At 39.2% G+C, this 72,089-nt stretch overlaps 2 protein-coding genes across 3 annotated transcripts; one reads left to right on the forward strand and one right to left on the reverse strand.

Moving 5' to 3' along the window:
* The first annotated feature begins 4,261 nt into the window (after positions 1-4,261).
* On the forward strand, positions 4,262-9,219 carry LOC131240156 (pentatricopeptide repeat-containing protein At1g62350-like). Of its 2 annotated transcripts, none has more exons than XM_058238230.1 (3): positions 4,262-4,639; positions 6,898-7,272; positions 8,773-9,219. In XM_058238230.1, the coding sequence occupies exons 1-3, from the start codon at positions 4,298-4,300 to the stop codon at positions 8,800-8,802; spliced, it is 747 nt and encodes a 248-aa protein (XP_058094213.1). In that variant the 5' UTR covers positions 4,262-4,297; the 3' UTR covers positions 8,803-9,219. The 2 variants fall into 2 exon arrangements, with proteins under 2 accessions (XP_058094213.1, XP_058094212.1); XM_058238229.1 differs by having other exon boundaries at positions 4,264-4,639; positions 6,880-7,272.
* An 11,147-nt stretch (positions 9,220-20,366) lies between these two features.
* LOC131240157 (GTPase-activating protein GYP1-like) lies at positions 20,367-32,791 on the reverse strand. Its single transcript, XM_058238231.1, has 10 exons — positions 32,635-32,791; positions 31,105-31,261; positions 30,441-30,624; positions 28,029-28,099; positions 25,653-25,790; positions 25,449-25,540; positions 23,377-23,648; positions 22,030-22,115; positions 21,840-21,941; positions 20,367-20,799 (listed from the first exon to the last, which is right to left on the reverse strand). The coding sequence occupies exons 1-10, from the start codon at positions 32,730-32,732 to the stop codon at positions 20,638-20,640; spliced, it is 1,362 nt and encodes a 453-aa protein (XP_058094214.1). The 5' UTR covers positions 32,733-32,791; the 3' UTR covers positions 20,367-20,637.
* Between the last annotated feature and the right edge of the window lie 39,298 nt (positions 32,792-72,089).

A 72,089-nucleotide genomic window follows, 5' to 3' on the forward strand; every position in this document is an offset into this window, starting at 1 on the left:
AGTAGACATTTTATTGTGGAGTATTTGAGGTTTGCACACTTGAGCTGAAACTGAGTCAATGTATTTTCAAGAGAGCAGGTGATGTAAATTATTAATGTTTTATTTCAAAATATATTTTATTAAATAAATTTTATAAATATTTTCACAATAATTAAATATTTATGCATGACCAATTCTTCTAAGCCTTGAGATCATCAGTAGTGAATTGTGTACATAATATTAATCTTTTTATTTCTTTTTGAGATTTTTTCCATTACCCACTGGCCTTTTCGGCTATGGACTGAAAACCTCCTACTTTCAAACTATTTACCAAAACTTTTCCTTTTTTAAATAGTCTTTAAGCCACTCATCTGTTTATTACAGAAAAGTCAATCCTGCCCTTGGTTAAATATCACTGTTTGCCTTAGGAAGGTTTCAACGGTGGGTATTATTATCCCAACCATTTTCATGGTGTAGTCCACTTAAGCTTGCAACATGCTTCATTTTTGGGCTGATACCCTTAAAATGAGCCGGCAAACAGATGGACAGCATGGATTTAAAATACATGGGCCCCACATGCCCAGCACCGCCTAGCCGGATGGTCTTGGGGGTCACCAGCAAATCCGGATCCAGGTCAAAAATCCAAGCTACTCTCATCTACATGCCTATACATGTGCCAATGTGGCAACATACGCAACATCCAAGCCATCCATTGATTTGTCCACACCGTGTAGGTGCCCCTGGCCAAAACTAGAGATAGTCTACTTATTAGGTGAGCTACAATTTTAAAATAAATGGATGGAGTAAGGAAATTCCTCAGCCATCCTTTGATTCCTGATGTTGTGGTCCATTTGATAAGTGGAGTAGCTGGTTCTTCGGTGCAAGATATCTACACATATCAGTTGCATCTCATCATGGATGGATGGAACATGCACCAAAAAATTTCGAGATTGGAAGATCCTGGCCACTAATTTTTGGACTTTTTTTCAACCGTTGCTATACTACTCTTCTCAACCATCGATGTAAGAAGGGAGATGGATCTACAAGAGCGGACCATCTACTTTCCCCTACTGTGGATGGATTTTTTTTTCTTCCAAACATGGATCAGATGTTCCAATCCATCTGATGGGTGGCCTAATCAATGGTATAAGATGATAATTCATCAGTCGAGCATTCAATTCGGGATATTGTTGAAAATTGACGAACAGGATTGTCTAACTGGTGCGATTTTCGATAGATGACCCATCCATCATAGAAACACCACATATTTCCCTGCCACGTGTGATTCGGAGAGATGGATGGTTCTACCATATTTCCATACTTCCATCTACCACACGCGTGTAAAAGGCAGCTCATCTACACGCCGGCATCACGTTTAACAGATCCAATCCGTCCATCAGGTGGATCCCAGTTTTTAAATGATTCATCCAAATACCAGGCCATTCCACTTGCCAGGTCAGACACAGTTTAAGAACCCAATGGAGGTTGGTAAGAAAAAGGACTTAGCAAAGTCTTTACAGCCGACCTATCTGTTTCTAATATTGTGGCCCACATGAGGAGTCTACAAGCCCAATTTTTAAATCATATCATATAATTGGTAAGACCCATCTTTTGGACGGCTTTGATCTGGTTAAGTAAACCAGACTAGTGCCATGCAGATGAGATGCCCTGTCCACGCTGTTGAGCTGGCAAATCTGAGAGAGTTGTTATTTGGTACACTGGCAGCGTGAGAAGCTTGATACGCAGGCACTCAGAAATTGTATACGTGGCACGTATTATCTCCAATTAAACTGACTAAATTGTGGACCCCACTGTCTTGGGGACCCTTGTTTATCCAATCAGTACACTGTTTCTTTTCTTTTCTTTTATAACCGTCCAATAATGCCAATCAATCTGAAAGTAAAATAATCAAACAAGTACAGCTGTTTAGCCCCATATACGTTGAATCTGGAAACCTCATTTGTTGAGGTGTGCAGGATCCGACTTGACTGAACTGGTCAAATTCGACTCGACCCGAACTGAAAGCCAGGGCCAGGTCGGATCAAGTAGACCCACTTGAATCCGAAGCCCGATCAAGTTGAGTTCGGGTCACATAGCAACTCGATCCAATCCGAAACCCGATTCGATCTGAAATCGTATAGTATAAAGTTGAATTTTCTTCTTCTTTTTTTTTCACTTTTACCCTTCATCTACTCGAACCCTAACCCCTACCTGAGTCGGTGCCACACCGAACTTGATCGGAATTCAGACCAGTCAGCAGCCTAGCATCCTATTTTCACCGATCATCCTCATCCATTCATTAGGTAGGTTAATTTTATATTTTTTGTCTGTGTTGATTCGAACTCGGGACCTCAGGTGCAGCCATGCAGGCTGCCGATGGCCCACCCTGGCTTGGGACCTCGGGTGCAACCATGCAGGCCACTGGTGGCCCGCCCTGACTCAGGACCTCAGTCGTGGCCCGCCCTGGATCAGGACAAACATGGAAATCCAACCCAATGTTTCTAACCCTAACCCCACCTAAATTCCTTTTTGCTCAATCCACTATAAGATTCAAACACTTGTTATTTCATTTATTGCTTAATTGATTTTATTTCTCTCAAATATATTTTAAATATGTAAAATTAGTTATTTATTAACTTAGGAAAGTTATCCTTAACTTCTTCTTTTTTTGGAATTTTTTCATTTTTTATTTTTAAAAAAAAAATTCAAAAAATAAAATAAAATTTTAAACAAAAGACTTGATCCAAATCATACCCAACTCAATCTGACTCGGTTTTCTTGACCAAGTCAGACTCGGTTCAAGTCAGGCCAGCCAAGAATCGATTCGAATCAAGTCAACCCTGCTCGACTCAGTTCCGACTCAAATTGAGTTCGAGTAAGGTATTTGGCAAAACCGGATCGAGTAGTGAGTAGTGTGGTGTGGATACTCCATGGGGTCCACCGTAATGTATGTGTTTTATCCACGCCGTCCATCTATTTTTCCTGATCATTTTAGGGAATTGGCCAACAATTGAAGCATATTCAAAGCTCAAGTGGACTACACCACAAAAAACAATGGGGATAATTATACCCGCCGTTGAAACCTTCCTAGGGCCTACTGTGACGTTTATATGTCAAAAACACGTTCATAAGGTCAAAAAGACCTGGACGAAGGGAAAACACAAATATCAGCTTGATCAAAAAACTTTTGTGGCTACCCAAAGAAGTTTTCAACAGTAGGCGTGCAATTCCCACAGGAAATGTGGTCTTTTGAGCTTTGGATATGCTTCAATTTTGGGCTCATCCCTAAGATGAGCTGAAAAAATGGATGGACGACGTGGATAAAGCAAATACACCATGGTGGTCCCCACACAGAATCCACACCATGCTAAATCCTGGTGGGCTCTAGGGCTGAAAGTTGGGTGGGTTCAACACGACCGACCCGTGACCAACTCGACATTGGGTCAGGCTTGGGCAAGATATATCGGATCTGATCTCAAGCTTGGGCTATACAAACATCAACCCGATAAAACTTGGGTTGGGCTTGGGCTGAGGTCTCAGGTTGCCCGACCCAACCCGAACCCGATCAATATATTAGTTACTTATAAATTATAATTGAGTGTGGATGGTTTGTGTCGAAGGCACACTAGTGATGTCGGGTCTTATTTGTCCACGTCATTTCCAAGGACTCAAGCTAACAAGATATTCCGGATTTCTCTCTCCCAAATAGATTGTGTGCTATGCTACATGACTTTTAAAGGACTAGTTGTCTTGTATTTTAGCTTGTTTTTTTAAAGAAAAAAAAGTTCTGTATGATAAATAATCACATATATATTTAATAAAATTATAGATATAAAAAATAAGTCTTATGTTGAAATATAATAAACTAATGTAATAATGAAAATATTAGCATGTATACACCTGACCAACCTAATCGGCCTGCTTGGGTTGGGCTTGGGTGGAGAATTCCCAAACCTCAGATTGGTTTGGGTTGGGTTAAGGTTGAGGTATAGGAACCTTAGGTTGGGTTAGGATTGTGCACCAACCCGACCCGACCCGACTTTCAGCCCTAGTGGGCTCCTCGCTACAGGATCCGCGTCCATTTCCAAGTACCCGCGTATCGTCCATCACACTCTGCCAGATGACAAAAGTTTTACTCAAAGGAGAACGTGGCCTCTCTCTCGCTCCTCCCTTCCTCTGAATCTCACAGGATCCGCGTCCATTTCCTAGTACCCGCGTATCGTCCATCACACTGCCAGAGTACAAAAGTTTTACTCGAAGGAGAACGTGGCCTTTCTCTCGCTCTTCCTCCCTCCCTCTGAATCTCTCTCTCTCTCTCATGGGGTCTCTTCAATTTCGATTTTCTGAAGTTGGGTTTTCTCCAAACCCTGGAATCTCCACGTTCTTTCCATTTCCCAAAACGCCTTCCCTCTCCCCTCCAATTCCAATTCCAACAAGCGTCATCTCATGTGGGCTGAGAAATGGGCCAAGAAAGCCTATATGGAGAGGGAGAGTGATGTCCACAGAAGCAATCCAAGCCGTCCAATCACTCAAGCTAGCGAAGTCCGCCTCTAAATTAGAAGAGGTTCTCGATCGCAGAATAAGCAGGCTCTTGAAAGCGGATTTGATGGCAGCTCTGGTCGAATTACAGAGGCAGAACGAATTGGAAATAGCTCTCCAGGTAATAATAATACAAGATGTTTTTTGTGCCCACGTTCTCTCTCTACTTTTAGAGATTGTTGGCGGGAATCCAGCAGCATTCCAAGTTTCCAATTTCCAATTGTCCATGTCGTTTTACAACTCCCACCTGCCGCTTCCGGATGGTGTGGAAGATTTGTTGGTGCCGCATCTTGATAGACACTGTGCCCAAAGAAACTTCTCTTTTCATAAATTTTTCAGTTTTTATTGTACTTCACCTTTTTGTTGAAATGTTCATGTGAATTTGGATTTGGGTTCTTGAGTATTTCACTAAATTTGGTTTCGAGAGGAATTATTAGATTCTCAACTGGTATACTGAGGTTTTCAATTCTGATGAGTGGGATGCACACCTCAGTGATCCACACCGTTGGTCTGCTGCGTCCTGTCACAGATGAACCATCCCCATAAATGGAAAATCTTCTCCATAGGACAATCAGAAATTTTCCTTTTTTTGTTTAGCCTACATTTGTATGGTTGTGAAGAGAACGCGGTGATGGTCGATATTCAACTATGAAAATTCTCAAGATTGTTGGCTTGGATCTTCCAATCTAGGAGATTTTTGGGGCATGGTCCATCCGCCTTTGGACGGAAGAGACTAGGAGCCTAGTTTACTGAACCATTGGTTTAAATCCCTGTCCAAGTCCTTCAATAATGCAAAGTTTAAGCTAATCGTAAAACTACTTGTGTGGAAGACTTTGCCCTTGGCTGCTCATGTAGTAGACATTATTGGCACCACTTAGTAGCAATAGTAATTAAAATTGCAGTTTGTGGGGCCTCCACCATACGAAGGCTTGGATTGGGAGCATTAATCTTGTGTCCCCAAGGTGGATGGGTTACTTCGAAAATTCCAATGATTAAATCATCTGACCTGTCCTGCTGTGGATTAAAAATGGATGGTAAGAACTAACAGGCAGATAATTCACATTCAACGATCAAAACTCCCATTTATTGGATGGTTAGGATCATCCAATCTGTACGACTTTGCACCAAGGGTTGCCTAAGGTGAAGCTGACTAGATGAATTCTTTCTATCATGGAGGTCTTGTAGAGTGCAACTTCGGTTATATCCCTTTAGACTACCAAACAAGTCTCTACTATATTCATTTTAATAGATGACAGGTTTTTGTTATATGATTGCTATTCTTTAGTAGGGACTACAGATGTATTCATCTGTATCAGAATTTGCAATGTGGGGCTTGTGGTTTCATGTTTAGTTTTGATGGGCATGTGTGCAATGATGACACACACATGCATATGAACATGGACATAGGGAGGGAAAGAGGGAGGAAAAGAAATTGGTAGGAGTGTTTGATCTGCTTGCTTCAATTAAGTGGTGTTGTCGATTGCTTTTGTAATTTGTCATTGCGTTTGTAAAGCAAAGTTGTGTTCTCTTATTCATCTACGTTTCTCCATCGATCTGATTTTCATTCTAGGATCTGGGATGGGTCATTTCACCAATCGTCTAAATCTGATGTTTTTTCTTGGGGTTTCATAGCATTTTTTCCAACTCCATCATTTAGAATCATAGTCCCAAAACTCACTGACTCCACCTGAAAATCAGCTAAGTCACCTCAACTTGGTGTGATTTCATGCTGAGTCGCTGAGAAACTCATTACTGGGCCTGACTCCGACCTGGACTCAGAGAGACTCGTTGAGTTGACTCAATTGGTTGGTCGACTCTGCATGACTCGAACTGAGTCACTCACCTCTTGGGTGGAGATTTAATTAAAAATATAGGTGGGCAGTGGGATTTGAACCCCCAACCTCAACCAGAGGAAGCAACACACTTAACCAGTAAGGTATCTATGTAGTTGTTGTCTTGTTGATTTGAGTTACATTTATATTACTCGTACTAAATTTAACTATTTTTCTATTTACATTCCTAATATTTTCAATTTACGGTAATTAAATATCAAGTCATGTTTTTGGGTTTTTGAACTACGTGTAGAACTGCTAATCATCTGAAAATGGTTTGAATCATTAACTGTTTGGTCATTTCTCACAAGTCATCATCTTAAATGGATATTTTTCTTGTTATTTTTGGGAATTAAAGCACATTTGAACCCATCTGAAGCAGAATCATATTCTAAGGCATCTGCAGATGTCCTTTTATATACATTTAGATCATGCTTTGATGTTTCTACATCGTTTTGCCCGATTTGTTCGAAGTTGTTTCGGTTTGCATTCTATTATCCATTTATCTGAAATGAAATCAGGATTTTAGGTGTTTCGGTTTGTACAGAAGGAGGTGTGGTACAAACCAGATCTATCACTTTATTGCAATATGATTTTTATGTTGGGAAAGAATAAGCTGATTGGAATTGCTGAAGAGCTCTTCTCTGAACTTAAGAAAGAAGGCTTGAAGCCTGATACCAGGACCTATACTGAGATGATGGGAGCCTTTCTGCAAGTGGGTATGGTGGAAAAGGCAATGGAGACATATACGTTGATGAAGGAGTCAGGGTGCAGCCCAGATAAGCTAACACTGACCATTTTGATCAGGAACCTTGAAAAGGCTGGAGAAGATGAGCTTGTATCCTCCGTAAAGAAGGATTGCGCTGATTATATGGATTTCCCAGAAAGATTTCTAGATGAAGTGAAACAGAAGCATGTGAAGGTTTGCACACTTCCTGAAGTTTGAAACAATGCTTGCTTTTATGTTCTTTCTTTTTCTCTCTTTGTTAAATGAAGTTTTTTTAATTTCAATTCGGTGTCTACTTTTTTTTATGGGAAAATAAAAGGGTATAGATTAGGAGAGCTTTGCTAAGCACACACATGTACAAATCCACTAATGAACATGCCATCAAACATGACAGCATGACAGACAGATCACATATCTAAGCCATCCATCAGGTAGAACTCAGTATAGATGTTACTGCCCAAAGATAAAGGTGGTCTATTCAACAGATGTGCCATGATATTAGAAATAAGTTAGTGGGTTAGAAAAAATTTCAGCTGATTTTTCCACAACCATATACTTATTTAGTTAATTGTTGCCCACCTAACTAGTGGACCGATCTGATTACTGGATAAGGAATCTACAAGTGGTACCCTTCTGATGGATGGCTTGGATTTTGCACCTGGCCACCATTCTAGCATATGTGGTGGTTTGTGCATTAGTGGACTTGTTCACGCATGTGGGCTTAGCAAAGGTCAGATTATGAAATAAACTTATATTGGAAATGTTGCTTTTACTCTTGTCCATTTCATAATTTATAAATGCCAAAACCTTGCCCGAGGGTAGTGAAACTAGTACCTTATGTAGTGTAATGCACTCGAATTGGATTTTCTTGGCACAATGTTCCATGATCACGATCATTCATTGGGTGTATCCCACCATGGATGGATCAGTGTCCCTCAATCCAGCAGATTTATCTGTTCTCCCATCCAATCGCTGGACCTTTTTGTGCTCTGGCACATTCTTTTCTACCGTTCATTTCTATGTGTCGCTGATACAATGGACAAGAGTGTCTGATCATTGAGATTTTTTTTAAACCATGGCCTGCGTTGAGACCTACCTCATGAACTGTCCGGGTTTCTGTAAGATATGTTTTTCCTCCTTACTAGTATGGAAATCAATGTAAAATTTCCCTAGTAGGTTTAAACTATTGTGCTGTTTGGAAATCCCTACAAAATGCTGCTGACCTGTAGTCTGCTGCTTGAATTGAGACTGCACCGGTAATGGGGTTTGAATCCTTCGGTTGCTGTGTATGTCTGTGTGGGTATAAGCATAGGGCGCATCACGTCATTTGCTGGATGCACCGAACACCTCACCCTGCAATATGCACCCAAGTCATGCCGCTTTCCACATCTTTCTTATTTTGGGGGTTCATCCAAACAGACCCTTAACATTGACGAGTACCATAGTTTGTATTTCAGTGGTAGATCATCTTTCCTTCTGCAAGCAAAGCATGTAATAGTTTGTATTTCAGTGGTAGATCATCTTTTCTTCTGTAAGCAAAGCATGTACTAATGCATGCAAATATGCAGTTTCTGCATGCACATATACATGTGCATCCTTATCTATTGTTTATATGTGTGTGTGCGTGCGCGCACACATGGGCATGCATCTATGCATGGGTATCCAAACCACATCTAATTTCTTGTTCTGCTGCAGCGGAAGTTGAAGTCATATGAACTTGTTTGAAGACCCCGATATATGAATTCGCATCAAATTCTCACATCTAGCACCAGCTGATTCAACATGGAAGATCATTCAAACCTGCAATTCATGCTGCCAGATCAAATGTGGAGATCATCTGCGTGGTCAGAAACTCCAAAACACACAATTAAAAGCATGGAATCAGTTGACAGAGGCTTGTCTTCATCAGCTTGTATATTCTGTTATGTTAAAGGAGTGTTGTTCCACAAAATACAGGTTGCTGGAATTTCTCCCTTTGACAACAGAAGGTAAGGTTCGGAATGCCGGTGAAGAGATCCAGTGCCGCCTGCAGCCGCAGTGTTATTGTGCTTCTGCATGAATGTACGTAGAGCATGTGTACTATCCTAACCAACTAATGAGTGAACATTCTTCCATTGAAATGTAAACTGTTACTAGCCCTCACATTTCAGCATCCATTTTTATGCCGCCCATTAAAAGGAGGGAGGACCATCCAAACAGAGATCTTTTGGTTATGCAATCCACTATTGGATGAGTGGTTCGGATATCATCCATCTATGCCACATATGCAGCAAGGATCTGAAGGAGCTCTGTTTTGCAAGCCGGAGAGAAGGGGGAGTGGAGGATTTGGATTGCAATCCGGCGACCACCAAACACCTCTTATGCAATCACAAACCAAGGAATACCTTTCTTTTAATTACCTTAGTTTCATTACAAAAATCTCAGTAGAACTGCAGAAAACAGGCTGTGGATGGTCCAGACCAGGCTGGTGGCTAGGTCCTCATGCTTTTGGCCCAGATCTCTTCACATCCTCCTTGACAGAGGCCATGATGCTGTGTCCTCCGGACTGCATCGTTATGGATCAGCTCCCTATATGTTATTCGGTTCAAGTTCTCAGATTTGGGATTGACTTGTGGACTAAGAAATCAGATGCAATGGATGGGACGGGGACCAGGGCTGGCGAAGAGTGCAATAGAAAGGCTTTGAAAATGTGGGCCTTGGCTGTTTCCCTATAACTGAGTTAGTCTTGCATAGGGCAGGCAGAAGCGCAGAAGCCTAATGGACCTGCCAGCTTGACGTGCCGATGGACCAATAAAGGATCTCAACAGCACCTCTTCTCCAAAGGGAGTGTCATTGTGCCGCAGCTAAGAACGGTTTTGATGTTGCTATGATAACTAAGGGAAGTCACAGCTGGGTTTTGGTCGTGGCGGACAGAGGATGGAACTCAGGCCTGCAATGGAGGGCCCCAGGTCGATATGGACCTATTTCTGAAGCCCAAATCGGAAAAAGGAGGAGCATAGACCTAGGTAGGTATTCCAAAGGTCTTGCGACTAATCCAAGACCAAGAACATGTTAGCTAAATTCAATCAAACACAAGGCCACACGTGTGTGATCGAGGGCTTGGGTTTAGCTTTCATATGCGGTTAAAAAGTGTGGGTGTACTGGAGTCGTATTTGACTCTACGTTTGATTGAATGCTGGTACTCATGCGTTGAGTCAGATTGATTAGGGACTAGATGCAGGATCCAACTATCCTCTCGATCACTGGTTGTAATCAGTCATAAGACGATTTGTAAAAGGATAGGAGTTATTCCTTTCTGATGGATTCTTGTTGCTTTGTGTCTAAAGACTTGTTCTTTCACTAGAAAACGCAATAAATTCCTTAAAAGAAGGAAGATGAACCGATAAATAAAAGAAATATTGAAAATTGCTGATTTCATTAATTAAATATTTGGCTCATTACTATCGACAAAGTATTGAAAATAACTATGAAAAATAAACAAATGAGAAATAAATACCTGATCTGTTTGTAGGAATAGATGGTCAAAGTGAATGGTCAATGGGATTTGACCGGATAAGTATGATCACCTAAGTAAGAACTTAGTTGATTGGGATCGAGCAATTTAGGCTTGTTGACTTCTAATATAATCCTATGACACTATAGTGGTACTATAGTAGTGCACAATGGACAATAGCGGTCTATGCTAGAGCCAAGCTAGGCCGTGTTAAGATAAAAGTAAAGATAGAAGAAAGATAAATTGTAAAAGTAGATGGATGTGTTTCGCGTGGGGCATCAAGCTCTTCTTCGCGCGTTCCTTTTATTAATTGCTGAGGCAGCTAAACCCTTGCTAAGTTTTCTTGCTGATCTTGAATCTTTTGCATATTTATCATGCATTCCAAATATGAAGGTCTTTAGATGTATCTGAAACTTCTAGCTTCTTTTATTTTCTTCTCGTATTTGATTCCTTAATTAGAGATCTCTGTGGCTCACAATTCGAGTTTGAGATCAATCAAGAGAGTGTCTCTCGCTGATCCTGGACCTTAAATCGATCATGATCATGCATCTGGATAACCTAATCAAACCACATCCTACATTTAACTGGAACTTTTGTTCTTTAATAGTTTGGAGTACTGGAGGGAATAGATGGACTAGGGCCACTTGATACTGATCTATTATCAGACAGGTCAGATCAGATCTTTCATTGAGCTCTCACATTCTCTTAATTCATATTATAATATAGTTTGAAACCTGATCTGATGTTCACTCTCCTTTGATTTGGCTCCAAATCACAACCAAATTCGTTTGGATATCAGTCTAATATTCAAACATTCGAGATCTTTAAAGCTTTCGTAAGTTCTCCGAATATCTCTGAGAAAATCTCTCATTTTAAGACTGTGAGAGACGGCCTCACCAAGTGTATTATAACTAGATTCGTGATAGAATTCACTCTTCTCTCAGTGGGTCTTTATATATGTGCTAGGCACACTACCGCATTAATTGGCTCACTAATGGTGGCTACTTTACATACGTTGATTCACTCCCTTAAAGGCATCGTAAGGGCCTGTGCCTCCACATTAATAATGGAATACATGTTGAGGGCCAAATATTGCATATTATCCCTCATTTATATCTTGGTTTTATGAACATGATAATGCTTAATGTTCTATTTTACTCATGTTTGTGTTGCAATGTGAATTTAAGAACTTGGATTGAAAAGGGTGCTAAAAGCATGGATTTGATGCTTAAGAATCACTAGGGCGAGGGATGGATCTTAGGAGACCAAGATTAAAGAATTCACATGCCAAAGATCCAAGAAAACTAAATAAGGAATGAGAAGAATCAAAGATTTAAAGTGAGAAAAAGGAATCTCGAAATCGTCCTAAAAAACATATTCTGAAACTCTGGGTCATTTTGTGAAATTGCATAGAGTGAAGTCTATTTTGGAAAACTGTGCAGATTGAAGTCCATTTTATCAAACTGCGTAAATTTGAGGCGATTTGTAGAGTTTTCCAACTAAGTGCAAAAGTTGGAGTTCCACAACTATAAATAAGACTTCTTAGGATGTTCCTAGGCATCTTCTGGGGTTTAAGGAATAGAGCAAAAGGGTGGAGAAGCCGTCACCAAGAGTTTTTCTTCTTCCTTAGTTGTTTTCATGTTTTTCTTAAGAGACTTTGGTCTAATCATGTCTATGGTTGGCTAAACCTCTTAGATAGGAATAAGAGGTGAAGCTTGTAACATGACGGGATGTTTCTATTAATTTGATTCATGTTTATGTTGAACTTCATATATTCTAATTTGATATTTAAGAAATACTTTCAGTTTTTAATGATTTATTGTGACTCAAATTATAGTAGATCTACAATAGCTTTGAGTATGTTCTTTTCCTAATTCGAGATTGTGAAATTAGTACGTTCTGTTGTTCACCATCGTCCCATGGGTATGATAGGGTGATGGAATCCTTCATAGTCTTCACAATTCTCCTACTTTGAGATTATAAGATTAGTAAATCATGTTGTTTACTAGTCTCCTGGGCATGGTTTGGTGATGGAATCTATGCCAATTATCATAGTTTTCCTTCATTGAGAATTAGGTCAATGGAAGTTCAGAATTGGTTTTATTGATATATTTTTCAATTTGATAGGATAAGACTTCAATTCTAATTGTGTTACTTGAATCAAGCAAGAGGGATCCCTGATCACTACAGGTGGATCCTTAGCACCCTAGTTCACACATTTAAATTCTTAGTTTTAATTACTTAATTCACAATTACTCTCTCAATTACTTCAGAATTAGCTTTACATATTTTTCTAGTTCTACTTCTAGTTAATTTCAGAAACGCATAAGATAGGTTCCTGTGGATTCGACCTCGGTCTTACCAAGATTATTGCTGCATTGCAACCCTACACTTGGGGTTGTGAACAAGTTTTTGGCGCCGTTGCTAAGGATTGACGGTTGCGTTTTCTGGATTTGATTAGTTTTGGAATTGGGTTAAGATTAGAATTTTTCTACTTTCTATTTTTAGGCTAGGGCTTTTTCAGAATTATTTTAGAAACTAACTTAGCTTTCTATTTCTAAGTTTAGAAACTTTCATTTTTTTTGTTTTTAGAAACTAATTTACTTTCTAATTATAGGATAGAAACTTTCCTAATTTATTTTTAGAAACTAATTTTTTATTTTTTAGAAACTTTCATAATCCATTTTTAGAAACTAATTTTCTTTCCTTTTTCTGTTTTTAGAACTTAACTTACTTTCTATTTTTAGAAAATTTCCTTTTTCTTTTTTTAGAAACTAGGTTGTTTTCTTAATTCTTTTTTAGAAACTAATTCACTTTCATTTTTCTTCTGCAGGATCCCAAAATAGAAACTTCTAACTTAGTAACCTCTTTCTAATTCTCTTTCTATCTATTTCCAGATTTAGAAATTTTCCTAATTTATTTTTAGAAACTAATTTTTCCTTCTATTTCCAAATTTAGAAACTTTCTTAATTTTTTTTAGAAACTAATTTTTCTTTCTATTTCTAGATTTAGAAGCTTTCCTAATTTGTTTTTAAAAACCATTTAAAAAAAAAACTAATTTGTTTTTAGGACTAACTTTTTGTTTTGTTTTTAGCTTAGAGTTTTAGAAACTAACATTATTTTCTGTTTTGTATGATCCTAACATAGAACTCTCCAAACCAGTAAATTCCTTCTAACTTCTCATTTACTTACTTTCCATATTGTTGTAGAAATTTTCTTTTATTCTATTTTAGGATTAGGTTTAGGATTAGGATTTTACCATGTATATGCAAGTGTGGGAACATCAGTATGCTAAGCTAGTTTTAGAGAATGCGAGAAATTGTGAAGGGTTGTCAGAGGATTATGTTAGAAAACAACATGTCTAAAAAAATTTTGAAACTATCATTGAGAACCAACCAGAATACAATGCTCCATTAGTTAAGAAGTCTTTACGCGATCATAGGCAGGAGAATAATTACACCCCACAGATTAAGAAAATAGTACGTGATTGTTAGGGTTATCATAATTATGGGAGTGAGAACTATTATCACCCATAAGACAAGAAGAAAACAATGAGAAATTATATTATAGGTGATAATATGTACCAACAACCATCAGACTCTCCCACCTATGACTTGTACGATTATGATCAGTGGAAACATAAACATTGGAAAGATGAACCAATAATTGATTATAGTGACTATTCTCTTGGATCCCCTACCTTTGAAATCCAACTAGAAACGATCCAACAGGATTCACATTTGAATTTCACCAACTATCAAGAACAGTTCAACCAACTTGTCGCATGCATGATGAAACATTGGAAGCGATTGAATTACGCTTCGATAAGGTTGAAGAGGCTAGGTTATCACAATCTTAACCCAATCTAGAAACGCAATGCGAGGAAAGTGATCCTAACCGCTTGTGGAGAGTACCGAAATTGAGAATGAAGAGTTAAATTGTGTTAACGAGCATACGGCTCAATTTCCTGAAGAGTCGATCTCAATTAGTATTCAAAGGAATGATCAAGAGACATTAGTGTCTTTTAAATATAATGATACTGACACGCTCCAATCATATGACACACTTGACTTTAATGAGGAGGAAGAGGCTAATTTATTCGAGCCTCAACTCAACCTAAAAAAACAGTGTGAGGAAAGTGATTTCATTCCACTAGTGAACTGTACTGAATTGGAAGATGATAAGTATTTGGATAAGAATCATGAGTTTACAGCTTAAGATTCACTGGAATTGATTTCAATTATAGTTTAGGAAAGTGATCACGAGGTACAGGAAGTTGTCGATCATAATGATCTAATCCACCCATCTGACACACCTAATTTAAATATAGAGGATAAGCCTCTTTCAATCGACCCTTCTAGTTCTTTTAAGGTGTGTGTAGAGCACTCTCTTGATTTAGATTATAATATGATTAGGGAGATGGACGAGTCGCTCGATATGACTCTGGAATTTGAAACCACCCAGTTAAGGCCATCATCTGAGCTGTCAACCCTTGACGATATAGTGCATCTACTGAGTAGTAGCAATGAACAGAATCTTCACATCAACGCGCCTACTGATTCACAATCTGTCTATGCAGGGCAGGGTGAGATGTATCTAGTGACAATTGATTCTCACCAAGGTGAATCATATGTACTTTGAATACCTCAGGAGATTAAAAGAAAACTTTATGCTAAAGTACATAAATTTCTCTGGAAAATCATGCTCTAGGGCATCCAAGCCTATTGCAAAAATGGCTTTTAGATGATCTTGTTACGAAACCTACTGAGAAATTTATCAAGATACTAGCCGGAGGAGGAAACTTGCGACATGACTAAGTAGTTTTTCCCAGTTTTCCTAGTTAGGTTTATTACTTTCAAAGAATTTAGGATTAGGATAGTTTGCTTTTCGTTGTTTAGGATAGTTTGTTTTTTACTGTTTAGGAAAGTTTGCTTTCTGATAGTTTAATTCTTGTGATAACTCATCTTCACATTAAGATATTTTGAAAAAAAAAACCCTCAGAATTCTTTATTCAAGTACTACCTTTCCATCACTTCCATTTTCTTTTCGTTGCCTTATTTGCATTTAGTGCTTATCTCTTTTATATTGAGGACAATGTAGATTTTAGGTTGGGGGTGTGGATTAGGCAGACTAATTAATTGTGTTCTTAGTCTTTGGGCGAAGTTGAGAAAATTTGAGAAAATTTTCTGAAATTTCTCAAATTTAAGTGATCTCGAAGTTAATTCATAAATTAGAATTACAAGATACTTAATGTTGATGCCTTATGTCTCTTGAATTTTAGTCATTTGGGAGATCTCAAAATTAAGTTAAGTCATTGATCATCGATTAGAAGTTTTAAACATTGATTGAGTCATGATTTTACATGTCACATCCAGCTTACACATTAAAGTGTCAGTTTGATATTGAATTGTTAACTTGATGATTATTAAGCATGGAAGGAACCAATAGCTTTTGGATGATCTTATTACGAAACCTACTGAGAAATTTATCAAGATACTGACCGGAGGAAGAACCTTGCGACATGACTAAGTAGTTTTTCCCTGTTTTCCTAGTTAGGTTTATTGTTTTCAAAGAATTTAGGATTAGGATGGTTTGCTTTTCGTTGTTTAGAATAGTTTGTTTTTTTACTGTTTAGGAAAGTTTGTTTTCTGATAGTTTAATTCTTATGATAACTCATCTTCACATTGAGATATTTTGAAAAAAAAACTTTAGAATTCTTTATTCAAGTACTACCTTTCCATCACTTCCCTTTTCTTTTCGTTGCCTCATTTGCATTGAATGTTTATCTCTTTTACATTGAGGACAATGTAGATTTTAGATTGGGGGTGTGGATTAGGCAGGCTAATTAGTTGTGTTCTTAGTATTTGGGCGAAGTTGTGAAAATTTGAGAAAATTTTCTGAAATTTCTCAAATTTAAGTGATCTCGAAGTTAATCCATGAATTAGAATTACAAGATATTTAATGTTGATGCCTTACGTCTCTTGGATTTTAGTCATTTGGGAGATCTCAAAATTAAGTTAAGTCATTGATCATCGATTAGAAGTTTTAAACATTGATTGAATCATGATTTCACATGTCACATCCAGCTTACACATTAAAGTGTCAGTTTGATATTGAATTGTTAACTTGATGATTATTAAGCATGGAAGGAACCAACTTGGGGAATTTGTCCATCATGTTCAATGGGGAGAATTGAAAAGAAAGAAAAAGAAAATACCCAGCTAAACAAAAACAGTTGTGGTCGAAAAGGGCTACCTATTAAAGATCTTTAAAAAGGTTGACATAGCATGAAAGCTATCGACGGAAAAACCAAAAGCTGGAGGAATAAAAAAGGAAATTAAAAGATGAACTGTAAGGCAAGTTTCGGTTGTTCTGAATGCTCTTTTAACTATCAATGTTCTTATGAAAGTGAAGAACTGAACCTTGGATTGTGATAAGTCTAGACTTCACTATACGCCCATGGAACTCAATGTTTGGAATTGTTCTAATTGAAGGATTAATGCTTTGAACTTGATTATGAAACTTACCGAGTGCTAGAGTTTAAGAGAAGGTAATGCACAACATTGATGTATTTTAGAATTCTATTATTTGGATTGTTTTTTAAAACCACTTAAGCTTATAGAAATTATCTTGTGGTTCTCAAAATATTTTTCGCATACTTTGCTTGGGACTAGCAAAATGCTGGTTGGGGATTGTGTCGAGGGTCAAATATTACATATTATCTCCTATTTATATCTTGATTTTATGAACATGATAATGCTTAATGTTTTATTTTACTCATGTTTGTATTGCAATATGAATTTAAGAGCTTAGATTGAAAAGGATGTTAAAAGCATGGATTTGATGCTCAAGAATCACTAAGGTAAGGGATGAATCTTATGAGACCAAGATTGAAGAATTCACATGCCAATGATTCAAGAAAACTAAGTAAGGAACGAAGAGAATTAAAGATTTGAAGTAGAGAAAATGAATCTTGAAATCGTCCTGAAAAGCATATTTTGAAACTCTAGGTCATTTTATGAAATTGCACAGAGTGAAGTCTATTTTGAAAAACTGCGCAATGTAAAGTCTATTTTAGTAAACTACGTAAATTTGACGCGATTTTTAGAGTTTTCTAACTATATGCGAAAGTTGGAGTTCCACGAATATAAATAGGACTCCCTAGGATGTTCTTAGGCATCTTCTAGGGTTTAAGGAGTGGAGCAAAGGGTGGAGAAGTCATCGCCAAGAGTTTTTCTTCTTCTTTCTTAATTGTTTTCATATTTTTCTTAAAAGACTTTGGTCCAATCACGTCTATGGTTGGCTAAACCTCTTAGCTAGGGCTACGAGGTGAAGCTCGTAGTATGATGGGATGTTTCTACTGCTTTGATTCATGTTTATGTTGAACTTCATGGATTCTAATTTGATATTTAAGGAATACTTTCAGTTTTTAATGGTTTATTGTGACTCAAATTACAGTAGATCTGCAATAGCTTTGAGTATCTTCTTTTCTTGATTTGAAATTGTGAAATTAGCAAGTCCTATTGTTCACTATCATCCCTTGGGCATGGTAGGGTGATGGAATCATTCCTAATCTTCATAATTCTCCTACTTTGAGATTATGAGATTGGTAAATCCTGTTGTTTGCCATTGTCTCCTGGGCATTGTTTGGTGATGGAATCCCTGTCAATTATCATAGTTCTCCTTCATTGAGAATTAGGTCAATGGAAGTTCAGATTTGGTTTTATTAATATATTTTCCAATTAAATAAGATAAAACTCTAATTCTAATTGTGTTACTTGAATCAAGCAGGATGGCTCCCTGATTACTACAAATGGATCCTTGGCATTCTAGTTCCCACCTTTAAATTTTTAGTTTTAATTACTTAATTCATAATTACTCTTTCAATTACTTCAGAATTAGTTTTACATCTTCTTCTAGTTTTTTTTTTAGTTACTTTCAAAAACGCATAAGATCAGTCTCTGTGAATTCGACCTCGGTCTTACCGAGATTATTACTACCTTGCGACCCTACACTTGGGGTTGTGAACAATACGTATCATCGAAGGAAGATCTGTTGAACATATCTTAAAGCATGAGTAGGACTTTCGTGAGTACCTAACCGTAGTGTCAATATGTAGCCGCTTTCCATTGGTCCACTTCAAAGCGTTGAAAATGGGTGTAAATAAAGCAAGCATGTTTATTATTTTAGTAGGCAAGGTTGCACCCAAAATCAAAAGCCCAATTTCTAGAAAGTCAGGTTTGTCCGTTGACTCTTGGGCCCGTTAATACTCAGGTTGACCATGGTCAGGTCCATAATTAGACTGTTGTGGCCACACCATTACAATGGCAATTTTAACTTTTTAATAGCTTTTTTTTTGGGTAATTCCTTCCAATTTATGAAATGCTCACCAACAAAGCTAGACAAGCTTTGGACTTAAGAGTTACATTTTTGCAATGATGTTGAGTGTTTTCAAAAATTTTGGGTATATAATAATAAGATGGGATGAACTTTTGATATTAGTTGATTTATATATCATATTTGAACATTTTTCTATGCATTAGATACCTTGTGATATTATGGATGATTTAACTGAGTTGATAACCGTACATTTTAAATCAACGCGTACATCTTTATAATAATAATAATAATAATAATAATAATAAATCCAAATTTATGGCGTGATAGACCTGGTAATTCCTTCCATTTTATTTCATTTCCTAACCATGTTTGGTGATAGACCTGCTAATTCCTTCCATTTTATTTCATTTCCTAACCATGTTATAACATGGTTTGAGCCCACCTATAGCAGCCGCTAAAATTCATTAATAGCCATAATACTCACCGAAGAGTCAGCATCTGGCAGTGTCCACTTTTACAGTCCACAAAGAAACCTACTGACGTTTATTTTGGGAAGTTTGAGCGGCTTTTCTTCGAATGGTGGAAACCTACAGACGTCTAATTTGGGAAGTTTGAGCTGTTTTTTTTTCGAATGGTAGTTGGCATGGCATGCTTAGTGCTGAGTAAACTATTTTAAAAGGGTGATTCATCTGCACATTTTACATAGTTTGATTCGTTGTCTTTTAGGGTGTCAGATGATTCATGCATTCCTTGGAACATGATTTGGGCTGGCTCAACGGACCAGATCATTGCAGATTTGAGTAAGGAATAAACTCATGAAATGATCTTTTGTTTTATTTCTATATTGAACATGTACCTTAAGTGCTTACAATTGTTGCATTTTCTCAAAGAATGTGAGATTCAGTCACTGAAGCGGTTTTTGCCAAACCCGGCCCACTTTGGAGTAGGTGTGGGCTGAAATTTTGAGGGACCTGGGTCGGGAATGTAACTACCAGGTACCAGGCTAGATTGCAGCCCGTATCTTTACAAAGGCCCGACTTATTTAATATTGGTGAGCATGGACTAAGGTCCCTACCTCTCATGGGCTTGACCTAGAGATGCTTCAGCGGCCCCATTATTCTCAAAAAAAAAAAACCCTCCAAAACAAGCAACAGAAATTTTATTTCAACAATATTCCTTGTTAGTTTCCCATATCCATGTTTTGTTTTTCCTCCATACAAACACAACCTCAAAGTAGCAATAGCAATTCAAACACAATAAAGTGTAAATACACCCACCCTTTTCAATGCATCCACCCTCTATTCTAATTATGATCGCCAGTCCTGTCCACTATTTGGGGAGATACCCTTTCCTTCTAATACCAAATTTAAATAAATAAACAAAAAGAAAAAAAAAAAAAAAAAAGGGGGGGGGGAAAAATTGTCTGTATCTAAACACACATGTATGGAAACCATCATGGTAAGGTGTTGCTCTCTCAATATATATATACATATAATTTTTTCCTTTAAAAAAAATCCTGAACTCGAGGAAAGGTCTACAGAGATAAGTGTTGTAACATACAGATACATTCACGAATACAGAAGAAACACTGATTTCCTTCCTACAAACGGAAGGAAAAATGGGAGAAAACACACACACAAAAGAGGAAACAAACCCATTTCTTCCGAAAGAAAGACAGAGACCAGAAAAATCAGCTTACTTGGGTGGTTACATGATGATGAATTGCTCTAGTTAGCTAAGTGACTTGGACAGCTTTCAAACATGGTGTGCCACATGTACGCTCTTGAGAGGACCATCTCCAGTTCCTGGTGTGACCAGTTCATTGTAGGAAGGTGTTGGAGGAACATGACCATCTCTTGGAAATCAAGCTTTTGGAGCTTATCTGACCACTGCAACAATATACACCTCTTTGTTGAGAATATTAAAGAGGAGATAAATACGCCAATATCTCTGGCATTTTGACCAAGATAGCGATATTCTCCTTGTAATTTTCCTAAAACAATCTTTACCTGATAATATTCCTAAATTTTCAGCATTTAAAAAATAAAAAATAACACCTTGATCCCCAATAATTTCTGATTTTGTGCTATTTACTTTTTCTTTTCCTATACTTTTAGCAAGATTTTCCCAAATAAATGCCAAGAGAGACCCAAATTTTGAACTCCCCCACCTCCCACCCACATCAAATTTAACTTCAACAGGTGCCCATTATGGGAAAATGGGCACCGCAGGCATGCGAGGTGCAATTCACAATCACAAGGGCAATATGTTGTTGGCTTTCTCAGGCCTGTGGGGTGAGGCAAACTACTTCTGAAGTAAAAATTCTCGCCTTGCAGGAGGGCTGTTGATCTGCTTCATCTTGGAATGTGGATCCTTCAAAAATTCTAGCATGGCCATCGACTGGGCTTCTACAAATATGCTTGTTCCTTGGAAATTATTGCCCTCTATTTATGAGATCAAAAAGTGGGGTATCGATCATAGTGTTATGTTTTTTTATTATTCCTAGAGATGCAAATTATCTATGTGACATCCACTCTGGATGTGAGCCCAAAAGTGAGGCAGATACAAAACTTGAGTGGACCACACCCTAGGAAACATTGAGGATGGAAATGCCCACCATTGAAATCTTGATGGGGCCCACTGTGATGCTTATATGCCACCAAACCCATTGATAAGGTGATTCCCACCAGGAAGAAATGAATGGTATAGACACTGGTATAGAGTAGACAGATACGTAGTAGTATTTCAACTGATATGCCACATGTCACATAGTGAGAGACGAAGTAACTTTTTGTCACACACCATGTGAAGGATTAGCAATCCTCATGAAAAAGACGCATTGCAGAAATTATGGCAACTACCTTTATCCTTACAAAGAAGAGAAGATGATGAAGGCAGTGAAAAAAAAAAAAAAGACCCACAAACTTACCGTTAAAAGAAAGCTGGCAAATATGTACACAAGAAACTCTGGCAAGGCATCTCCTTCCGCAAGATAAGTATCCCATAAACGTGTAACTAAATGGAAAGGTATCTATAGAAAATATTAAGATTCAAATCAGCCCCTTATCAGATGAATCCCAGTACAAATAGATGAGAAGTGATAATCATGGGAAACAAACCTCACGTATCAGAAGACAGTTAAACCAGCGGAAAGCAAACTGAAGAAACTCCAGCCCTTGTTCCTCCATGTGTCTTGAAACAGGTTCTTGTACATGGCCAAATGATAAATCATAAAGATTCAGCATTATTAATTAATAGTGAACAATTGACAGGTAAAGAATTACACAACCATAGGCTTTCCACAATATACTTGGGTTTTCAATTTGAACAAGTGAAGTCCATTTTTTTCAGTAGTCCAGACCACTGGTCTGTTGCACCCCACCATGGATGGACCATTCCCCAAAATCTCCTTTGTAGGCCAGTGGTAACCTTTTTCTGGCCCACAAATAGATTAAGAAGAGAAACGCGAGAATCCACGTTTAACTGGAAAGGAGACCCAAGATTTATGGGGCAAGTTCTATCCATAGTGGCATACAACGGAACAGTCTGCATTACCAATTGAAAGATCCCTATTGGTCAGAATAGGAAACTTGATTATACTACCAAAGCATCAGACCCCATATCCTATAACAGAAATGGGATATAACATCTAAAACACCATATATGATGCTCTTAAGGAATCAATTTTTACAAATTAGGGGAATCTAGACTGCATCTATAAAATGGAGAATCACTCCATCCTCAAGAAAGCTTGATATCATGGGCCCTCCAAGGAGATTCTACAAAAGAAAAAGGTAGAGGAAGTTGCAAAAGACACTGCATATATTGGCAAGACAACTTGTTTCTGATGCTTTGATGAATATGGGTACAGACATTCTGATCCGTGTGGAAAAGGAACATCAGTCGTTACTTTTATTTATTTATTTTTCCTTTCCTTTTCTTTTCTTTTTCTTTCTTTTTTTTTTTCCCTCTCTCACAGCCAAAAAGAAGTTACTTAAGATCATATTAAAAGCACCTACTCAAAGGTATGCTGACATGGTGTGTGGAAGAGACTGAAACCAGGGTGAGATGCATCAAAATTTACAAATGGAACTGGCTTCCCTGGGAGTGTGATAAACGTACGGAAGAAGCAACTATCAAAGGATAGCTGATAGACTCTGGACTCAACTGACTCTGATCGTTTTAATGGGCTACAAGTACTGCATCTGAAGATCTGTAAGAAAAATTAGTCCTGCTGATGATCAACCCCACCCTTTTTACAGAATCAATATGTTTTACATTGACTCATTTGAACTGAACTTGGGAACAATTTCAAGGAACCAAGGTTTTGAATTGTCATTGAAGGCAGTTTATTTTATTTTTTTAAATGCACTGGTGTAAGGAGAAGAAATATAGGGTGAACATCAGAGAGAAACACAAAGTACCATCATTCAAAAAGGAAATAGAAAGAAAGAAACAGAAACTACCATCTATCCGCCGTACCAACTCCTTCAGTTTGAAAACAAGGCGTTGAATCCCTGGTTGGGCAAAAGTGTAATGATCTTGCATGCCATCAAGCAATTTTGAAAGACACCAGTAGCAATCAGCTTCCACATTGGAGACTATCAGTGGAGCGAGCTCTTTAAGGGACCAATTCTCCATGTTGCCTTCTAGGTGTTCCGACAAGAAAACAATAAAAAACGGTGTGACAAGATCATTTATTCCCTGAACATATCCACTCGCTGGATGACGAATGGCCCTGAAATCAAGTTGCGAGTACATGATTACAAGAGAATTAAAAAAGAAGTAGAAGAAGCCATAAACTTTTAATAATAAATTACATCAATTACTTTTGAGTTTTCTCACAAGAATGCAATTACAGAAGGCATGACAAAACCATTGATCCCTGTGCATTCTTTAGCAGGATCACGAAGGACCATGCAAAGAAAAGGAATTCTTGGGTCCTGCATCAGGATGTGGAAAGTGTGCTGATTCATCTATTTTGTACAGGCAGGGGCCATGGTTTCATCTGACAGGACCCGCCATTGATGGCAGATGTACCAAAAATCTCAAAGATTGGAAGATGGAACCCTTTGATCAGTGGCTAACAAATTGACAGTTAAGAAGGGAAATGGTCCAGAAAAACTGCCAGAGATTGGACTGAGAGAATCTAATCTTGGATGTTTTGGGGGGCATCCACATCAAACTGTGTGGCCCCATAGATCAACATCCAGGCCAGTAAACCACATTCCCCGTTTGTATGGAATGGGCGGAACAGGACACTATTCCGGTCCTGATGCATCAGGACCCTCCTAAAGAAATACTTTGCCTATCTTATTTCTTCCTTTCTTTTTAGATTCACCATGCACAAAAAATGAACTTCCCCAGAAAACTGTATTACCACCTGCAATACAATATGCTTGAAATTTAGATCCATTTATTACTCATCCAAAGCCTATTACTTTGGCAGAAGTATTTCCGTAACACTTCCTCCGTTGTATTCTGTATAAATAGGAACTTTTGGCAGGGATTCTCTAAGACTTGAGATATTGCTGCATGAGTTGTTGTTGAATTCAATGCATAGTTACCATCATTAGAATGAGAGATTGAAAATATAAGGTTCTACAAAGACCGATAGTTGGAGCAAATTTTGAAAAACTGACCTCAAAAGGCTGGCTTGGTATGACCTTTTTTGATAAAATAAAATATTAATAATATATAAATAAATAAACTAATAGTGTAACTTAAAAATCAAGCAAGGGAAATGATATCTTGATTTGCATTTCCATTCCCAAAATGGAAAATAGGTGAATGCAAATAAAAGAAAATGTGGGTGTAAATAGTGGGACCCACTAATAATTGCATTATTATGAGGTCTTTCTACTAGTAAACAATAATTGAACTTCATGAAAGATTAAAGACCCTTGTTTAAAAGCACTCTGAGATTAACACCCAAACCCCATACTTGGACAGGTGCTCATAGGGACACCCTGGGCCTTACAGTATAGGGGGAGTTCTTGGAGCGGGATCAAATATTCTGAAGCAGTGGCTCTGCTTCAAGTGCAAACTTGCTATGGAGTTAGTGGAAGGGCCAGTTATCTTTGAAGGCAATGGCTCTGCTTCAAGTGCAAACTTGCTACAGAGTTTGTGGAAGGGCTGGTTATCTTTGAAGGCAATTCCAGTAACACCATTTCCTGGGGCAATCATCGTTCCTGCTCTTGGAAAGTGGTGAACACAATTAACAAAGTGCAGGATGTGTGTGATGTTGTCTACTTTTTTTTAGTTCCTAGAGAAGCTAATTCCGAAGTGTGCCATCTCGCTAAAGATGGTGTGAGTACAACCAATCTCCTCGTTAATAAAAGATGATGCAGGTATTGCTGCAGCATATTGCTGCTTGTCTACTGTTTTCTCTGTAGTTGCTGTTGCCATCCTTGTGGCCCTCTGTTTTTTGTATTTTTGTTTTTTCTTTCTAATAATATATCTGATTATCCATAAGATAGAAAACACCCATTCCCATACTGCCACGCATAAAAGCAGGTAATACAGAAAGAGATCTAACCATGTGTAGAGGATGCGTTCCAAGGATTTCTGAACTTCTACTTGCTGAAAGAAAGTGACATCAGGTACAGTCCGTGGACAATCAACAGCAATCTAACAAAGGCAAAAAACCCAGAGAGGCATATGGTAAATGGTTAGAAAATACCATCAATGCACTGAATGAAAAAAGGTCGGTAGGCATTTATTGAGCTCTATAATAAATCACCTGGCGGAGCATGTTGATCTCATCATCTGAACGTTCCGTATCAGGAATATCATAATATTGAGAAACACATTCGACATACTCAAGCCGCTTTCTCCTCAGAACCCCCTCCCTTCTATCTGAATTAGGCGGTGCATATCCCTGTTGTCAGCTCATATTTAAACTTCAACAAGCAACAAAAATGTGTGACACTAGATGAAAGCAATTTGAGAGGAGGTATAGAGTCCTGCCCACAATAAATGTACAGCACTACAGCTTGCTGATTCAAGGATTCATACACATGGGGCCCTGATTCGGTGATTATGACTTTTAATATATTCAGCCACACCATGTAGGATGCCCCAAAAATCTCCCATAAAGGAAGATCCAAATTCCAAACCATTCAACATTTGGTCTATTTTCAGCTAAATGTGGACCACTGCTTTATTTTATTCTTCATCCGTGTATTCGGTCATAGAGAAAAAGGTTAGGATTGACCCATCTTGGAGAGTTTTCAGACACCCTTATCTGTTATGAGGTCCTTCTGTTCAATGATCTGGAACAACAAACCATGGGCCTCGCATGAGCAGACTCTTGGGCATCAGCAAACTATACATTTGTCATGGTGTTGGACTCTGCAGTTCCTCTTCAGAGACTATAATGATCTGAGCATGAAGGAAGCCGTTCAGCACATTGCATCCAAGTCATGGATAAGTATATGGGACAAAAATTGCATTATGTAAGACAAAAGTATAGTGCCCCTAAACAGCGCTAACAAAGATGAGCAAATTCTACATCCAAAATTAAATACATAGAGAGCTACCATGCATATACCTTTCCACATCAATCTCCAGAAAGAGTTAGCATCTTAGCAATTTTAGTTTAAGTCAGGATAGAGAGTCTTCCATTCCATACCTGGTCTTGCCTATTCCTTGACCAAGCAAAAAGGCAAGCCTCAATGAAGGATCATGCAACTAAGGGCCTAATTCCTCAAAAAAAATATAACCTTCAGCAACTTCTTCGGTGTGTTGCCACCAATACTAGACACATTGGATCCCAACGTGATCAACGTGGTGAACAGATTGTCATGAGCACGGCCTGTGCCCTTATGCTCAAGAGGCGGCCCTCTGTCTCATCTGGTTATGGTGTCACCCAACCACAGATATATAAGCATCCTTCTCTGCCTTGAACAAAGGAAGCAGTGTAACAACTCATAATGCACCCTTCTCTGCCTTGGTAACCAAAAGCACCAATAGTTGTACCCAGCAGTGATGAGACTTTGGGGGATGCTCCATGGATTTCATGGTAACACCATGGATCGGTTCATGGTATTCCCCATGGGGTTCATGGCAAGACCATAAACCAGATGTGACCCCACTTAACAGATACTCTACTGGGTTCATGGCTATACCATGGAATTCTCATGATTGCTTGGTGGAAGTTTGATGACTGGTGGCCCACTTGACGTCAACCCTCATCTTTTACCTGGGCTGGGAACCATATGGCACAATTGCTACCATCACAGATGTCCAAAAAAAAATCCTTATACATTTCAAAGAAGCTGAAGGGGAAATTTTATGTGATGGCTACAAGAACAGCCATGCTTTATGCAACAGAATGTTGGGCAGTCAAGAAATGATGATGTTGAAATGGATGAAAAGGAATAGAAGGATATAATTAGAAATAAATGCATTCGAGGGAACTTACGAGCAGCACTAATGGGTAATAAAATGAGGGAAAGTAGACTTAGATGGTCTGGCCATGTGCAATAGAGATCAAGAACTACACCAGTTAGTAGATATGGGTTGGTTCAGACTGAAGGCTCTAAGAGGAAGGCCGAATGGATGGAGTCACAGAGGTAGCAAGAAAAGGCTCAATGACATATGGTTTAACTAAGGATAGAGTAGAATGGCAGAATAGGATTCTTGTAGCCCCCAATTAGCTCGGATAGAGCATAGATGATGATGATGATGATATCCTTATCAATTTCAAATGACAATTAAGATATGCTATCAAGTCCTGCTTCTTCAAAAGCATAACGAGCCATTTCATGCTTCGACCAGAACTTATTGTTGAAAGATAAGACTGTTAAAGCCCATCTTGAATTTGAGAAAGCCCGTAATCTGTGTTAAATCGATAGGAACTCGTGGCAATGGTCTCTCTCCCAAAGACACAGGAAATACAGTCATAGCAACACATATGCCCACAAAAACACCATAACCATGTTTAAACCCTAAACAAGAAATATCATTTCACTGTGCCTAGTACAAGATGCATCAATGATCACATCTTTTGATGCTTGTATGGGATCCAAGAACTAAACATTTAATTTCAAGTCCAATACTCCTATTCATATTGTTCTCCGAACATCATTATCTAGTTGTTAAGAACTGGACATACCAATAGAAGCCTCCATACATTTGGTCGCATATATGGTGGTATACCGCTCCAAGCTAACTCCCGCAATTTCTCTACAGGATGGGGAAAAAGTAAATATGAAGAAAAGTTAGTTGAATTTTAAATAAGGAATTAAAGAGAAAATGTAGAAGGTCAGCTAGAAAAAAAAAAAAAAAAAAAAGCTAGAAAGACTGTTAGAAGTTGGGGTAAAAACTCTCAAGACCCTGATGGAGCCAATGTACAAGGTGAATAAAAATCTCACCTCTTTTGCTGGTAAAGAGGCAAAAAGGTGATATTTGCTTATATCAACAGCATCATTACAAATTAGAATTACGAGGTGTCAAATTCACAATCCAAAACAAGATAATACAACAAGGTTAAAAGACAAAGGACCCATTTGGACATATTGTCAACTGCAGAGGATACCCGTAATTGTTATTTCTTCAACCAATTGGATTGGTTTTTGGGTTCTCGTCTACCTGTTGCCTAAATCATCGGGTGAGTCTCAAACCAATGATTGCAGGTGGCAACCAAACAGACCGCAAAACCCTTGTTTCGGATCGAAATGAGGGTTTTCTCTCTGGACCCCAGTTTTGACACTGCATCCAAATGGGCCCTAATTACATGAGAAGCACCAGCATCTCATGCATCCATTAGTTTTTGTTCTTCCGTCTAGAATCCTTTCAAGCTATAAACCGAATCACCAGTTCATGTAATTGATATGAGATAGAAAATCATAAATTTCCCACTGAATATTTATGACTACTGGTGTGATCCCAAAAGATCAAAAAGGAAGGCGATAATTGTTCTCTTTGAGTCCAAGCACAAAGTTTGTAGCATTAGGCTTAACAAATGCAAATAGAGAGGAATCATCAGGTCCCAATTAGTGTTCGAACTATCGGTATCGCTACAAGTTTCATTGGCCGAGGATACAAAATCAAAGATTGATATCGCTGATAATATCGCCGATAACTATAAATGAGGGGAAACATTGGGGAAAACGGTGGAATTTTCCTTGAAACTTAAGGAGATACTAATACACATATTTGCATATTTAGGAATAGAAAAATTGCAAAAAGAATGTATACATAATAAATTTCCATTTAACAAGGGCCTAAAAGCATGTGCGATCATAAGAAATTAGTCCACAATCCCACCAATCCATCCAATAATCCCATCTATCAATCCAACCATCCAAGCTTCCATCCATCCATCGATATTTCAGAATATCGACAACACACGATATTTCACCAAGAAATCGTCAACAACTAGAAAGGAAATGAAATATTGTGGTCTCAATATTACCCATGTTGTAATAATAATACATATTGCGATATTATTGATATTATCGTTGACAAATTGAACACTGCATACAACCATGGACCCATAAAAAAATAAAAATTTGTAATGGGCATTTTTTTAATAAACAGATTTTTGACAATATTGATACATTGGCGATATTATCAAAATATCGCTGATACATTGGCAATACAAGGAACACCTGGAATTTACACAGTTGAAAATATTGGCAATACAAGTGATGCCTAGAATTTACACTGTCAAAATATTAGTGATACATTGGCGATACTTAGCGATACATCACTAATACTTGGAATTTTTTATACTACCAGTGTTATCGATATTGCTTCCAGTGTTATCAGAATCGCCGAGCTGCAAATATGGATGATATCGAGGATATTTCGATAATAACGAGGATACTTCGAACAATGGACTCCCAATGCATCAGTTCATAAATGGCAACCAGCTGTGCTGATTCCACTCAAGTGCTGCCCATTGTTTGGTGATCCAGACCACTGAACTTATGGGCCTATTTGTGAATGGGGAATACTTCAAGAAACTTCTAGATTGGAAGTTCTTGCAAATCCAGTCTTTGGACATCCTTCTGGGTCTTTGATGTATTCTTTTCCTACCAAATACTCATAAACCACTCATCTAATGGTTAGGAACTAAGGATCATCAATGATCCCAATAGGAAAATTTTCCTGGGGCCATTGGATAAATGAACCATTGGCCTAGCCTGTAGAGAATTCGAGCATCAGGATACCATTCATGCCGTTATGCATCAGTTCCCATCATTTCCTCACAAACTGTTAGAAGCCAACTTTGAAAGATGAAGAATTTTTTAGAAGAATAGTATATGAAGAATCAAGCTAGGTCAAGACCATAGCATAGCTGAAATGAGATTGCAAGTTGCAACTGGGTTGTGTTTGTTAAGATAGGAAATTCATTTGCAACAATCATCTCGACTGACATAGATACAAAATTCCATTTTGCTTGAAACTCAAAGCAAGAAAGATGATGAAGCAATATCTAAAGGCCATCTAGGAAATGCAATAAAAGAAAACAAACAATCCGAAATCAAGGAAAACAAAATTACAAAAAAAAAAAAGGTACCCAATATGACAGTTGGCCCAGACAGTTCTTTTGTGAACTTTGCAATCCTTGCAGAATCTGTAGATCTAGCCCCTGACAAGGACTTCTGCAGATGTCCAGATGCATTCTCGCTTTTTGTAATCGGTATCTTTAACTTATTACCATTTGAATTGTTCGCCATGTCACCAGTACTTTGAACTTCTCCCTATTAAGGGGAAAAAAAAAAAAAAAAGGACGCTTTCATTACTTTCCTGAAGAAATATGCTGTACAGAGGTTTGCTACTTCCGGGAGCATTTAGACTCCTGCCCCCTACTCACTGCTGCATGTAGCAAGCTGGCACGTGGAACATCCAAGCCATAAATCAGTGGCCACCAGCGTCTAGATGGCTTGGCCCAAAAAAGATCAGGCCAGTCCATTCATTGTATACCACCAAATGAACAGCTATAAAAATAAAAAATAAATAAATTTTTCCGAACATTTTAGCTGTCCACTTCTTGGGAATGAATGGACTGCCTGACTCTTGGGCCAGGCGAAATGCAAGGTTGGACCCAAATGATGGATGGCTTGGCTCCCGCACATGAGGTGGCATGTAGAGCTGCTCAAATTTAAACACCTGTTATCCACGGAACCTCTGATTCAGGCACTTCAACAATTTTTTGGTATCTAGGGTTTCCTGAATATTACCTCAGAAGAACTGTCCATACGTTCACTTGGTCCGAGATCATTCTCATAGTGACTCCTTTCAATATCTGAGGGGGATATGGGTGAAAAGGGTTCATTCAAAGGCTCTGCTCTTCGAGTTAGCAAAACCTTCCCAGGGAAGCTGCGACCTTTAAGCAAACTGGACAACATAAAGAATGAAAAAATATTAATAAATAAAGAAGAAGAAGAAGAAGTAGAAGAAAGAAAGAACAATCTTAACATATCAAAATAAAAGTACTGACTGCCAATGACAACCACCTCATACAATGCCATGTCGCAGAAGTAGCAAAAGCTCACGAATTTCCACCCACGAGAGAGAGAGAGAGAGAGAGAGAGAGAGGATTTCACATGCAGCTCACTGCAACCCATTCAAGGATTTCAAAGTTCTCCTAAATTTTAGAAACAAGAGGCAAAGAAAGAATCTTCAGCTACTTTGAACGGATGTCCACAACCCAAAGGATTCTCAGACGGACATCCATGAAGAACTTGATACCAAAGCCAGGCGCCAGAACCTCAGATACAATTGTGTTCACACTACCCATGAACACAACATACACAAATACACCCAAATGCTCCTCTGAAACCACTTAAATTTCTGAGCTTTTTTATAAATTAAATATATAATTATTCAGCCTCCTCTCATCCTGGTGATTCTTCACCGACACATTTAAACTAATCTTCTTCTCTTCTTCTTTTTTCTTTGTAGTGCAATGTGAGGTGGCCCACCAACCGGACAGTCCAGATCGATCACCATGGAACCAACATGATATTTTGCATGAAAAATATCATTTACTAAATGGAACAAGAGGGGCACCAACTCCTAAACCATAATACTAAAATTTTTGCTGATTTTCAAATTAAAAAAGGCAAAATTGAGTCGAGAAAATCAAGAAATCAGAAGCATAACACACTGAAAATAATCTTACCCATGTAGTTTTGGGTCCAAAATTCAAAATTTGAAAAACCCAAATGAAACTTCTCATTGCATTATTCAAATCAATAGATCCAACGCGGTCTAGATTATCTGAGCATAAAACTGTAAACATACACAGCCGGACCGAAACTTTCCATTGAATCACTAAAATCAAGACCAACATCAGTTCACCCCCAAAAAATAAATAAATACGTAACAGTGCCTGCACAATTTCCAGTATCGAAAAACGAAATATGAAAATTAAAAATAAATAACTAATGGATGGATTTTCTTAACGGATACTTTGAATCAATAGATCAATGCCATTTCTTTAAATCTTCGTCATTTCGATGTAATTTCTAGTACTAAAAGATCAATACCCAAATGAATTTTCCAACTAGAATATGCGAATTGACAGACCAGAATCATTTCCGTGCGATTTCCAGCAAGCAACGCAAGATTGCAAAAGACCCATATAGGATTTTTTTTTTTTAGTTGAATGAAATTGAGAGATCAGAACCATTTGAAAGGGTTCATGGTCGTTTTCTGAAAAATTTATAAACATAGAAAGAGCTGTAAAAGATCGAAAATTGAAATACCCTTGAACATTTCTGAGAGTTTGGTTGAATCTCCAGTCGAGATTTGGGCTGCTCTCCTTCCTCTGCTCCTCTTCACTGCTGCTGTTGCTGTTCTTCATGCTCTCTCTCTCTCTCTCTCTCTCTCTCTCTCTATCTCTGAGAGAGGAGTTATAGGGTCCTAATCCATCAGCCGTGTCCAATGTACAAGACACCCATCTAAGTGGACCCCACCACACGTGGCACAATATCTAGACCTTTGATTTGGTTGAACATCTCCGACAATAGAATTATAGATTAATAGCCCATCAGGAAGCGTCCATAAAAGTGGGACCCATGGCTCAAGTTCTATACCTTTGATTTGGTCGCTCCCAGATTGAATTATGGGTCCTGGCCCATCAGGAGATGTCCATATATTCAAATTATCTGGACCGTTGATTTTGTGGAAAATCTTCAAGATTGGAATTATAATGGACGTGATCCTTCAGGACGTGACCCATCAACCATGGAAAATTTTCTAGACCGTTGATTTGGTTTGAAAATCTCCTAGATTAGAGTTATAAGGTCCTGATCCATCAGGACGTGACCCACCATTGCCCAATGCAAAAAATTTGGACCGTTGATTTGGTCGAAAATTTCCCAGATTAGGTTATAGGGTCCTGATCCATCAGGACGTGACCCCATCTAAGTGTGGCCCATCGCCCAAGGCAAAATTTCTGGACCGTTGCTTTGGTGGAAAATCTCCTGGATTAGAGTTATAAGGGTCATGATCCACCTGGGACGTGCCCGTATAAAAGGGGTCCAGCGATCAGTTTAGGAGTCTACAGGCCTTTGATTTATTCGAATATATCTCAGATTAGAAGATCCTGTCCGTAGCTGGCCTACGAACGGACGGTCATAAAAGATTGAGGCGGTATAAAGGCCAAAGATTGGATGGATTAGATTACCCGATGAAGAAGACTTACAACATGCTGTTAATTGATACGAGTAGTGCCTACGGTTCACTAATCCAAATCGTTGGTATGATGGGTCTAACAGTGGAAGGTACATGCACCGAAAATCCTCCAGATTTGAAGATCCCGGGTATATATCGTCTGGCCCTATAATAATAAAAAAAAATATAAATATTTAGCCTTATATTGGTTGAATGGAAACCAACCATCCATGAATTTTCTTTCTTAAACATTTTTATGTGGGGCACCTATTTTAAAGAAAAAGGACGTTTTATATATATATATACACACACACATATATATATATATACACACACACACACACATATATATATATACACACACACACATACTGTTGATGCTAAAAAGCCCCAATTCTGGTTTAGACAACTGACGGGGCTGCAGAGAGAGATAACAATGGAGACAAAGCAGGGGACTCTTTGATGCCAAAGTCAATGCTGCCCGATTCGGATCTAGTCGAACCCAAGGTTTTTGATATATATTGCTATCATACCCTTTTTTTTTAAAAGTGGGTTCTCTATTTACAGATAGGTGTGGTGCCATATATGATATCCTCCTTACTTGGTAGGCGCGAGCTGTAGAGGAAATCTTCTCCTATATTAGGATGATATTCTGAGATCCTCGACTAAGATCTCGGAAGGATCTCTTCAACAAGTTCTCAGAATGGTCGAGCTTTGAAAAGATTGAGGTAGATGGCCAAGGTCATCCTCTGAGTTGGAAGGCCGAGGTCATCTTACAGGTCGGGAGTTGAGGCCAATCTTCCAAAGTCGGACTATCTATTATGGTCAGGTTGATTCGTATGATAGTTCGTCGGTTGAGATAAGCGAGAAGCCGACTAGAGCCGAACTCTCCGCTTGATGGTTGGTTAGCCGATCCGTTCGTAAAAGTTGTGTTCAGACGTTGGAACCAAACTATTTTCCTTGAAGTGCTTTTATGTTATTTCTCATACTGGTCGCTCCTGGTTAGTTCATTTTCACCCATAACAGTAGCCCCCGTACTTCCGAGCATCCTTTGTTAGCTCAGGAAGTAAGTAGGTGTAAACTGACTGACGTGATGCCTCGCGCCCGAGAGGTCGGGCGGTCAGTTAGGTTTGTCATCATTGGTGGGGAGAGAAACACGGTCGAAGCAGATTTGAGGAGGATCATTAATGATCGTAGGGGCGCGCTTGATGAGGCGTGCGCTGAAGTGGCGTCTCTTCAATTCTCTGCCAATCTCATGTGGGCATGTGTCTTTGCCTTGGAGGTCTGGTCGGACAGCAAATAGTCTGTCGCCACATGGATTGAGGCGTGAGCTGTAACGCCTCTTCGGCTACGGCATTAAATGTGGACCATTAATGTTGGTGGCCAAGATTTCTATAAAAGTGGGGAGATTTCAAAAATTCCTTTTATTTGTTTCGTATGTTGAACCTACGCTCTTCCTAACTACGAGAGCAAGTGATTTTCAGTAAGTCAGGTTTCTGTTATTCCGGCATCTCTCTCCTCTTCTCCGATCGTCCTTGCTTCTTTTTTCTGTCTTTTTTGGTCAAAATGTGATGTAGAGCAAGTCGTGGACAATTTCATGGCCAAGATGGATAAGAAAAGGCCCGGTCGACGACGGAAGTGATCTAGACCATCAGACCTTAGATCGGGCGTATCTCACAATCTGGAATGACTTATTAGGCGTAAAATATATGATTTTGGGGTAGAACAAGCTACTTTAGCCAACCAACCCTGGTACACCGTGTTATGCAAACCGGATTTGCAAAATACCCCCGGATCGACGGTCGTTTCCCTATTTTAAGTCCATTTTTACAATAAATAGCAAGTTTTAGTTTGATTATAACTCTTCATCCGTTGAGCTTTAGGAGTTGTGTCCAACATGAAAAGTGCTTAGAATAATTAGGAGAATAGTTTGGTGAAGCCAAATAGGACACTTACTATTTTTGGCCGAAAACCTTGCATGCTAGTAGACATCACGACCGTCTATAAATAGTAAGTTTACCATTTATAGTAAGTCACGAATTCTAGGAGTTTTAGTCGTAGTTTAATTCTGATTTCTCAGCCATTGCTTGGTACCTCTATTTAAAGGGTTTTGAACTCATTTATTTCTTTCATTAATCAATTTCAAATTTTATAGAATTTATTTTCTATTTTACTTGCTTTCTTTATCATGGATTCGAGAAGCCTCTATGAGGAGTCTAGAGAAATTCTGTGGATTCGGAATAGTTATCCTCTTAAGGGAGACGGTGCTCGACCTCATCACGTTCATCCCTGCGTCAACATGTCCGACATTTTAGATGACCAAGCAGAGCCAATGGCTTTCGAGGGGGACTCTGAGCCGGAGAGTACACATTCTCTGTTTGAGGCTCCCTCGGGCCCGCCATCTCCAGTACCGCTGAGTCAGAGTCGAACAGCAGAGTCGGCTCCGGTTGAGAGGGCTACAGCTCAGACCTCCGTTAAGTGGCCCATGGATATCGGCCCTTTTAGGCTGCGGTCGAGGGATGCCAACCTAGTTCGGATTAAGTCGGAGTACTAAGCAACAGCCTCCGTGGTATTCTAAGCTCTAGAGCTTGGTGAAATCTCAGGTGATTCTCGTGAGGGCGAGGTGGCCATATACCTGGTCTCTTTACAGTGTGGCCTCCATCCCTATCCACCACATCATCAAGGAGGTCACAGCTCGTTTGAAGTTGGCCCTGGGTCAGATCATCCCCAATGCCTGGAGGGCCTTGTTAGGGACTTACATCTTGTGGTTTCAGCTCGGGAACACCAAGCTGACTGCTGAGGAGTTCTTATGTTTATATCGGGCGAAGACCAATCCCAAGCATCAGGGCTGGCATTACTTCTCAGCGTAGGTAAGTAAGGGTCAGGCCCTCATTACAGACAATCCGTCTTCTAACAAGAATTGGAATGACAAGTGGTTTTGGGCATCTAGAGAATGAGAGGATCCGACGGCTGATGTAGCTTGGCTTCAGAGCACTTAGTAAAGTAGTCGACTGCTACCATGGTAAATTTGGTCTGACCTTTTCCTGTCGGCAATGGTCCTATGATGTTGATTCTCCATTGGGCAAATAGCCAAGGGTCGATCATAGGGGTTAGTTGCTCGGAAGGTTGCTAAGGTATTGTAGCGAACCTCTGGCATATGTCGCACTTCTAATTATATTGTTGGGCGTCTTCTTTGATGGTCGGCCAGAAGTACCCTAGTCTGATTACCTTGTGGGCGAGTGATCTTCCGCTCGAATGATTACCGAAGACCTCTTTGTGGATCTCTCTTAAGACGTACTCGGCTTTATCGGGCCTAAGACACCTCAGGTATGGTAAGGAGAATCCTTTTTTATAGAGGACATCTCCCACCATGGTGTACTAAGCTACTCCATTCTGAATCCTACGTCCCTCGAGCTTTTCGGCGGGTAGTTTATTTCTCAAAGGTAATCTTTGATCGGGTCCATCCAGCTTAGAACTAACATGGTGGGAAGTACTTCCTCTAGTTCAATTTGGTTGATGCTGGGTTCGGGCGAGAACTCAACAGGAATCGACCTGACGAGGTCATCGTCAGCCGTGGCTGTCAGCTTTGTCAAGGCATCAGCTCAAGAGTTTTGAGTCCAAGGTACCAAGGTGAGCTTGGATTTGCTGAATTGGCCGAGGAGATCTTTTGTCTTATGAAGGTAAGCGATCATCTTCTTACCCTTTTGCCTGGTATTCGTCAGCCACTTAGTTAACGATGAGTTGAGAGTCATTGTAGATTTTCAAAGTTTAAGCTCCCATGGCTTTCGCTAGTCTGAGCCCGATAAGGAGAGCCTCATTTTCTATCATGTTGTTGGATGTTGGGAATCCAAATCTTAAGGCATATTGGGTGCAAGTTTGGTCGGGTGCTACGAGGATGATCCCCGCCCCGTTGCCTTTAGAGTTGGATGACCCATCAATGTGGAGCATCCATTCGTGGGTGTCTGCCTCTTCCTTGATCCTTTTGGGTTGTTCCGGGAGCTTGATGTTGGTGAACTCAGTAATGAAGTCAGCTACAGCCTGGCCTTTGATGGCAATTCGGGGTCGATACTCAATGTCGAATTCGCCGAGCTCAATTGCTTACTTTGTTAATCTTCCCGAGACTTCGGGCTTCTGGAGTACTTGACGGAGGGGTTGATTGGTCAGGACCATAATGGTGTGGGCGTGGAAGTAGGGGCGAAGGTGGCAAGATGAGATTATTAAAGCCAACGTGAGCTTTTCGATGTTTGGATATATGGTTTCGGCAGGAACTAGTGCTTTACTGACATAGTAGACGGGAAGTTGCTTACCTTTGACCTTTCATATCAGTGCCGAGTTAACTACTGCATTCGAGACAACCAGGTAAAGCAGCAATGGCTCTCCTTTCTAGGATTTTGAGAGTAGAGGGGGCGACCCCAGAAATTGCTTGAGCTGCTGGAAGGCTTGTTTGTAGTAGTCAATCTAAGTCGGTTTTGCCTTACCCTTTAACTGTTGGAAGAACAGAAGTCACTTGTCGGTAGCTCTAGAAACAAACCTGTTGAGGGCGAAAACTCTGCCCGTAAGACACTGAATTTCCTTTGTAGTTTTAGGTGAGTTCATATTTAGCAACACTTGTATCTTGTCGGGGTTTGCCTCAATCCCTCTCTAGTTGACTAGAAAGCTGATGAACTTTCCCAATATTACTCCAAAGGTACATTTGCTTGGGTTCAGCTTCATCTGGTACTTTCTCAGGGTGGCAAACATCTCCACGAGATCAATCACGTGGTTTATGACCTTGATGCTTTTAACCAATATGTCATCGACGTAGACCTCCATCGAACGTCTGATCTGCGAGGCAAACATTTTGTTGACAAGTCGCTGATATGTGGCTCTAGCATTCTTCAGCCTGAAGGGTATGACCTTATAGCAGTAGAGTCTCTTGTCGGTGACGAATGTCAACTTTTGCTTGTCATGGGGGTGCATAGCGATTTGATTGTAGCCTGAATAGGTGTCCATAAAGCTAAGCAGTCTGTGTCGTGCTATAATGTCGACCAGCTGGTCGATCCTCGGCAGAGGAAAGCTATCTTTAGGACATGATTTGTTCAGATCTGCATAGTCAACGCACATGCGTTACTTTCCATTGGACTTCTTCACTAGCACTACGTTAGTAATTCAGTTGAGGTAATAGATTTCTTCAATAAATTCGGTTTCGAGGAGCTTCCCAACATCTTCTCCTATGATGGTGTACCGTTCTGGCTCGAATTCTTGTCGCTTTTGCCTCACTGGTCGGTGGTCGGGATTAACATTTAATCGGTGGACCATCACCTCATGTTTGATGCCCGGCATGTCCTATGAGACCATGCAAAGATGTCTGCGTATCTCTTCAGTAGGTCGATGATCTCACCCCATAAACTCGGGGTTAGTAATGAACCAATCTGTATAGTGTGGGACATGTCGGTCTCGCAAAGGGAAACATCCACCATGTCTTCTACGGGGGATCCTCTTTCGGGTGAATCTTCCTAGGGGTCAAGGGAAGTGATGACCATTGTATGCTGCCATGCTCTTACCCTTAATGTTGTGGAATAACATTGGCGAACCTCGTGCTAGTCTCCCCTAACCTGCCCAACATCGTGCTCGGTCGGAAACTTCATAGTGAGGTGATAAGTCGACACGATTGCTCGCATAATGTTGAGGGACGACTATCTGAGGATAATGTTCTAGATTAAGGGACAGTCGACGACCAAAAAGTCGATCATACTGTGGCTTAGTTATGACCTTCTCCCATGGTAAGTGGAAGTAATATGCTTCCCTCGGAGGTAACCTTTTCTCCTGAGAACCCGAGTAGAGGTGTTTAAACAGGCCGGAGTCGAGACCTTCTAATCCCCATTTTGTTAAAAGTTATGGCGAAGAGGATGTCGGCTAAACTACTCGTGTTCACCAAAATGCGATGCACCTTATGGTTGGCCACAATCATGGTCTCCACTAGGGCATCATCGTGAGGGTAGTGGACTCCGCGTGCGTCCTCTTCTGTGAACGTTAAGTCATAGGGGACCATCTTTTGTTCTTTTGGGGCTCTGCTGGTGAGGTTGACGTGATGTCCCGAGCTACTTATGTCTTGGCGTGAGCTCTATGAGCTCTGTTCGAGTCCCCGCTTCCAGCAGATCCTTCGAATATAGTGTTTATTTCAGCCATCGCTTTATTATTTCTGTCGTTCTCTTGTTCGCTCCTCTGACCTGGTCATTCGTCCTTTTTCTTATAAGCATATTCCCGCAAGTATTCATTATGGATGAGTGATTCAATGTCCTTGTTGAGATCAAAGCAGTCGGCGGTGTTTTGGTCGTGGTCACAGTGGAAGTGACAGTACTACCATTTGTCGTGCTTGTCGGAGTCGGCCTTCATCCTGTTCGACCATCTCAAGATCTTCTTATCGTGCACTTCCATGAGGACTTGCTCGGGGGTGGCATTCAGGGGAGTGAAAGAGTGAAACCTACTCTCTTGTCGTCTGCTCGAGAGATGTCCTCTATCCGAGGGTCGTCTCTTCTTTTCTTGCTTTAACCGAGGGAGGCTGTCCCTCCTTCTGCTTTCAGTCCTTGGCCAAGCTCAATGCACTTCGAGTGGCCATTTGTGAGCTGAAGAGTTATTCCGCATTGCAATACTTTTTTACACTACTGAGTAGGTCGACCAACGTGGTTAGAGGATTTTTGTCGATCGAGAAAAGAAATTAGCCTTCCTTGAGGCTAGATATTATGGCAGCCAAGGCTATTTGTTCAGATTAGTCTTCCACCTGTACTGCCTCTACATTGAAGCAGACGATGTAATCCTTCAACAGTTCGTCCCAATTTTGGGTGATGGTGAAGAGATGTGTCATGCCTCGAAATTCGATACTCAGGTTGATTAGGCCCGAATCCAAATCTCGGATCCACGAGGTATATTTAATCAAATTTCAATTCAAATTCACATGGTTCACATCATTCACACAGGAGATCATAACTATCTAAAGGGAAATAACTAAATTTCTTTGATAGTTCTCTCAATTACATTAAAATCTGAAATAAACTACTCATATGAGCAAAATAAAAGTAACGTTCAACTAATCCTAAATTTTAAAAAATAAAACTAGAGAACTTATTAGCTTGATCATACTACATTTCTGCACTTGCAAAACAATCTAAGAGGGTGTGAGCGCGACGGCCGTAGGGTCACATTCTTCCCAAAATTGAAAATTTTATCATAATACCAATGTAACTCAATAACATAAATATGATCAATGACAAGTATTGAATTGACATTTTATATAGGAATAATAAGGATTTGGTATTCATAATAACAAATAAGATAAGACAATCATCCAAGACCATTTTTGGTTCAATCCAGAGTAAAGCACCTGTGTGTGTTGATCCTTTCAAGAAATGACCCCCGGCAAAGCACTAATGTTGATCCTTTTAGGTAATGTAATATTCTGAATTTTCACAGCTAGAGTTTATACTCGTGCCCGAGAAAACCAGGTGTTAATGATATATAAATTGGATGCTTTTGAAAATCGACCTTATTTATTTTATTTTATTTTTCATTTAGATCACATCCAGATACATTCATGATAGTAACATTCACAAAAATAAAATCAACTGTATTGATTATATTTCATCAGAGTAAAAAGAATAATCAAATGCCCTCTCAATGGGATCTTATTACATTTATCGAGTTCGCAGCAGAAGTACAAAACTAAATCATGAATCTGTCTTCTTATTCTTTCATCATAATCTTCCTTAGGGATATTATTCACTAGGTCTTCAATCTGTACGTCACATGCATAATCTGTACAGTTGGGAGAGGGTCAATGCCCTACTCATAGTGATGGTTATCCTTTAAAATTAACAATAATTCATAAGATTCATAAAAGTAACGTAAGGGTTCTGATACGTCTTGTACTCCACCAATACATGAGATATCAGTATGCGCATACAACCTACATGAGATGCACGCCTAGTATCGTGTGTGCGACTCATTATATGTAGTGATCATCACAATGTGGAATATAATTTATATAAAATCTGACTCGACCCGCATCATATAACTATAGATATTCGCCGACACGGCCAATGCTAACGTGGATTTGTGCGAACATCTAAAGGCGACACCACAACGCGATTGAGGATTTACGTAACATGATGTGTTTATGGAGTAACTATTTGCGACATCCAATCCTGAAAAAGTGATGTAACACGTATGACGATTTACATACATCGATTGTATACCATGCCAAACAACCCACGAAATTACGTGTCAAACGAGCGAGCCGCTACTCGTAACGCATTATGTCCATAATAAATATTGAGTCACTAGTTGTTATACCTTCAACACATCACTTGCATTGATAGAGAATGTGTTTAAATCATGGAGGTTCTGAAATAGCAAGACACATGCCCAAGCCTTAAAGATAGATAACACAAGGCCAATATAATAAAGAGAAGATTCACAATGGTCAACTCAAAAAGTGGTAATGACCAATATAATATAGAGGAGAGTGACAATGGTCAACTCAACAAAAGAAGAGTAGCAATTGATAACTCAACAAATAAAAAAGTAACAATGGCCAACTCAATAATAAGAAGAGTGGCAGAGCCAACTCAAATAAAGACATGAGTGGCAGGGCCAACTCAAATATAGAGATAAGTGGCAAAGCCAACTCAAATATAGAGACGAGTGGCAAGGCCAACTCAATAAATTTAATAAGGCAGGGGCAAAGCTTATATCCAAGGCCCCACATAAATTTACAAAGATCACTTGTAATCAACATTATACTGTAAGTCAAAGGCATGTAAAAGGCAAGATAAAATAACATGAAGGCATGTAAAAGATAGGATAAATATAACAACTTAAATTAATGTAAGCTTAAAGGATAAAACTCTCACCTGAAGCTTGACTCAAATTTGGCCCTGACTCAGTCCAGGACCCAACGAGTCGGCTCAAAACCTAACTCTCTTTCTCTCTCTTTCCTTTCGTTTTCTTTTCTTTTCTTTCTTTCTCTTTCTTTCTTTCTCTTCTTTCTCTTTCTTTCTCTTTTCCTTTCTTCTCTTTTCTTTTCCTTTCCTTTCCTTTCTTTTGTTTTTTCCTTTCCTTCTTTCTTTCTTTCTTTTGCCTCTTCTTTTTCTTGCTGCTACATCCGGTAGGGAGCTGGACGGTGCCCTCTCTCTCTCTCTCTCTCACACATTTTTTCTTCTTAATGGGACGCTAAAAGTCACCTTTTATAGGCGTGAGGCTTCAGGTCAGCTGGACTTCCTGGCACCGACTTGTCTACGCAGCAACTTGCGAAGATAAAGGTCGGACGCAGGTTTGGTGAGAGAAACCTTCACCTAACCCGTAACACCTCGTACTTTTCAGTACTCAAGTGTTACCATGTAATCTAATTTAGTATAAACACAAGTCTAGCTTAAATGAACCTTCACGTTCCTTCTAGCCTAAATCCAACCCTTGGAAAACAATCCTCATTTGTACATCAAGCTATCCATCGGTCAATTTCCAAGATGGATCACCATACTACCAAAGATACCTATTTTTAGGATTCCAAATTCACTAATAGACAAACCTAACCGTACATTATCTAATGTAAGACCTAGATTAATGGACCTATTGCTCACTAGGACCATGATATCCCATCGGTCATGTCATCAATTGAGTTACATAAAGTAGATTATTTGATACAACACAAACTATTAGGTTCCCCTTAAACAGTTCCTAGGACTCCTTAAGATTAGGTCGATCATAGCTGATAAAGATCCGACCGTCGGTTCATCAAGGGTCATCAATTATGATTAGTTAAGAGCATAAATCAAGTTATAGGGTTACCAGAATGTTACATCGGCCTCATTCTTGGACTCATGGCCTTACATGGACTAATGGAACGAATGGTCCGTGTGGATCAGATTTGAAACCCATCCAACCACTAGGTTATAAAAATCAATCCTTAGGTTGTAATTTGACAGCCCAAGAAACCAGGAAAACCATCCAATGTGGACTGTGGAAGATTCTGACAGTAAATCTTCTTAACATTTGGACCCAACTCGCTATATCCACCGTTCATGAAGTCTATGGCATCTTGTTCAAATGATCAAGCATTAGGTCATGTGAATCTGAATACTTGATGGTAACACTAACTGATCATCTGCACCTGGACTAGTTTAGGACCTTTAGCACCATTGGTAGGAATCTCCACCCTTAAATCAGTGATCCAACCGTTAAATTACTTGAACCATTAGGATGTCGAGGATAGGAAATTAGATGATCACTTGGAATGGCCCACTCTTACGCTCAGTAATCCTAAACTTAAGGAATGTAGCATGAAGTGTGGGTCAAACATATTGAAATTATGGATGAGTAATAATAATACAATGAAGGAGTAAATGAATAACAATGTATAGGTAATAATAATAATATCATTATTACTAAAATATTTAAATAGTTTAAAAATCATAGGATGAACGACCCTAATCACATTCAGAAAGGGGCCCACAACATGTTTAAAATAAAATAAAATAAAATAATTTATATTAAAGTAACTAAAATTTATATCTTTCGGGTAGTAAAATTCACAGTAGAAACATACAGACGACCCTAAGGCCATTTTAACTGTTGATGTTCGATTTAGGATTAATCTAACCACCAGAACGATGATAATCGTTAGTTAAAGGTCAAGATTTGGCTAGCATGGCCCACCTAATACTTGTATTAACCTTATCTCCAGTCAGATGACTCAAATGGGCCCACAGAGGAGCTTGGACGGAGTGGATTTCTCACAAACATCATGGTGGACCCCATACAAGTGTGGCATGTGTACTAGAGGTGATACACTCATTGTGCACCGTACCATCAGGAGCAGTCAAAGCTACCTTGACCGAAATTTCTCTAAAAAGAGAAATCCTCTCTCTCGATTCGGTTTACGACAACGGATGGACAGGTGTCCGTCTATTCTGATCGGTGGCCCACCATCTGGCCTCGTTAGGATGATCTGAACCGTCCATTTGATAGAGGACTCATGTAACCAAAACCTGATAGGTTTCGTGCAATTCCACTCATGTGCATACACACGACTCACGCTGCAAACAGGCCCTATAAACACAACACTTCTGAAAATGGAAACTATTCACTACCAACCTGACAATCTGCGTGCTTCTGCCCTTCTCCATCCTGACTGTCTGTCCTAGAGTGATTTTAGCCCTTCGATTTAGGGGTTTTTGTAACGTCTCAGAAAAATCAGTACAAAGACCCGAGTACCACCTCAAGCAGAAATCTATAAGGACCAAATCCTATAGACATTAAGCGAGAATTATCTAGTGCTAAACTAGGTTACCTGTGAAATTAGCACTAATCACTTTAAATACGAACTGCAAGACCCAAACTGTGTAGAATCGTTGGCGCTACATTATCCTGAAATTTAGAATCAATCCCAAAACCCAGTTGCCCTCGGGAACACCTGTAAACTTCGTATCGAACCTGGACCGCACGTCGAAAGTCTGAATACTATGAAACTATACAGTTATGACCGCATTACTGGACTTGACAACCATCTCGAAAATCAAGTCCTAACAGTGTTTAGAAATGCACAACTTGAGCCCGGAGTGAAGTGTGTGAGAAACGTAAATATCTTTAGGAGATGAACAAAAACTTAAGTGAATTGAGTCGTTCGCTTGCAGGCTGAATCTAACGATTCAGACCATTGAAATCTGACCTAATTACACCCTCGGATCAGTGAAAATTTTCAACACATGTCAATGAACTTGTGGCCTTGATCGAGTGCCAGTGACCGTAGAACTGAAACTGGTCCTCCGTGGTCGATCTGTAAACCCAATCGGACCGAAAACTTAGCCTAACCAGATCTATTGTCAGGAAGCTTAAGTCCGACCGCACGCAAGAAAGGGGCCTCCAGATGTGCTCCGTTGGACCAAAACAGCCAACTTTTGGCTATAACCTAAGTATACCATGGCCCTGGGGCATTTACATCAGTCCTGGGCCTATATAAGGTCCTTTACCCGCCCATCTCTCATTCCATACAAATTTACAACCCTAGGAGAGAGAAGAGAGAAAAGAGAAGAAGAAAGTGAGGAGAAGAGAGAGTGTGTTGGAGTTTGTTCATGGGATTCTTCCCTGCCACTCCACGCGCTTAACCATCGCTACCGTATCGCTATACCAGTGATTCTGACTCCGTACTCAGGTAAAAAATCCTAACCCTAATCTATTTTAGGGTTTCAAATAGAGTAAAGGATGAAATAGCTAATCTATTTCATACTGTAGGTTGCAGTTGTGCCATAGACGACGAGTTAGAGAACGAACTGAGTTCGCTACGAGTCTACCGGCGTAAGGTGCCGACTATAAACATTTAGGTTATAGTTTTCAAGGCTTTCAATGTCATTCAATGATTTATAACTGACTTGAGTGCTATCACATATGCATAGTTAGGATGTTTCAACATATTACACATATGTAGGCTAGGCGATTTCGAATGCATTTTAAGTGTTTGTTAAAATGTTTGAATGAATATGGAATTGTGATTTGTGCTTGCTATGATTATTGATTGCTAATACATGATCATTGTGTGTGTGGAAACTCCTATGTAGGAGGATTTGCTATAACATGTGTTTTAACTGGTTTATTACATGTATGTAATATGTATAGACTAAGTGTTTGATAAAATGCCTGAATGAGAAAATATTGGTTTAAATGTATGTAATGAGGGTGTTGAGATAGGATTATTAATCCCCTTAACTATGGTTATAGTATCTTTTATATAACCTATCTTACTACTATGTGTTGTATGGATGAAATGTCTGTGTATGGTAATATGTGTAGTATGTGTTTGTTAAATTGCTCAAGTAGGATTCATATCTGATTTCAGTTGTCACATGCTGTTTTGGATTACTATATGTAAATGTTATTGTTTGGAATGTGACTGGGGCTACGATGTAGCCCAGGCAATCGGTAATTGTCTGTGAACGGTGGTTGAACTGCTTAACCACGACAGACACGCCTAATGAATCCGAGTCGTACGCTGCTAGTCGATAGTGGTTAAGCCACGCGGAGTGCTACTGTTTGAATCTAAGGTACCGACTTACCAGTACAAAACCCCATTTAACCTCGGTATCTCGATCCGCTAAGACTCATGAGCCAGGCATGGTGATATGGGACACCGTGGTCGTGCTATCGGCCTATGTTGGGGCGACGAACCTCCCCGTAGTGTCCAGTGAGCAACTCAGACTCATGAACTGAATACGGTGGTATGAGACACTATATTCAAGTTATCGGCCTACAACTAGGTGACAAGCCATTCGTAGTGACCTCGAGCATACTCTGAGACTGCGCTGAGGCGATGAGCCTTTCCGTATCAACTAGAGTATAAGCTAGGCCTACATTGTGGTGACGAGCCCTTTTTAGCGACCTGAAACCGCAACATCATATGAGACTAGCTAGGACTGACGACCCTAGATGGATCATTGTTTGAAAAATAATACAAGGGAGGTACCTTAGCTTCCCAACCTGCTGTATGAATAAATCTAATTAAGAATTTGGCTAACACGACCATGCATCACATTGCACGGTGCTTTGGCGAGAAAGTGCACATAGGAAGGAGTGCATGCTGCGATCGTAAGATGTTGTCGCAAGAGGGAGTGCAGGCGAGGGCATGCATCATTGCTACATACCATCCTTACATTAATCAGAGTGCTTAGGAGTGTTTGTTTCATTACTTTATCATTACTGCTTGACTGAATTGATAACATGTTAACCGTTGCTTTATAGCTCCACTGAGTTGATCACTCACTCCCACGTTCTGGGACGGTGTTTTAAACACCAACTCGACTCTGTCTTAGATGCAAATTCTGGCGTGACGTATGAGGCCGAGCCAGACTTTTACGACGATGAGGAGTTCTCATACATGCATTTGTCAGGCGAGTTTACGTAGGCCTCTCTGACCGACGGGATTATAGGGATATATGATTAGTTGGACATTCACATTTTATCATTTGGTACTCTTTTGAATCAGATATATATTTATTCAGCTCAGTAATGCTATCATACTCGGGAGGTTGGAAAACGCATCTATGTGCTTTATATATCTATCACAGTCTTCCGCTTGCAAAGTTTAACTGTCTTTGGAGTATGATTTGCTGTTTGGTATAATCTCACTCATGTTTAAGGCACTAATACAGACAACATTTAATCATCTTTATCTATGTTGCATAAGTGATGTGCTGAGACTCGGGAGTTGGGCTCCTGCTCAACCCCCCAATTTCAGGGCGTTACAATTTTCCTAGCAAATAAAACAGAAAATACTCCCTTTCGGCTAAGGAGATTTTTTACCTCTGAATATACCATAGCCATTCATGGCTCTTTAACGAATCCAAGCCATCCAAATTTCCTAACTAGCTCGCAAGGGACCAGACAATCGAGCACCGCAGCCACTCCTTCCTGATTTTCTTAGCTTCGACAGATATTTCTTGAAATCCTCCAACGCCGAACCCATCAAGGTTTCAAACTTGGAGCTTCGAAATGATCCTTCTACGAGCCCCCTGGAGTTCATCCAGACCTGCTGCAGAACCGAGATCAAAGGAAGGAGCTGGGAGGTTGGATTTACCATTAACGGCTGCCTCCTTCCTCCCCGTTCGAGCTGCACCGAGGTATCTTGGGTTAACGCGAGATCTATCCGAGCGAAGGTCCTTCTGACCTTAGTTGAAAGAAAAGAAAGAGAGATAGAGAGGAAGGAAAGAGAAGAAGAAGAAGGAGAGAGGGAGTGCGATCGTGGTGTTGCACCCGCATCGGAAGCTGATACACTAGGCCTCCGACCGAGTTGGGTGTGGTCTGGTAGAGACCAGACGTTGTGTGCTAGATAACTGGCAGAGAAGGAAGAAAGGGAAGGGAAATGGAGAGAAAAGTAGAGAGAGAGGAAGAAGGAGATAGGACAGAGAGAGGGAGGAGGTTCGTGTTGCACCAACTTGACCAGGCCGAGTTCAGCCTGAGTTGGGTCCGGACTAGGCCAGCAACCCTGCTGGTGTGCTGGTCCAGGTCATTCCGAGTGAAAGAAGAGAATGAGGGGAGTGGATCTGGCTGCTGAGTCGGGGTGCAGTTCATGTCGAGTCAAGTCGAGTTAGACCTGGTTTGGTCCAGCAACCGTGTTGGTGTATGGCTCTAAGTGAGGGAGAAAATGAGAGAAAGTAGAGAAGGGGGAAGAAAAAGAGGGAAAGAGAAAAGGAAGAGGAGAGAGTGGGAGGAGGCTGAGTCAACTCGGTTAGGATCGAGTCCAGCTGGGCCGGGTAATGCTTGGGCCTGGTCCAGGCCTTGCTAAGGTCGAGTTGGGTCAACTCAGTTAAGTCGAGTCAGGCTGAGTCGCAGAGCGCGTCGATGGTTCGAATGGAGATCAGGTTGAACCACCGAGTCGGCCAAGGTGAGTCCACATTCTCCTTTCATATTTAAATTATTTTGATTACAATTAACATTTGTTACCATTCCTATCATTATTAGAATTGTTAATATTATGAATGAATAGCCGTTAGTAACTTATCTATACTAAAATTAGTTATTACATATAAAATAATATCATTATTGAATACTAGTGTATTGGCTGTCACTCTTAAATATTATCATAAATAGTAGATCATAATATTAATTATCATCATAACGATTATTATTAATATGTTAGCTAATACAAAGTATAGCACTAGCACTAATAATTATCTTGTAATTTATTAAGTTTAAATTGTAGTTAATACACCAACTAGAGTTCAAATCCTAGAATCTAAGTTTAGGACTAAACCCTAGGATGAAAATCCTAACTTTACATTAAAACCCTAAGATAAATAATTCAAACCCTAGGCTATGATCTTAAACTTAGGTAGTGCATAGAACTTGGATCTAATTGTACAAGTTCATGTTTGTGGTAGGATTCAATTCTAAGGGCGCAAGCACTTAGCGACACTAGAAGGTGATTCGGTTTATCAGGTGATGATTTCTTCCCCTAAGCTTTCAATTTCTAAATTAGATCAAAGATAGCTTTTAAATTGATTATGAATGATGCCGTAGAGCTTGCTAATTATATTATTAGTTTAATTGGATATATGTTTGAGAATTGATCATGAATATTAAATGCATATGCTAAATCTTGATTCATTCAATAGTTCTCGAATTGTATTTACACTTGTACTTGAGTTGTACTTTATTAGAATGGTATCCTAGTTCAATACTTGATCTTTATGCCATTAGATGTGCTATTGTACTGTTTACAAGACACATATGAATCGAAATCTCTCTAGTCTATGAGGGGAACCTCTATCTATGAAAGAGAGTCCGCACTTAGGGTGTAATGAGATTAATTGTGTTAAGAATTGACCCTTAATATGGAGGTTATGTTAGTGGCAAAATTATTCATGTGATTTACCATCTATGGAGTGATTCCACCTACCTGACTATGAGATGAACCATTTGATGTTTTTTATCGCCGTTGGTTATTCGTATTTAAAGTATACATACCGACTCATTTTAATCCTTGTATTTAGTATCTTCGATATTTCATTCCCATTCAGCATACGATGGTAGTTTCCCACACATTGAGAATTGATTGGCCACGTATTGATAGGTTCTATCAACATCTTAAGACAATAGACTCATGAGCCGAAGATGGTGGAAATGGGACACTATGCCCAAGTCGTTGGCCTACGCTAGGTGACAAGCCCCCCGTAGTGACCTAAAGCTTTATTAAACTGGCTGATTATAATTAGATTAATAATGGTCTGGCTAATCATCATCCATGACATATTGACGATGACGGGTGAATATTTCTGGATACTGTAGCACGTGCCCTCCGGGTTATTAGGGGTATCGTTTCACTAGTTATCAGACCATCGACTATCGATTTACATATGTGATGTACGATGGGCAGTCATTATGCAGTACGTGATGTGCTTCGCTAATGGCCAGCCCTTACGTATGTGACAAGCCCAACTGTCGACTGGATGAGCATCCCCATGACGATGATGCATTCACGCATCCATGCATATAATAAGACTGCATTTTGTTATGTTTTGTATGTCTTGTTGCTTTCATGTTATACTTGTCTGAGGCGATGCTATGTAATCTTGAGGGGAATTCACACTAAGTTAGTCATTCATCCATCAAATATATAACCGTACAGGTAGTACAGGTGGCTTAAGTGATATTCAAATTTAGAGTGATGAGGAGCCGGGTATAATCGTCGAGGATGCATGGCTGTGTCTGCCAAGAGAAGCTGCGCGATCTTGCAGCTTTTGTTTATATGCATTTTAATATTTCTCATGTATTAAATTATGAAATTCTTGCAGTTGTTACCATTGGGACATTGGTTTCTATAAGTCATTATGGGCAGCCTCTTGTATATTTTAAATGCAAATAAAATTTTTCTTTATGTTGATTTGTCCATTTTACGCTAAACCGCTAACTCTAATGGTAAAGGAATATATATATATATATATATATATATATATATATATATTTGAAATTTGGTTCTCTATAGTTAAACACTCGTGTTTTTGGGAAACAAGTTGTATACCCGGGACCACTAATATCTCTTGCTCCTTCTTGGATCTAATCAGATCTTGAATAGTGTTGTCCCTGAGTGGGCCTCTGAATGGATGGCCTCGATCGCGTTGCCTTCTAGCGAACGGGATTATCGGGGTCCTGCGGACGCAATCCTTGGAGGTGGAGTCTGCGTAAGGGAAGACGGTGAAGTCTCGTGTTTCTTTTTATTTTCTTTTTTTTTCCCATGCGTTGGTTTCGAAGAGCCTAGGCAAGGTCAGAATCTTTATTCTCTAGGTTTGGACAGCCCAAATCAAGTTCTGATATCTGTTTATGGGTTTATTACGTGGAAGAAGTGTGATTGCGTTGGGTTTCTTTCAACGCTATTTGTGGTAGGAAATCGTGTGAGGATATGTTTATTTTTGTGATTGAGTTGGACATGAAAGGGACCAGGGTCTGGTCAGTTTTGACCCCTGGACGAGACGAACGGTTCTGATCATCGAGGATCACCGTGATGGTGGGCCACCAGCGCTCTCGAACGGACTCTATCCGTCGACATTGTAGCGCAGAGGTCCTTCTTCTACTGGGAATTGTGTGCACTCATGTGTAAAGTCCCATGCACGAACACCTAGGGTTGGGACAGCGGTGGCCCCTGATCGTGATGGACGGTTTAGATCTATCATCTGGGTCGAGTAGGTGGCCCGCGAGTGATGCCAGCGACATCCGTTTGAATCCTTGCTGCGGCGGGAATACCTGTTAGAGAGAGGACTCTCTTTTCTAAAGGAAAACATGGGCCAAACTTAGTTTGACCGTGCTTACGAGTGTGGTGTACTGCGGGTGCTTGTGTTCTGTGCACGCGCACCTTGTATGTGGGGTCCACAGTGGTGTTTCGGAGAAATCCACATCGTCCATTCATTTTTTCATCTAAATTTAAGGGGTTGGGCCCAAAATGGGTGCACATCAAAAGATCATATGGGCCCCAAAGTCAACGGTTACATGTTGTTTGTCAATTTGGGCCACTTGTACAATGATCTAAGGGCTGAGGTTTTACTTGTACGGCTAATTTATGATACATAGGCATGATGTAAATTTTCACATTAAATGGGTCGTGGGAACCACGTAATCTAGAATTCAGTGGTATAGGTTAATGGCATTTTCGTATTATTGCTTATCTGAGAATTTTATGAAATCTAATGGGTCTACATGGTAGTAGGCATGTTTTTAAGTAATTCTTATAAAAGAACTTATATCTAAATCATCATGGATGAATGGTTATTTGTCATTTCATTTAAGGGATGGTTTATGCGTTAAATCACCTGATGGCTGATCTTCTCCTAAAATTGATGGTCTAATTGCTGGATTTATGAATGGAGATCATTCACAATGGTTAAGTTCATGTTAGGAAATAGGTATAAGGTTAGGATGGTTAGATTCGTATCCTAAACAAGTACATAATAGGTTGAATATTATGGTAACGCTCGTGAATTTGCAATACTCAAGAATTGAAAAGTTCGGGGGGTTACAAGTAATGACCTCGACAGAGCACCTGGTGAATAGACTTTTAGGATAAATACCCAGAATAGAGCACTCGTGTCGATCCTTTTGGGAATGACCCTGGGCAGAGCACCTGTACCATGCCGATCCTTTCGGGAATGACCACGAGTAGAGCACCCGTATCGAAATAAAATAATGATCATTTCATGGCAGAGCACTCATAATTTAAATACAATTAAAAGCAATTAACAATAATCAAATGATTTATTCCACATATTAAAAATTAAATAAATGCATTCTACATCACGTAAAACCAAAATCAAATAACCTAAATCAACAATAAGAAATAAATAATCAATGAAATCAAAGTATATACTAATGTTTTCTTTTCAATCGAGAAAATCACCTACCTGCTATTAGAGTGATAAATTTGATGTGATGATGGATTCTACGTATAGATGGTCTGGGTACGATTTCGCATGAACTCAATTCGACACACTTAAACTAGTAGCACTCGGTAAATGTTTTCAACATAAAACGATGGCATCCCTACACAAAACATATATGCTAATTTATTAAGACCTATACTAAGGTTTTTAATTATCTAATATTTAAAATATAAGAAATATAACACGTTAAATCACTGAGTCGACTCAAATTAAGGCTAATCTAACGTATAAAATCAAAGGATGGAGATAGAAACTTAGATGATAAATGGCTCGAAGTCGGAATCTAGAATCGGCTCGGATGATCAAGCCAGCAGGTTGTCGAGTTGACTCACGAGTCAACTCTATGAAACTACCTGCTTCTCTTTCTTCTTTCTTTCACCTTCTTTTTCCTGCTCTCAAATCTCTTTCTCTGGTCTCTTCTCATCTTCTCCTTCTTTTCCTTTCTTTCTTAACTTGAAACTTCCTTGATTGATTCTAATCTCTCTCTCTCTCTCTCTCTCTCTCTCTCTCTCATGATTGTCTTCGGTTTTAAAGTTATGTCCAACAAATTTAGGCTTGAATGCAATCGGCTCCACTCAGTTGCCAGTCAAGTTTCTCCCACTTGATCAAGATTTATGATTTGAATGGGACCTCTCCCTCACTCTTTATTTCTCTAAATCTCTCTTCATTGGCCCCGCGCATGCTTTAAAACTATATTCTTTGAATCGTGTTACACTAGGTCTCGAACGGTTGCAACGAGTTATAAAGCAGATTTGTGGCTGAGTAGATAACGTCATTTACTCCTAACCATTACACGAATCTTTAAGAAAACTTGGTGATGAGATGTTCTTCATATGAGCTTTCCAATGAATGTATCGAATTTGAAAGTCATGAACTATGTCTCCTCAATGATAACTGCTTCATGGTGAAGGAGATTGGCCGCAACAATGACAGATCAAGTCCCGATGTATTATCGTTCATTATGAATATGCTAAAGGGTCTGGATCAATCACACGATGCTTGTGAATGTTTGAGATTGAAGCTCTGGAGACATTTGGCCTGTGGGTTTGGAGTTTGGATAGTTTTGCTAACGCACGCACAAATGGCTGAAAAGTCAGAGAAGAAAGTGGAGAATTCGGTACCTTTGATTGGCTGGTGATGAGAGATCGCGTTGGAGCAATTTGGATCGTTAAATGGGGGAGTTTAAATGGTTGGGATGTGATGAGGAGGTTAAACATGAATTAGCAGATGCGGTTTTGTTGCAAGTGTGGGAAAGAAGTAAGAGGCCATTGTGGAAGGTCGTGCAAACACACTCGTTTACGGGGTTCTGCAAGGTTAGGTGGAGTCCATCATGATGGAAGGGTGAAACCCAAGTTGTTCATTAGGTTTACAAGGTTGCATTGTAGCATGAGTTTAAAAATGGGGCAAATCGAGCAATCAAATGGGCCATATAAGAAGGTTTTAAGCAAGGAGATTTTGAGGGTCAAGGTTTGACGGAGCTCCGATTTCAATGGACGGTTCGGATGAGAAGGTGGGGTCCATAATGAGGAATGACCAATCACAGGTGGGTCTAGGTTCGTGCGGAGCTGGTGCAGCAAAGAAGAAGGAGAAAGAAAAGGAGAGAATCATGAGGGGATATGGGTACGGTGACATGCTGATGCATGTCATTAAATATCCTTTTTTATCTTTTTACACAGTGTGCCCCACAAAGATTCAGTGACAAATCCACTCCATCCATCAGTTTTGTTGGGTCAAGTTAGGGTAAGGACCCAAAAATGAGGGCAATCCAAAGCTCAAGTAGGCCACATCATAAGAAACAGTGGGGTTTGGTTTGGGATACCTACCGTTTAAAAAGAAATAGGATGTTACAAGATGAGTTGCTGGTTTTCTCCGATCTTTCTTGCTAATGGACTGAGTGACAAAGGCCTTACTAAGTTGTGTGAAATAACTGATGGATTTGGGCTTCAACTGCCTATACCACTTCCTCACCACCTCAGACAAGGTCATGGATAATGCTTGGCACATCACCGAGCTGATCACACCATGCAGCTCTATCCACACTCTAAAGGATTCTAGATACTTAGCTTGATCGCCAGTCCCTGAATAAGAAATGATTTGCGGCATCTGGAATCTCGGTGGTAGTGGAGATGCCATGATTAGAGGTGTACACGAGTCGAACCGAGTTGAGCTTGGCATAGCTCGACTCGACTCAGCCACTAGCTGACCCCAGCTCGAACTTAGCTTGGCTTGGTCCTCAAGCCTAACTAGCCAGCTCGACTCGGTTTGGTCAGCAGCTCGAGCCAATTCGAGCCAAGTTCGAGCCTGTGCGGCACTTTCACAAACACATGGAGTGCACTTTCAATTTCTTACTGTATGTAAAACAACAACAGCTGTTTACAGGTATTTCATCAAACACCTTGTAGGCAACATCAAAATCAAGAAAAAATGGTATTTGTTTCATATACATACCTTCCTTGCCACCAACTGACACTTCGTTGTGTCATTTCATCAAACACTTGATGAGCAACATCAATATCAAAGTAACTGAGTCACCGAACTGGTTCGATCCAAGTCGAGTCGAGCTCGGACAAGCTCGAACTCGGTTCGAAATTTTTTTGAGCTAGACTCGGCCCAAACTCATTTTCAAACTGTAAGCATTATAATGTGTAAAGCACACCTTGTTTGTCAAATTTCATTTAGACAAAACAACTTATGAAATGGCCTTCTAGTATGGGTCAAGATGAAAAGTTCAAGCTCTACTAAAATTCAAGTCAAGTAGAAGATCAAGATGGAAAGTTCAAGTTCTACTAAGATCAAGATGAAAAGTTCAAGTTCTACTAAGATCAAGATGGAAATTTCAAGTTAAGTTCAAGTTTGCTAAAGTTCTAGTAGAAGATCAAGCTTCATCTAGAAATTCAAGCTCTAATGAAGAATCAAGTAGAAGAACAAGCTCCATAAAGTTCAAGCATCCAATCTACTTCAAAGTTAATCATTTCAGGTATTATGAACCTTAGAAAGACCTTAGGTTTAGGTACTTTCAAAATCTACTTTAAATGGATTTTTATGCTTATAGTTGGCTAATGCTCAACTCGCATTAGTTGTGGCTTGACTAGTCTAAGAATTTTTCGACTAGTCCTAGTACAAATCGAAGTAAAACAAATTTTTTGTTACACCTTTGTCCAGTCGAGGAAGCTGCTCGACTCATCGAAGGTGGGCCTTCGACTAGTCAAGGGTTGCTCGACTTGAAGTCCAGCAACTGAATCAATTCGGATTTTGTGCACCCTTGACTAGTCGAAGACCATGTTCGATGAGTCTAACAGGGCCCTCAACCAGTAAAGTAGGGCCTTCAACCAGTTGAAGATCTTTTATATCTTACCTCGCTTAAATTTAAATATTTGTTGGAACGGAATCCGGTTCTTAGATGAGTCGAAGCAATAACTTCTTTCCATATAAATTGAGGCTTCCTCTCAATCTGAAAATACAATTCAAGTCTATTAAATCCTTCTACACCAGAGAGAAAAGACTCTGTTATATTCAAGCTATTGCATGGTATTTATTAAATATTTTTAATAGCTTTTTATTTAAATCCTTGATCTCTTATTCTGTCAGTTCATTTTATAAAAGAGAGTAAATACTCTTCTTTTTGAGATCTTAAAGGAATTTAAACAAGTAGTCATTAGTTTGAATCTATTTAAAATCAATCTAGAACCTTGAACCCTTGTGTAACGCCCCGGTTTTCAGGACCCGAGTATATGACCCGTGTCCCAAAAACCCGAGTGTTAACTTTAAAGGATGGTCAGATATAATATTTTTCTTTTATCAGAGTAAGCAAATGAGCGTAGTGTGGACAAATCGACATAAAGAAAATTTTCATTATTATTCAAATATACCCATAATGACTTATACAAATCAATGTCTCTAAAATTAGCAAATACAAGAATTACATAATCTAATACATGAGAAATAATAGAAAGCATATAAATATAAGCCGCAAGATCACACAGCTCCTCCAAGCATACAGTCAAGCATTCCTGGTGATCGTACCCTACTCCTTATCAAGTCTGAACATGCATATCACTTAAGCCACCTGTACTACCTGTACGGTTTTATATTTGATAAATGAGTGGCCAACTCAGTGTGAATTCTCCTCAAGATTACACACCGCCGCATTAGGTAAGAAATAGTATAAAACATACAGACAACCAAAACAGAGTAAATGCAGTCTTGTTAGATGCATGGATGCATGAATGTAATGATCGACCCGGGTAAAACATCCAAATGGTCTGTGCCCCGGGTAAAACATCCAGACGGGCAATGTCCCGGGAAAAACATCCGGACGGACATTGGGGTCGTCACCCAAGGATAAGACTGGTTATCAGCGCAACACGTAGCAAAATCGCAGGGCATGATAATCTGAGTCAATATCATCATCGAATGACTGGTCATAAGCGCAACACGCAGCGTAATCGCAGGGCAGAGTGATCCAAGTCATCAAAATATGCCATATATGCATGATTAGCCAAGTCATTATTAATCCATTTACAACCAGCCAATTTAGGTAAGCTCAAAGGTCACTACGGGGAGCACATGGCCCAGCGTAGGCTGACAGCTCGGGCATAGGTCTCATTACCACCATCACCGGATCATGAGACTACCACCTTAGGATGTTTAATGGAAACCCATCGACTAGTGGCCAATCATATTACGGTATATGGGGCTTACCATCGCATGGTTGCACAAAATAAAACATCGAACACATATAGGAAAAATACTAGAACAAAGCCACATAAGGCGATATCAAAGTAGGCCACATAGGGCCGATATCAAAACCATACGATAAAGACCATCCTTAAAAACTATTGGGCACAACAACCCTGGATGGTAGGCCCACATCAATGGTCCATATAGACCACCACTCAATAACCACCAAGTTGAAGGTCCATTACGATCACAACTTGTCAAGTTACATCCCAAGTATGGGTGTACATTCATATGTGGGAATTTCCTACTAATGTACCAGTTTAAGTTCCATAAGCAATCCACAAGCATGAACAGTTATACAGGATAATCATAAAGCATATTATACAACAATTCAATTTCCACTAGCTAACACATGTGATTATAAAGAGAGATATCAATTATGAATTTAAATAACAACTATAACTTAAGCTAATGAGAAGATGGAAAGCTCAAGGGGAAGAATCATCACCAGATACGTTGTAGGGTGTCCTTTGGTGTGAGCCTTCTCGAGAAGCTAGCGTCTCTGCATCACTTGAACAGATTCCTAGAGAAGTCCCTTACATTAGCTGGTAAGTTCTAAGATTCTAGGACGCCATGGTTGGTCGAATGGCCCAAATCATGATGTTTTGGTGTTTATTTGAGAGGGTACAAGCCTAATAATACTTATCCTAATAAGTGGGCGTAATATACTGTTATTTACTTGGTGGGGTCCATTGCACGGACTGTGCAGACGAGCATTTATATCATGGTGGGGCCCACATACATGGCCCACCATCATATGGGTGAGCTAGCACACTACTTCTATCTCATGTACATCACACAGTGTATCCCTGTATATGTCATGTATATGATATTTGTAACCTAGGGTACGTATGTACATATATATGTATATTATACATGTATCACACGAGTTCTGTGTGGACGGTGTGGATGTGTGTCCAGGCACATTGCATCCCGACCTTAGACAGTTTATATTCAGTGTGCACAATGTGGGTTCCACACATGCAGGACTCACCATGCATAAATATATGAGGCACGCCCACCTAGGCACCTGCGCACCTTCATATAGGTGACATGGGTGTCAAATCCGAACGGTCCATAAGATGTGGAATCCCAAGAAACCCTAGGAAGTAAATTTTCATCCTGATCTAAGATTCTGGTGGGCCATAGCAAAGATAAATGCACTTTCAAGGGAAGAAACTATTTGCATTAATCATGGCCCACCCAAGTTTTGGTTCAAGGTAAAAATTGGGACCAGGGGATTTTATGAGGTTCTGCTCCAAGTGGACCATTCAGATTTTCCAGATTCATCAGCCATGGGGAGATCTCGAAATTTTGCAGTGGCTTATGTGAACTGATATATTATGTCTTCACTCCCCGGTGCATGCATGCACCGCCAATTTACTTCACGTGTGGGTCCTGCGTAAACATGGGTGTCAAATCCGAACTGTCCATAAGATGTAGAATCCCAAGAAACCTTAGGACGTGGGTTTTTACCAAGATCCAAGATTCTGGTGGGCCATAGCAAGAATAATTTCAATTTTAAAGGAAGAAACTGTTTGCATTCCTTGTGGCCCACCGAAGTTTCGGTTTAAAGTAAAATTTGAAACCAAGGGGTTTTATGAGGTGCTGCTTCATGTGGACCATTCGGATTTCCCAGACTCATCATAGCTGATGAGATCTCAACTTTTTGCAATCAGTTTACGTGAATTGATTGGCAGAGGAGCGTTCGGCGTCCTCTGCTTCAACGTTCCGGTATTATTTCACTTCATAGGTGGGTCCCATGTGGGGCCCACCACGTATCTATGTATACTATCAGATATATATTCATATACGTATGTATATATATATATACATATAAATATATAAAATAAAGAAAGAAAGAAACAAAAGAAATTGCCCAGTACTGGACGTCCGGCCCAGGGCCTTTTTCTGGATACAACGTCCCTGGTCGACGGTCCAAACTTAAATGGCCTGTGGAGGCCTGGCACTAGAGCAACCCACCAACATTTGGTGGGACCCACGGTCGATGCAGGTCTCACATTCAGGGTCGGCCCACTGACATTGGGTGAGGCCCACCTGCATTTGTGCAGGGCCCAAGATCAGCCCACCAGCTCTTTACGTTACACAGAGTCGACGTGCGTCGACTCTATTCGTAACAGAGGTTCCGCTCCTTCATTGTTGGCCACCATCATGGAGTGAAAGGTGGATCTGAACCATTCATCAGGTGGTGGGAGGAAAACCATTCAGAACTAGGTTGATCTTTCCTGGCTATGTACATTCACGTGGTCTCTACGGTGATCGAAAGAAGACCGTTCGGCTACTTTTGAGACTTGATTGTCTAGGTGGGCCGCATCACCAGATGATCAACGCTCACCATTCACAGTCGAAATTTCAAGAGGAAGACAGTGGGCGGTGCAGATATGCAGCAGGGTGGCCCGCGACATTCGTATAAGGCCCACCAGCTCTTTACGTGGAGGCAGGCTCCTCGTTGGAGTTGTTTCCTTGCCAGGCTCTGCTGCAGCTGTATCCTTGTGACCCATTCACGGTCCGCATCAAGTTGCGAAACTCGGCCATCTGTTGGCTAGTTCCTAACTCTAAAAAAGGTCTGACGAAAGGCCCGAACCATGGCCACCGTTTGGCCAGTTTTCCTAGCTCAAAACAGAGCCTGGTGCTTGCACCAGTAGGAAGCTGTTCTCATAACCTAGTTACAGTCTCTCATAGTCCATTACAGAGACTGTTAGAGTGGTTTTTCTGCTACCATTGCAGCCCTGAACTCAGCCACCGTTAGGCATGATTTCAGTCTGACGTGCGGCTTCTATTCAGTCTGTTCCTCGGCCCAACTCTCAGCCATTATGAGGGCTGGTATGGGCCAAAATTCTAGCCGTTTAATAGGCCTAGATTCAGTCTGGAATATGGCCATTGTCGGGCCCGGTTCAAACACCGAAACGGCACCATGGACTGGCTTAGCTCCGGTCTAAAACAGTGACCCACTTAAATGCTTTGCTTTAGGTGTGAACGCAGCCATTACTTGGCTGGCCTTCAACCCATCTATGGCCACATTCAGGCTTGGTGTTTGCCTGAGACCCGACCATCATTTGGTTGGTCCAAGCTCTAAACAGAGGCTTGAAATAGACCGCTTAAATCAACACAAGGGTATTTGCCGGTCTGCTTTCTATCCGAAAGCATGGCCATTAATTGGCCATCCTTCATCCTAATACAACCATCACTGTGGCCTCAACCTAACTGAAACAGAAAGAAAGAAATGGAAGGAGAAATGGTCACCTGTGGAGGAGAGAACAGCTCTCTGTTTTTCTTTCTCTTACACTCTCTCTTTCTTCCTCTCTTGATACGAATTTCCTAGGGCTATAGGGCCCATCTTATAGAGGAATTGAGAGAGAGGGAACGGTTGGGATTGTTTCCCCAATGGATGGCTAAGATTCATCATTCTTAAAGGGGAAGGGCGGTTCTTTTTCTCCCTTCTACCACAGGCTCGGGTCAGGTGGTTTTTGGCACGGATTGGACGGTGGCATTCAATCTCCTTCGTTCATTTACAAGTGATCAAACGGCTATACCGTTTTGATCGTGTGGGTCCCATAAAGGATTTGAACGGTTTAGAATGCTCAGAAAACGATCGTGGTGGCCCACTTATAGGTTTGAAGTGGGTCAGTTTGAAATAGAGAGAGGAAGGGCGGGAAGATATTTGAGAAATGCTTGGTCAGCGCTAGTTTGACCGAGCCATTGGGTTTAGTACACCTCGTGCCCAAGCACTCTTTGTGTACATGCATTGCGTAGGGGCCCACTGAAATGTGATTACCATGATCTACTCCATTCATTTGTATTGGGGGACATTATCCCAGGATTTTGGTTCACCTTGGGTTGATGGTGAGTCCTGGGTGGCCCGTTACATACATCCTTGGCCCATCATTGGCCCATAGGTCGTGATCCACCGATCAGGTGGGCCTGACAAACTTTTTCAGTGGTTAATATAAGATATTAGTTAAGATGAAGGCTTTGTTTATCGTTAACGAGTTCTAAAGTGTTAGTGACAAGTGTGTTACATCAGAATTAACTAGCATAATGGCTTCAATCTTTGAGTGTTCGAGTGGTCTCACCTTCCCGTTTGTCGTAGGGAGTATTCTGGCTCCTAGAGACCCTGATGGATGGCTCTAATGTCGACGGGAATCCCCATCCTGCGTATGTCGAGTTCACGTTTTGGTTAACTCAAGTAATTTTTAGTTTAGTGTGGGTTTAAAAGGAAACACCCGAGTACTGAAAGTACGGGGTGTTACACCTTGTCTATATGATTGAACATTGAATGATCAACATTCAAGAGAAGTGGTTCTACGGCTACATTGACAGATACATCTTCAAAGGTAAAGATAAGTATATAATTCTTTTGTATTTTGGTTTTATTGAGATAGTCAGAAAACCTCATTGTTGGTTTTCCTGAGGTAGCCAGAAAATCCCAATGAGTTTTTTTTTGTGATAGCCCGCTAAAATCACAACTGTATCAGGTTTTAAGGTGTTTATGTGAAAACCTTATTTATAGTGAAAGCCAATATCATGTGGAGAGTGATTATTGGGAGTAGAGTAGGTGTGGCTGTTTGAGAATAGTTGTTGACACACCGAACCACTATAATTCTTGGCGTTGTGGTGAATACCTTTAATATTTATGTGGTGAATGGTTGTAATCTCTTTAAGCTAAAGTGGTGAATGCTTGTAGTAATTTAGCTTTTATTTACTCTTGCTTGATTTGGAATTTTAATTCTTACAAGTTTTATGAAATAAGGTTGACTTACCTAAACTTGTTTGGGTAAAAGTTATCCTACGAATCAGTTTGAATCAACGTTTCAATACTAGTGCAATTGAGACCTCTGATCTATTTATTGTTTCTGCACTTAATTATTTGGCATAGTCCTATTCACCCCCACCCCCCTCTAGGACTATTTAAGCTCTCCTTTTCAAGTGGTATCAGAGCTAAGTTGCTCATTTTTTTTAATTAAATTCCTTGAGTTCAACGATCTAGAGCTTTATCGTGTCAAATTTCGATAGTTTGCCTATTACCAGGTCACCACCTTTTGATGGCTCTAACTATGCATACTGAAAAGCCAGAATGAGGATTTTTTAAAATCCTTAGATGAAATTTTGTGGCAAGCCACTATAACCAAATGGAAACCTCCTATGACTGGGGTAGTAGCCGAAGATGGAACCAAGTCTATGAGAGAAATTGCATTCTACTTTTGAACTAGAACTCAGAAAAGTGAAAGCAGTGCTAATGCTATGGCCTTAAATGTCATAACTTGTGCTTTATTGCCTGATGAATTAAAAGAATTATTTCATGCGATACAGCTAAGCAAGCTTGGGATATTCTTAAAATGACACATGAAGGAACTACTATAGTTAATAAATCAAAAATTCAAATCCTCACTACTAAATTTGAGGAAATTCGTATGGAAGAAAATGAAACTTTTATGGACTTCTATACGAAACTAAATGATATAGTAAATTACATGTGGGGTATAAGAGATAGAATCCTAGAAAGCAAGGTCTGTGTAAAAATACTGTGACATCTTCCTGACATATTCAATTCTAAGGTTACTGTCATTCAGGAATTAAGAGATACTAATCATATGAAGGTTGAGGAGTTAGTTGGCTCTCTCCAAACATATGAGTTTAATTTTAAGGTTCCTAAAGGTAAGTCTATTGCTCTTATATCTTCTAAATCTGTTTCAAAAGAAAATTATACTGATTCTAATTTTGAAGAAATTGAAGGTGATATAGCAATGCTAGCTAAGAAATTTTATAGAATTTTCAAAAACAAGAAAAGACCAAATTTTCAAAAACCATCTGATAAAATAAGAGGAAAATCTAAGTTTTGGATATCTAAAACAAAGGACAGTCAATGTTTCAACTGTCATGAATACGGGCACTTGGTGAATAATGTCCTAAAAGGGATACATAAAAAAGAAATGGCATGATAGCAACTTAGGATGAATCATCTGGCTCTAAAAGTTCTTTTGAGTCTAATGAATCAAAACAAGAAAACACAACCACAAATGATGTGAAAGCCTTTATGACTATAGCCAGAGTCACCTCCTCAGATAGTAGTAATATATTTTACTATGAAAATCTCAAGAGTGACCCTAAAAATGAAAATGACGCCTACAATGCCCTATATAGGGACACTTACAAAATTGTTGTCAAACTGAAAATTCAAAAAGAGAAATACGCTAAATTAAAAGAAGAACCTGAAAACAATGTTTTAGAAAAATTTCATCTTTCAGACTATCTTGAAAAAAAAAAATTAGATTTAAATTTCAAATCATTAGAGTTACAAAAACTCAGAACTGAAAATGAGAAACTAAAACTTAAAGTTTCTTTCCTTTTGAGTTCTAAGGATACTTGGAGATATGCCCATGAAGACCCAAAACTGAAAAAATTGTTAACCTCATCCAAAAAATGTGGTGACAAGTCAGGTCTAGGTTATATCAAAAATGATTTCCTGAAAATTAAGAATACATCTCCTACATTTGTAAAAGGAGAATCATCGAACTCTAAAGGTAAGAATTTAAGAGATTTTAATCGAAATAATTTCAAAAACTCAAAACCCCTTAAAGTTTCGAAAATTACAACTAATGCCTTCAGCTATAGAAATCAAAGATATAATAAATCACCTTTAGCTGAAAAAATCGTGGACTTACTCAAAGAGCTTCTAAAATCCAACTCAGATGGAATTGAAGTTAATAGAAAGTGGAGAAATTCTAACTCCCAAAAATAGAGAAAATCCAATGGTACTCCTAAACCTAGAACCATAATGAAATGGGTTCCAAAGGTTATATGTCTTGTTGCCCACACAACTTTCAAAGCCATTAGCCACTCAAAATGATACCTGAATAGTGGATGTTCAAGACATATGACAGGTGACAAAGCGATATTCACCAACTTCAAAGAAGTAAACAACGGTTTAGTTACTTTCAGAGATGGAAGCAACTGCAAAATCATAGGCCAAGGTACTGTTCAACTTCCTAACCTCCCTCTCTTTGAAAGTGTACTTTATGTTGAAGGTTTAAAACATAACCTTTTAAGCATATCTTAAATCTATGATAACAAACACAGTGTAAAATTTTCAAATCACGGATGTGAGATTACAAATGAGAAGGGTTGTGTGATATTAAATGGTCGTATGACCTCTGAAAATTGCTACATTATTGATGACCCGTGCTAATCTAACTATTCATGTTGCATAGTCCGAACAGACGAGACTGAATTATGGCATAAACATCTTGGACATGTTAACTTTAGAGATCTTTATATATTGAGCAAGAAAGATCACATTCTCGCTTACCCAAATTAAAAAATGTAGAAAAAATTTGTGGTTCATGTTAGATTGGTAAGCAAATTAGGAGTAGCCACAAGAAAGTGAACTCCTTAGCCACAACTAAGTAGGACCAACGAGAACGGAGAGTAGAGGTGGAAAGAAGTATTTTCTGATCATTGTTGATAATTTCACCAAATTTACTTGGGTAGCCTTCTTAAGAGAGAAATCAGATACTCTCGATGAAACCAGAAAAATCTAAAGAGAATTCAAACTAAAAAAGAGGTACCTGTGATCAAAATTAGAAGTGATCATGGTATTGAGTTTGAAAATAACAATTTTTAGAAGTACTATAATAACCATGGTATATCACATGAGTTCTCTGCTCCTAAAACACCTCAACAGAATGGATTGTTGAAATAAAGAACAGAGTTTTACAGAAAATGGCCAATGTAATGCTAAATAGCATAAACTTATCAAAAAACTTATGGGTTGAAGTTGTTAATACTGTTTACTACATTATAAATCGTGTGTATGTTAGAAAAACTAAAGATAAAACAACCTATGAATTATGGTTTAATAAGAAGCCGATCGTCAAATATTTTCAGACTTTCAGAAGTAAATGTTTCATTTTACGCAACCGATAAAATTTGAAAAAGTTTGAAACCAAGAGTGATGAGAGAATATTCTTGGGTTATGCTCTAAATAGTCGAGCATACCGTATTCTTAATAAAAGTATAGGGGTGATTTAGGAATCTATTAATGTAGTGATTGACGATTACCTAATCACACCCACTCCAAGACAAGATGATAATGAAGTCAAAATTATAAATAAACATGACTCTTCATCTAGATCAGTTAATACTAAATTAAGATTAGTCGAAGACTTCAGATATTAGCTAACCCTCGTACTGGTGTTCAGACAAGAAGACAGTTAGAAAACATTTGTAATTGCATCTACTTCACTTCTCAAATTGAACTGGTAAATGTAAATGAATCGTTTGCCAATGAAAGTTGGATATTTGCTATGTAAGAAGAGTTAAATCAATTTGTCAGAAATGATGTTCAGTTCTTGGTTCCTATACCTTCTGATAAATATGTAATTGGAACCAAATGGATCTTTAAGAATAAATCTGATGAAATAGAGAAAATCGTTAGAAACAATGCACGCCTGGTTGTACAAGGATACACTCAAATAGAAGGTATTGATTATGATGAAACCTTTGCACTAGTTGCGTGCCTTGAATCTATAAGATTATTTATTTCAATTGCATGTCATAAGAAATTCAAAATATATCAAATGAATGTCAAAAATGCGTTTCTAAATGATGATTTATATGAGGAAGTATATGTTAAATAACTTAAGGGTTTTGAGGACTCCAAACTTTCAAATCATGTGTACCATCTTAAAAAGGCACTTTATGTTTGAAACAAGCTCCCAGGGTACAATACGAAAAACTGACTAAATTCTTACTTAGTTATAACTTTATCATAGGAAGTGTTGATAAAACCTTATTCGTCAAGGAATATAATGATCATATATTGATAGTTTAGATCTATATTGACGATATTATCTATGGATTTACATACACTAACTTGTCTATTGAGTTTGTAGATCTAATAAAATTCAAGTTTGAAATGAGTATGGTTGGATAACTAAATTACTTTCTTGGATTACAAGTAAAACAACATAAAGAAGGTATATTTATCTCAAAAACCAAGTATGCCTTGAATCTTGTAAAGAGATTTGGATTTGAGAATGAGAAAAAGTTTGATATTCCTATGAGTACAACTCTCAAACTCTCTAAGGATGAATCAGGTAAAAGTATAGACTCTCATATATATCGGAGTGGTAGTCTTCTATACTTAACTGCTAGTGGACCTGATATTACTTTTAATGTTGAAATATGTGCTAGATATCAATCTGATCCTAAGGAATCACATCTAATTATTGTTAAACAGATAATTAAATATGACGTAAGTACTGCTAACTTAGGTCTATGGTATTTGCATGATACAACTGCATAAATTGCCGAATATATTGATGCAGACTGGGTAAGAAATATTGACGATAGAAAATCTACTAATGGTGAATGTTTCTATGTCGGGAACTGTTTAGTTTCCTGGCTTAGCAAGAAACAGAACTTTGTATCTCTCTCAACAGCTGAAGCCAAATATACTGCAGCTGGTAATGCTAGCACCCAGCTAATCTGGATGAAAAGAATGTTAGCTGATTATGGTATTGCGTAAGATATAATGGCATTATACCGTGATAAGTCAAGCGCAATTAATATCTCAAAAAATCATATTCAACACTCTCGTACAAAACATATCGATATTCGATACCATTATATTCGAGAATTAGTTGACGACAAGAGTATTGCGTTAGAATATATTCAGACTGAGAAGCAGCTTGCAGACATAATGACAAAACCGCTCGACAGGAATAGATTTTTCAAATTAAAGCATGATACTGGTTTGTGTATTTTTAATTAATAAACCATATTATTTATGTAATTTTTTTAATTATTATATGTTTATAATGTTTAAATGCATAACATGTAAATAAAATTAAAGTTTTAAATAAAAAAAATCAAATTTATGGCCTGCTTGACGAGTCGAGTACATCCTCGACCAGTCGACCTTCAACGGGTCGAGGACATGCTCGACCAGTCGAGGATCTCGGGTTTGCACAATAAAGGGGAAAAATCATTTTTTTAATTTCATTTCTCACCTTCTTCTTCGACTAGTCGGTGTTTCTCTCAACAAACCCATCTCCCAATCTTCGTTGTAAGTGGTCTTTTTTCATTTTCCTTTTAGATTTGGGTTGATCTTTTCCAGTATATCTTGTATTTGTGGTATATTTATGATTTCCAACCTTTATATAGTGGGTTTTGAGCAAAAATCTTATCTAGACTCAACCCATTTACTTTCTTTAATCTTCTCTTGTGCAATCACTAAATGGAGTATCATACTAGAAGGAAGGCAAATTGCAAGGGCCATAATGGCTCCTGCTCTAGGTCGACTCCCATTAGTGTGAGAACCCTAAGGGGCCCTGAAGAAGATTCAGAGCATGTTAGGGATTTTCGCACTAGAGAGATTATAATAAAAAGGATTGTGAATGTTAATCACATTGTACCATTTCAGCTTGTGTCTATCCTTAATAATATCGGTTGGGAAAATATTCTTGGTTGGGGCGGAACAGCTTACCGTTCTATTACGCAAGCCATGTATGCATCCATAAGTGACATGTCCCTTGAAAATATTACTTTTACAATTAATTTTAGAGAAGGGACAGTCATTATTAATCGCCACTTGATTTTAGCTTTGACTGAAATAGTCGTCGCTAATGATGGCATTCCCATTGCTAGTCTTACCGATAAAATGACTCATACTAAGCAACGGGCGATCACTCGTAGACTATATTGCTTTCACGCTGAATGAAAATCTAGTAATGCTCTCCGTGCTAACCAGATACTTGCCAAATATCGCATCCTGCATAGAATTTTTACATCCATTGTTTATCCAAGAGTTGTGAATAAGACTGAGCTTATTCATTTCATGACTCGTGTCCTTCATTTTGTAGTAACTGGTATTCTGATATGTCTTTCTTCTTTAATGTGCTATTTGATCATTTAATTTCGTATTCATCCTGGTCATGGTTTGATTCTTTTCGCCTATCTCATAACTTGCATTGCTCTTCATTGAAATATCATCATACCTTCGACCGAGGCACCGGAGTCACAATTACCTTTTAATAATGCAAATTGGAACAAAATGAATCTGGAATTTCTTCCAGGCCAGCGAGATGAAGAAGAGGAGGAAGCGCATGTGCCAAAGGACACATCGATGGATGATATATTTGCTGAGCTTGATGAGTCGGATGATCCAGCTAATCCAAACTTTAAACCTTCTCAGGTTGATGATTGGTTCAAATCCTTGGAAGAGAAGGTTTCTGAGTAGAAGGTCTCTCAAGACAATCTGGTGCAAAATAAAAAATCTTCAATGAAATACATGCAAAAGTACTTTCATCACATCATCAGAAGTTTGCACCAGATTGATCTTTCTTTGCCTCCTCCCTCTTCCTCTGGATCCGACTGAGTTTATTTATGTTTTATTTGTTATTGGTCTATAAAACTTATACTTTGCGTGGTTGCTTGATGACTTTTTAATATACTCTTTTAAAACTCCTTGAATGCTTATTTCCCTTAACTTGACATTTTCATATGCTTATCTCCTAATCTATTCATAGCTTTGTCTTCATCTATTTACATTGATGTGGTTATTTGAATGTCTCATCTAACTGCTAGTGAATACATTTCTTCGCTTGTCAACTTATGACAAAACGGGGGAGAGGATTAGTTATTACATGAAGAATGATGTGATGCATACTATGAATGATATATGAATATGCTTTAATGATTGGAGAATGCTTTGGAATGGAATATTGTATGTGTGTCATAATACAGAGGAAGTGCATATTGAGGGGGAGTAGTAAAGTTTTTGCAAGTTTCAAGCTTCTACAATATGAATTTAAGAATACAAGACTTTCATTCTAATTATTGTAGTAAAAGTGTTTTGTCACGAAATTGACAAAGGGTGAGATTGTAAGTGCTATAATGTGTAAACCACACCGTGTTTGTCAAATTTCATTTCGACAAAACAACTTATGAAGTGACCTTCTAGTATATGTCAAAATGGAAAGTTCAAGCTCTACTAAAATTCAAGTCAAGTACAAGATCAAGATACAAAGTTCAACTTATATTAAGATCAAGATGGAAAGTTCAAGTTAAGTTCAAGTTCTACTAAAGTTTTAGTAGAAAATCAAGCTCCATCTAAAAATTCAAGCTCTATCGAAGAATCTAGTAGAAGAACAAGCTTCATAAAGTTCAAGCATCTAATATACTTCAACGTTCAGTCATTTCAGGTATTATGAACCCTAGAAAGACCTTAGTTTAGGTACTTTCAAAATCTAATTTAAATGCATTTTTATGCTTATAGTTGGCTAAGGTTCGACTAGCCTAAGTTGTGGCTCGACTAATCTAAGAATTTTTTGACTAGTCCTAATATAAATTGAAGTAAAACAAAATTTTTATTACACCTTCATCCAGTCGAGGAAGCTGCTCGACTCGTCGAAGGTGGGCCTTTAACTAGTTGAGGGTTGTTTGACTCGATGTCCAACAACTGAATCAGTTCGGATTTTATGCACCCTCGACCAGTCGAAGATCATGCTCGACGAGTCGAACAGGGCCCTCGACCAGTCGAGCAGGACCTTCGAGCAGTCGAAGATCTATTATATCTTATCCCGCTTAAATTTAAATATTTGTTGGAACGGGATCCAGTTCTTAGATGAGTCGAAGTAACAACTTCTTTACTTATAAATGGAGACTTTCTCTCAATCTAAAAATACAATTCAAGTCTATCAAATCCTTCTAGAAGAGAGAGAGAAAAAAAAACCTCTGTTATATTCAAGCTATTGCACGGTATTTATTAAATATTTTTTAATAGATTTTTGTTTAATTCTTTGATCTCTTATTCTGTCAATTTCATTTTATAAAAGAGAGTAAATACTCTTCTTTTTAAGATCTTAAAGGAATTCAAACAAGTAGCCATTGGTTTGAATCTATTTAAAATCAATCTAAAACATTGAACTCTTATCTATATGACTGAACATTAAACGATCTACATTCGAGAGAAGTGGTTCTACGGCTACATCGACAGATACATATTCAAAAATTTCTTTTGTATTTTGGTTTTATTGAGATAACAAAAAAATCTCATTGTTGGTTTTCCTGAAATAGCCAGAAAATCTCAGTGAGATTTTTTTTTTGTGATAGCCTACTAAAATCACAACTGTATCAGGTTTTAACATGTTCCTGTGAAAACCTTATTTATAGTGAAAGTCAATATCACGTGGAGAGTGATTATTGGGAGTGGAGTAGGTGTGACTGTTTGAAAATAGTTGTTGATACACCGAACCACTATAATTCTTGGTATTATGGTGAATGTCTTTAATGTTTATGTGGTGAATGGTTGTAATCTCTTTAAGTTAAAGTGGTGAATGCTTGTAATAGTTTAACTTTTATTTACTCTTGCTTGGTTTGAAATTTTGATTCTTACAAGTTTCGTGAAATAAGGTTATCCTACCTAAACTTGTTTGGGTGAAGGTTGTCGTACGAATTAGTTTGAATCAACGTTTCAATACTAGTGCAATTGAGACCTCTGATTTATTTATTACTTCGACACTTTGCTTAATTATTTAGCATAGTCCTATTCATCCCCACCCCCTTTCTAGGGCTATTTAAGCACTTTTTTTCACGAACCGAGTTGAATTGAGCTTTTTCGAATCGAGTCGAGTTGAGCTAACCGAGCTAACTTGGTTCGTGTACAGCCTTAGCAATTATGTTGTCGGTGAACAGCGGCTCTGCTTCTTCCAGCATCGCTTTTACTGTGGTCGGGACTCGAGCTCGACATGCTTGTTGAATATCACAGATCTGACTTCGTATTTTCTTAAGCTCGGCCTCCCAAGGGACCTCGCTCTCGGCCATCGCTTCGGGAGCCTTCTCGCGCCTTTTATTCTCCAACGTGGGGCGTAGGTCGAAGTCGGGAAGCACAGTAGTAACCATAGTGCAACTTGGGGCTTGATTATGCTGCTCAGGATGTTGCCTGGCTCTGTACGAGTCATAAGGAACTTGTGGAGGTCAAGATTGTTCAGTAGCCACAACTGCTTCCATACCATTGTCGAGTGGAGGGTTCTATCTCTCTAGCATATGCATAATGCAGTCAATATTGTCGATCAAGATCCGACCTAGTTTTTCAGGGAGATAAGTTACCCTCCCCGGTGGCGAGACCTGTTTGCAAGTGCTGCCGGGGTAGAATCGGCCTATTGTGGGACGGTGGTCCACCTTGGTTTGCAGATTGTTCCTCCGGTGTGGAGGGAGTCGCAGGTAAGGCAATCAGAACCTTCTTCCTACCCTTACCCATTGTAGAGCCTTGATGAGATGGAAACGGTTTTAATGTCGTTCCCACATACAGCGCCAATTGTTGATATTAAAAT

Source organism: Magnolia sinica, chromosome 3 (genome assembly GCF_029962835.1).
Source record: "Magnolia sinica isolate HGM2019 chromosome 3, MsV1, whole genome shotgun sequence".
Classification (NCBI taxonomy): Eukaryota; Viridiplantae; Streptophyta; class Magnoliopsida; order Magnoliales; family Magnoliaceae; genus Magnolia; species Magnolia sinica.

Excerpts from the sequence above, each read along its gene's own strand:
- LOC131240156 (XM_058238229.1), top strand. The coding sequence starts at position 4,298 with ATGGGGTCTCTTCAATTTCGATTTTCTGAAGTTGGGTTTTCTCCAAAC. Across the intron at positions 4,640-6,879 it reads AATTGGAAATAGCTCTCCAG|GTGTTTCGGTTTGTACAGAA; the intron begins GTAATAATAATA and ends TCAGGATTTTAG. Across the intron at positions 7,273-8,772 it reads TGAAACAGAAGCATGTGAAG|CGGAAGTTGAAGTCATATGA; the intron begins GTTTGCACACTT and ends GTTCTGCTGCAG.
- LOC131240157 (XM_058238231.1), bottom strand. The coding sequence starts at position 32,732 with ATGAAGAACAGCAACAGCAGCAGTGAAGAGGAGCAGAGGAAGGAGAGC. Across the intron at positions 30,625-31,104 it reads GTATGGACAGTTCTTCTGAG|GGAGAAGTTCAAAGTACTGG; the intron begins GTAATATTCAGG and ends TCCCCTTAATAG. Across the intron at positions 20,800-21,839 it reads TTGCCAGCTTTCTTTTAACG|TGGTCAGATAAGCTCCAAAA; the intron begins GTAAGTTTGTGG and ends ATATTGTTGCAG.